We start from the raw sequence: 72089 nt of genomic DNA, 5'->3' as shown, positions 1-72089 counted from the left end.
CATAATATGCATGTATATAAAAATACATTTAATATTATATCTCATATAAAGTAAATATATTACATATGTGCATACACACACACACACACACACACACACACGCCATGTTGGAACCATTAGGTTCTAGGCACCTAATAGTTTAGCTAATTTAATTCTAACTATACTCTAAGAAATAATCATTGCTTTTTCCAAGTTTACTATGAACTATCTGCAACTCAGAAAAATAAGCAACTTACCAAAGCTACATCCAGGTTAAATGATGTCACTGGCAGTCTATAAATAACATTTTAAACACAGGCAAGTTCCATCAAAAAAAAACAGCTTTAAGTTCAAAATATCTTCTACATTGGAAAGGAGCATGTTCCTAAACTTTATTTGACACTTCCCAGAAGAATTCTGGCAGTATTGGTAGCTTTGACTGTGCTGCTGTGTAGTCCTAAGATATACTGGGTTTCTCAATGTCTCACGTTTCATAATCAATAAAACTAGTACAATATCCATACTGTTTTGCTTACTAGGAATATTCTAAGAATCAAACACAATATTGGAAGCAAATTTGTGTTCAAAATATGTAGATGTACAGATTTACAGAGTTTGTTGTATCAAAGATTTCAGTTTACCTGAATCATGTCCTTTTCTATACCCAGCAGGCAGGTGACCTAGAACACATGGAGACAAGTGACTAAATTATTTTTGGTGGGGCTTTCCCAATATCCAGAATTCCAGCTTTTTCTGTTCATGCTCTGCCTCATCATGTACCTGATAATCCTCCTGGGAAATAGCATCCTCATTATCATCAGGATCCTGGATTCTCGCCTCCATACCCCCATGTATTTCTTTCTTGGAAACCTCTCATTCTTGGACATCTGTTACACATCATTATCCATTCCTCCAATGCTTATTATATTTATGTCAGAGAGAAAATCCATCTCCTTCACTGTCTGTGCTCTGCTGATGGTTGTGTTCCTTGGCTTGGGCTCCACTGAGTGTGTCCTCCTGGCTGTGATGGCCTTTGACCGCTATGTGGCCATCTGCAACCCACTGAGGTACTCCATCATCAGGAACAGAGTGCTGTATGTGCAAATGGCTGCCTGGTCCTGGATCACAGGCTGTCTGACCTCCCTATTGCAAACAGTTCTGACAATGATACTGCATTTCTGTGGGAATAATGTCATTGATCATATTACCTGTGAAATCTTGGCCCTTCTAAAACTTGTTTGTTCAGATATCACCATCAATGTGCTTATCATGACAGTGACAAATATTGTTTTATTGGTGATTCCTCTACTGTTAATTTTCATCTCCTATATGTTTATTCTCTCTTCCGTCCTGATAATTAATTCTGCTGAGGGAAGAAAGACTTTTCTACCTGTTCAGCGCACTCCATTGTGGTCATCTTACTCTATGGTTCAGCCCTTTTTATGTACATGAAACCCAAGTAAAAGAACACTAACACATCTGATGAGATTATTGGGCTGTCTTATGGAGTTGTAACCCCAATGTTAAATCCCATGATCTATAGCCTCAGGAATAAAGAGGTCAAAGAGGCTGTAAAGAAAGTCCTGAGCAGATATCTGCATTATTGAAAATGTGAAAAGCCTTCAATGGAGCAACAGAGCTTGTCTTTATTTAGATACTGCAAAACCTACTGTCACAAGAGCTTGTGTGTTTGCAAAACCAAATATTAGATTCCCATTCTTTTCAACACAGAATTTTCATGCTCATGTAACCTTCTTAATAGTGCCTTATCTGCCAGGTTTATAGCAGTAAGCAGGTCTGCAAATTGGCCCTATAAAATATTGATGCTGTTCATTAAGATGAATCTCTCTCTCACTCGGTCTCCTCTTCTTTCTTCTGTTCTCTTCTGTTCTCTTCTCTTCTCTTCCCTTCTCTTCCCTGCCATGTGTGTGTCTCTCTCCTCTCCTCTGATTTTCTGTCCTCTCTCTATATTCTGCTCCTCTCTCTCCTCTCCTCCATATGTTTTCATTCTCTTCCTTTCTTTTCTCTTCTTTGTCTCCTTTCTCAGTCACTTTGAAGTGGATATAGTTTTTGTTGTGCAGCATCCCTGCACAATATTGCCATCCAATTGACAGATCTGCATAATATACATTAATAGAAATATGCATATTTTTCTTTTGATGAACCAACAGTTCCCCACTCTCAGTCTATGTTGTTCATGGTGGGGCTGACCCAATCCTCTGGAAATAAACATAAACATGGAAGAGGTCTTGCCCACAAAAACAGAGGATGTCTAATTCCTCTAGTCATAGTGATTGGTATAGTGTAGGATGTGACCCGAGCCATACTAATCAGACTCAATCCCAGGAATGCTGCCTTTGTCAGAAAGACACACTCTTTTTTGAAATGGTGTCTAAACTGGTAGAATGTTAACTCAGAATTCCTACTGGCAACCATTGCCAATATGTGAGGACAGCATGAGAATGAAAGCAGAGCCAATAGAGAGTGTGCTTGATGGTGTCACTTTAACTCTTGAACCCAACTGTAGCTACAGCCAGATTCCCCATTGCAGACTTTATTTATGAGTCAAATTAGCATTTTATGAAAAACTAATTTGACCTGGATTTTACCACATATGACAAAATAAATCCTAATACATTCCTTTGTCCTATCTTCCTCTCCATCCACTTACATTTTAAGGCAATAATAATAATAACAAGGTATGTAATCTGAGATGTTCCAAGTTCTCCAGCCTTTAGGAGTTCCCTTTCTCTTTAATTTAAACTAAATTACAATAATCTAACCTCTATTCTGCATTACTTCGGGCATTTCAGTCATCTCCCCAATTACTTCTGTGGAGTATTTACATGTTTCTAATTTTTTGCTCTTATATTTTTCATCAAATTGATTTATGGACTTTTACCATTTTTCTCTGTGCTTCAATCAATATATTAGTACTTGAAATAATTGCATTTTACTTTTCTACATAATATTTTTCAGTTTAATAAACATTATCATTTGGTGGATTATGGTAGATTACTGTGTTACATGTAAATACACATAAGTAGTAATAAGCCAAATTGAGGCAGAATTCTCTTAAATGTGTTGCATATCTGATTTTGTCCACTCTGGGGACCAGAATCATAACTCTAATAGATTAGACAGGGCTCACTTAATTCAGTTACACAGAGATATAATTCCTAGATTATATTGAACTGAGAATTTGATAAAAACAAAAATAAAATAAGTAATCTATTAATCAACAGGATAAAAAATTTTAAAGCCTGCTATGGTGGTGCATGCCTGTAATCCAAGCTACTTTGGAGGCTGAAGTGGGAAGACTGCTTGAGCCCAGGAATTCGAAACCTGCCTGGGGAACATAATGAGATCCCATCTCAAAAAAGTGAGAGAGAGAGATTTTTAAATGTTTTAAATTCCTTACCATGGTATACCTTATCCATGTAATCTTAACCCCACCTACTTTTACAACTTCATCTCCTACCACCTGACAATATTCATTAGACTCTCATTAGACTCTCATTTCACTACCTTCTTGTTGTTTCTCACATATGCCAAAGACTTTTTCCCTTTATCATTCCATCTACCTGGGACACTCCTCCCCTCGATCTTCCAAGGGTTCCCTTTGTCATTTCAAATAAGTTTTTGCATAAATGTCTAATATATTCTTCTTATAAATGTTGTAACATGTTTTTTTTTTTCCACAGCATTTCACTCCTTTAAACTGCTGTATATATTTATCTTTTTTATGAATTTATTGTCTATTTTCTCCATGAAAAGTTCCTTGTAAGCAGGTACTTTTCCTTGTCTATTGCTGTCTTTTCCCAGTGTGCAGATCAATGTGAGGTAAATAATAGCTAATACATAGGCACTGGATGTGAAAAAGCATTCTGTAAAGCAATATTGTGCACTTACTTTGCAGTACATTCACACATAAATGTAAGCCTCCTTCTGACTAAATAACAAGCAGGAACCCTAAGGCCAGTAGTTAAAGGACTATATTCTATACATTCCCAGTACTCTCTTCTTTCCATACACTTTTCAATCCAGGTTCTGTTGATTCTCTTATATATTGACATGAGCTTCTTGTTCCATACTGTGTGTGCTGAAATCAGTCACTACATCTTGCAGGAATTTGATTTGTCTCGAGAAAGTGATTTGTCATTGCATTTGAAAATATAAAGGCAATTTCAATATATGCTTTATTAATTTATGAATTGAACATGTGTTATTAATTGATTTTATTTATTGAGTGTTAATATATGCTTAATATATGCTTTATTAATTGATTAATTGAAAGCATACAATTAATATATGCTTTATTAATTGATTATTATAAAAGCAATTGATTAATTGATTTTAATATATGCTTTAATTTTTAATATATGCTTTATTAATTAACATATTCAATTTATTAATTGAAAAAAATTGAAGGTTTTTTTCAGAGTGTACTGCAAATTACTGCATACATATTGTCCATTACTATGGAAGTACTTTTATTTTTCCCTTCTCTTTTTAAAACATCATATTAAATTTGTCTCAAAATTTATCTAAGTGCCTGTTATCTTTTTTGCAGACTCTATCATAGTCAATGTTTTCTATTGTACTGTTGGTGGAAGAGAGGATAGTAATACAATTCTATGCTGTACAGAGTCCCTTCTTGATTCAAGTCCAGACAGTAAGTTTCCTATTTTACACTAACATACTACTTTCTGGGAAACTCGATTTGGCATACCCTCTGATAGAAATCATTCAGTGAAATATCAATTATTAATGTAGTAACTTCTTGAAAAAGTAGAAGATAGTATTGCCAGACTCTAAAAACATTTAAAAATATAACATCCTTGGAAGAAGATTTGATTTTTGATTCCAAATATCTCTTACATGTAATGTTAAAAAGGTTAAACTCGACATAACAAAAATTTCCGGACGGGCGCAGTGGCTCATATCTGTAATCCCAGCACTTTAGGAGGCCAAGGCGGGCAGATCAGGAGGTGAGGAAATTGAGACCATCCTGGCTAACATGGTGAAACCCCGTCTCTACTAAAAATACAAAAAATTAGCCGGGCATGTTGACACGAGCCTGCAGTCCCAGCTACTCGGGAGGCTGAGGCAGGAAAATTGCTTGAACCCAGGAGGCCAAGGTTGCAGTGAGCCAAGATCGTGCCAGTGCACTCCAGCCTGGGCGACAGAGCAGAGTCCGTCAAAAGAGTCCAGACAGAGCAGAGTCCGTCAAAGTCCAGACAGAGCAGAGTCCGTCAAAAAGAAAGGAAAGGGAAGGGAAGGGGAAGAGAAGGGGAAAGGAAGGGGCAGGGGAGGGGCAGGGGAGGGGCAGGGAGGGGCAGGGGAGGAGAGGGGAGGGGAAGGGAGGGGAAAGGAGGGGAAGGCAAGGGGAGGGGAGGAGAGGGGAAGGGGATAGGAAGGGGAGGGGAGGGGAAAGGGATGGGAAGGGGAGGGGAGGGGAAGGGAGGGGAAGGGGAGGGGAGGGAAGGGAAAGGGAAGGGAAGGGGAGGGGAGGGAAGGGAAGTGAAAGGCAAAAGCTCAAATGTCTCAAAACTATAAATAATTCTTAATTGGGAGAAATATACTCACACCTTAAAAAACAAATCAACAGGAAATTTATAGCACTAAATGCCCACAAGAGAAAGCTGGAAAGATCTAAAATTGACACTCTAACATCACAATTAAAAGAACTGGAGAAGCAAGAGCAAACACATTCAAAAGCTAGCAGAAGGCAAGAAATAACTAAGATCAGAGCAGAACTGAAGGAGATAGAGACACAAAAAACCCTCCAAAAACTCAATGAATCCGGGAGTTGGTTTTTTGAAAAAATCAACAAAATTGACAGACCACTAGCAAGACTAATAAAGAAGAAAAGAGAGAAGAATCAAATAGATGCAATAAAAAATGATAAAGGGGATATCACCACAGACCCCACAGAAATACAAACTACCATCAGATAACACTATAAACACCTCTACGCAAATCAACTAGAAAATCTAGAAGAAATGGATAATTTCCTGGACACTTACACTCTTCCAAGACTAAACCAGGAAGAAGTTGAATCCCTGAGTAGATCAATAGCAGGCTCTGAAATTGAGGCAATAATTAATAGCCTACCAACCAAAAAAAGTCCAGGACCAGACGGATTCACAGCTGAATTCTACCAGAGGTACAAGGAGGAGCTGGTACCATTCCTTCTGAAACTATTCCAATCAATTGAAAAAGAGGGAATCCTCCCTAACTCATTTTATGAGGCCAACATCATCCTGATACCAAAGCCTGGCAGAGACACAACAAAAAAAGAAAATTTTAGACCAATATCCCTGATTAACATCGATGCAAAAATCCTCAATAAAATACTGGCAAACCGGATTCAGCAACACATCAAAAAGCTTATCCACCATGATCAAGTGGGCTTCATCCCTGGGATGCAAGGCTGGTTCAACATATGCAAATCAATAAACGTAATCCAGCATATCAACAGAACCAAAGACAAAAACCACATGATTATCTCAATAGATGCAGAAAAGGCTTTTGACAAAATTCAACAGCCCTTCATGCTAAAAACGCTCAATAAATTTGGTATTGATGGAACATACCTCAAAATAATAAGAGCTATTTATGACAAACCCACAGCCAATATCATACTGAATGGGCAAAAACTGGAAAAATTCCCTTTGAAAACTGGCACAAGACAGGCATGCCCTCTCTCACCACTCCTATTCAACATAGTGTTGGAAGTTCTGGCTAGGGCAATCAGGCAAGAGAAAGAAATCAAGGGTATCTAGTTAGGAAAAGAAGAAGTCAAATTGTCCCTGTTTGCAGATGACATGATTGTATATTTAGAAAACCCCATTGTCTCAGCCCAAAATCTCCTCAAGCTGATAAGCAACTTCAGCAAAGTCTCAGGATACAAAATTAATGTGCAAAAATCACAAGCATTCTTATACACCAGTAACAGACAAACAGAGAGCCAAATCAGGAATGAACTTCCATTCACAATTGCTTCAAAGAGAATAAAATACCTAGGAATCCAACTTACAAGGGATGTAAAGGACCTCTTCAAGGAGAATTACAAACCACTGCTCAGTGAAATAAAAGAGGACACAAACAAATGGAAGAACATTCCATGCTCATGGATAGGAAGAATCAATATCGTGAAAATGGGCATACTGCCCAAGGTTATTTATAGATTCAATGCCATCCCCATCAAGCTACCAATGAGTTTCTTCACAGAATTGGAAAAATCTGCTTTAAAGTTCATATGGAACCAAAAAAGAGCCCGCATTGCCAAGACAATCCTAAGTCAAAAGAACAAAGCTGGAGGCATCAAGCTACCTGACTTCAAACTATACTACAAGGCTACAGTAACCAAAACAGCATGGTACTGGTACCAAAACAGAGATATAGACCAATGGAACAGAACAGAGTCCTCAGAAATAATACCACACATCTACAGCCATCTGATCTTTGACAACCCTGAGAGAAACAAGAAATGGGGAAAGGATTCCCTATTTAATAAATGGTGCTGGGAAAATTGGCTAGCCATAAGTAGAAAGCTGAAACTGGATCCTTTCCTTACTCCTTATATGAAAATTAATTCAAGATGGATTAGAGACTTAAATGTTAGACCTAATACCATAAAAACCCTAGAAGAAAACCTAGGTAGTACCATTCAGGACATAGGCATGGGCAAGGACTTCATGTCTAAAACACCAAAAGCAACGGCAGCAAAAGCCAAAATTGACAAATGGGATATGATTAAACTAAAGAGCTTCTGCACAGCAAAAGAAACTACCATCAGAGTGAACAGGCAACCTACAGAATGGGAGAACATTTTTGCAATCTACTCATCTGACAAAGGGCTAATATCCAGAATCTACAAAGAACTCAAACAAATATACAAGAAAAAAACAAACAACCCCATCAAAAAGTGGGCAAAGGATATGAACAGACATTTCTCAAAAGAAGACATTCATACAGCCAACAGACACATGAAAAAATGCTCGTCATCACTGGCCATCAGAGAAATGCAAATCAAAACCACAATGAGATACCATCTCACACCAGTTAGAATGGCAATCATTCAAAAGTCAGGAAACAACAGGTGCTGGAGAGAATGTGGAGAAATAGGAACACTTTTACACTGTTGCTGGGATTGTAAACTAGTTCAACCATTATGGAAAACAGTATGGTGATTCCTCAAGGATCTAGATCTAGATGTACCATATGACCCAGCCATCCCACTACTGGGTATATACCCAAAGGATTATAAATCATGCTGCTATAAAGACACATGCACATGTATGTTTATTGCGGCACTATTCACAATAGCAAAGACTTGGAATCAACCCAAATATCCATCTGTGACAGAATGGATTAAGAAAATGTGGCACATATACACCATGGAATATTATGCAGCCATAAAAAAGGATGAGTTTGCGTCCTTTGTAGGGACATGGATGCAGCTGGAAACCATCATTCTTAGCAAACTATCACAAGAACAGAAAACCAAACACCGCATGTTCTCACTCATAGGTGGGAACTCAACAATGACATCACTTGGACTTGGGAAGGGGAACATCACACATCGGGGCCTATCATGGGGAGGGGGGAGGGGGAGGGATTGCATTGGGAGTTATACCTGATATAAATGACGAATTGTTGGGTGCTGACGAGTTGATGGGTGCAGCACACCAACATGGCACAAGTATACATATGTAACAAACCTGCACGTTATGCACATGTACCCTAGAACTTAAAGTATAATAAAAAAAAATTTTAAAAAGTAATAATAAAAAATAAAAAATAAAAAAATAAAAAAACAAATCAACCGTACTAGAGATGAAGACATGTAAGTGAAAATTTTTAAATGTATCAATAAGGAGGGCTACTTTTATGAGGGAAAATGCATATACTATTGTCAAGAATAAAAGCTTTTTTCAGTCTGAGAATTTTAGAAAAAACTTGAGAAAGAATATACGTGTAAAAAAAGACAACTGAGGCCAGGCGCTGTGGCTCATGCCTGTAATCCCAGCACTTTGGGAGGGCGAGGAGGGAAGATCATGAGGTCAGGAGTTTGAGGCCAACTTGGCCAACATGGTGAAACCCCGTCTCTACTAAAAACACAAAAATTAGCTGGGCATGGTGGCGCATGCCTGTAATCCCAGAAACTCGGGAGGCTGAGACAGGAGAATCATTTTAACCCAGGAGGCGGAGGTTGCAGTGAGCCGAGATCGCACCATTGCACTCCAGCCTGGGTGACAGAGCAAGACTCCGTCCCCACAAAAAAAAAAAAAAAAACTGAAATAATTTTGGGTTATCATGTTCAGAGTGAATTGAATAGTATTATCTCTAGTTTTTTTTTTCTGCATAAACTAGATTCTTTCAACTAGAGGTTTTATGGAAGTATAGGTAATTCCCACAATACATAAAAATACTTTAAATAATCCATGATAAATACTGCATAAAATACTTTTAAAATAATGTATATCATATTATTTTAAAACTGAGGCTAAGAATAATGAGTACTCTCGTAAAATCCTAATTTGAAAGAGAAAGTAATGTTAGCTCTTATTAATGTCTCTCATCACTTATTTCTAGAGGCTGTTGTGTGGAACTCAGTCATGGGAAGAGGATCCTGCTTCTCATCACTTGTGTGCCTCACTATTTAAAAAGCATAAAAATCTAAATTTACAGTATTAAAAAAATGACAGAGGGAGGAGGGTAAGCTTCTTTTTTATTACCTATAGATCTTTATTAAACTAGACTTCATAAGTGTTTCTGATATATGAACTGTTTCTTGGCATGTCATAAATGGTTTTCCAAAGAAATTTAGGATGATCACTTCCAGTATGGCCATGTAAGCACCTAACTCTACTGCATATAACAGTATAATGGATATGGATATGGACAAAGTACATAAAACAAGCATTAGTCAATGTAACAAAGCAGACAGATTCAGGATAGGATTTGAAACTCAGAAAAAGGAAAATTATGAGTTGAGTTGGAGAAGAGCAAAGATCACCTGCAGGCCATCAAGCAGGCCATCCAGAGGCAAAACTCCTTATCTGAAGAATTTAGAAGTAATCAGACTTCCCTATTATCTAAAGTAGCATCTGGTACCAGGCTTCTTTCCCCCAAATTAATAAATAACTAGAATTTCTGTATATCTCAAGAACGCATGCATGTCGAAACTCGTTGTGCAAACTTTGTTGACATCAAAGCACAAAAATGCCTATAAATATAACCATTTACCATGACCTACAGGACTAACAAGGTTCAAATCATCCTTAAACTCCCGCTTTAAGGTACACACATACCTCTAAAGAAAAATCCACTGCGGTGCACTCAGTCCTCTCTTGCTGAAGCGCCCTGCCACACTCTTCTGCAGAGCTCTCTCCTTCTAATAACACTTTCCTTTTCAAACCTATACTGTTGTCAGTAAATTCTTCTTACCACCTGTGAACCAACCACTTTCCACTGCCAGGGCTCTGACATCTCGCCCTGCAGAGTTGTTCACATTTATGGCTTTTAGCCCAAGGGTAGTCAATGCTGCATAGGATAAAACTCTGATAGAAAATTGCAGAGGCAAGTATAACCACTTTAAAATGGCAGGGAAACCTGAAAAAGAGAAAGCTAGAGAGAAAAAACCACGAATTGGGCAATATACACTCTGGCCAAATTCTGGTTGCCCCAAGCCCTGCATGCATGGGGAAGACTTAATAAGCCCAGCCACCATAAAGAACTGAAATAAGATTCAAGACAGAATTTCTCATTTGAGTAAAATCAACTTAATTACCTGTTAAAACAAAAAACATCAACATGTTTAAATAACAGATTCTACAGTCTTCACAACATTACATCCACAGTGTTCAAATACAATCCCAAATAACTCCATGTTTAAAAACAAACAAACAACAACAACAACAACAACAAAAAAAAACAGAAAAATGTGTCCTAATCTAAAATAAAAGAGAATCAACTGAGACCAGTGTTGAATAGAACCAGATTAGCAAAAGATTTAAACAGGCACTTCACAAAAGGAGATATACAAATAACCAATAAGCACATGAACACATGAGTGTTCAACACTGGTAGTCGCTATGGAAGTGCAAAGTAAACCACAAGAGTTTCACAGCATCCAGAATGCTGAAAATTAAAAAGATTGACAGCACCAAATATTCATAAGAATGGGAAGTAACTCTCCATATTCCCAGTAAGAATGTAAATGGTACATCCACTTTTGGGAAAAGGGCTAACAATTTCTTATAAAACTAAGCATATATCATACACCTATAATTCATCAATTATGTTCCTATGTATGTACCAAATAGAAATGAAAATGTCTTCAGAAAGACTTACACAAGAATGTCCATTACAGTTTTTTCATAATAGCCAGTCACTGGAGACAACCCAAGTGCCAATCAGTAAGCAAATGGATTGACAAACTATGGTCTAATCATACAACAAAATACCACTCAGTATGGTGAAATAAAAGGAATAAATTACTAATACATGCAACAATGTGAATGAATTTCAAAACCAATGCTAGATGGAAGAAGCCTTCAAAATAGAGTACATACTCAAGTTCTGAAATAGGTAAAAATAATCAATGGTATTAAAACATCAGAAAGGTAGTTGCCTTGGTATAGCTGGGGCACAACAATTAATACGTTTTAACCAGCATGTCTAAGTATTTACATTTAATGTGAATATTTATGTTTGATTATTTCATACACATTTGGTGTTTGTTTTTAAGATTCTGTGCTTTTTAATTTTTTTGACAAGTTTCCTGCCTTCTATTGAATTGATGAGATTTTCTTTGTTTCCTTTTATTCCCTTGACTGCTTTAGGAGTATTATATCCTATTTTTATTGTTGTAATATTTCCCTTAAATTTTTATGATAGTTGTTTAACTTAGCAAATTCTCTAGTTAATATCTCTGTAATCCTCCTGAATATTATAGAACTTTAAGATATTTATATCTGATTTCTAACTGCCACAGTCTTCCATGTTATTGATGTTTAAACTTTTATTTTTACCTTGTATTGTCCCCCAGTTTATTGCTATCTTTTTAAGTAAAATTAGTGACCATTTGGATTTACCCATATATTTACCAATTTTTTTGCATACTATGATTTTTTTCATGCCATGACTTCCATCTGGGTGCAATTTCTTTGAGCGGGGGGCAGCATTCTACGTATAGTAAAAATCTCTTGGTCTAAAAGTATCTTTATTTGGCTTTCTCTCTTGAAAGATGGTCTAGTCTGGTATAGAATTGTAGGTTTTCAGTTATCTTTCTTGAGCAATTTAAAGTATGTTTCCTTTGGCTTTGGACCCCTATTCTAATTGATGACACTTCTACTTTATTCTTTGTTTTAAACTATTTGACAAAACAAATACTGTGGATATTACATGATATTAAAACTTAATGGGATTATTCATCATTAAGAGGAGTCTGATCTTCATTGTTTTTATTTCTATTTGGATGCTTTCATACATTATTTTATTTAATCCTCAAAATAATCAGTATCTTCATTTCATACAGAAATAATAGTATATGGCTGGGCACAGTGACTCAAGCCTGTAATCCCAGCACTTTAGGAAAGGCTGAGGTGGGAGGATCACCTGAGGCCAGGGGTTGGAGACCAGCCTGGCCAACATGGTGAAACCCTGTCTCTAATAAAAATATAAAAAGTTAGCCAGGTGTGGTGGTGTGTGCCTATAATCCCAGCTACTCAGGAGGCTGAGACAGGAGAATCGCTTGAACCTGGGAGGCAGAGGTTGCAGTGAGCTGAGATCACACCATCACACTCCAGCCTGGGTGACAAGAGTGAAACTGTCTCAAAAATAAATAAATGAATAAATAAATAGATGGTGGCCGGCAAGATGGCCAAATAGGAACAGCTCTGGTCTGCAGCTCCCAGCAAGATCAATGCAGAAGGCAGGTGATTGCTGCATTTCCAACTGAGGTACCCAGCTCATCTCACTGGGACTGGTTAGACAGTGGGTACAGCCTACAGAGGGTGAGCCGAAGCAGTGTGGGGCATCGCCTCACCCGGGAAGTGCAAGGGGTCAGGGAATTCCCTCCCCTAGCCAAGGGAAGCCATGAGGGACTGTGCCCTGAGGAACAGTACCCTCCAGCCCAGATACTATGCTTTTCCCATGGTCTTCACAAGCCACAGACCAGGAGATTGCCTCGGGTGCCTACACCACCAGGGCCCTGGGTTTCAAGCACAAAACTGGGCAGCCATTTGGGCAGACACTGAGCTAGCTGCAGGAGTTTTTTTTTCATACTCCACTGGTGCCTAAAACACCAGCGAGACAGAACCGTTCACTCCCCTGGAAAGGGTGCTAAAGCAAGGGAGCTAAGTGGTCTAGCTCACTGGACTTCACCCCATGGAGCCCAGCAAGCTAAGATCCACTGGCTTGAAATTCTTGCTGTCAGCACAGCAGTCTCAAGTCAACCCAGGATGCTCAAGCTTGGATGAGGGAGAGGCATCTGCCATTACTGAGGTGTGAGTAGGTGGTTTTCCCCTCACAGTGTAAACAAAGTCACCAGGAATTCAAACTGGGTGGAGCTCACTGCAGCTCGGCAAGGCCACTGTAGCCAGATTGCCTCTCTAGATTCTGCCTCTCTGGGCAGGGCATCTCTGAAAGAAAGGCAGCAGCCACAGTCAGGGGCTTATAGATAAAACTCCCATCTCCCTGGGACAGAGCACCTGGGGGAAGGGGTGGCTGTGGGCACAGCTTCAGCAGACTTAAACATTCCTGCTTGTCGTCTCTGAAGAGAAGAGTGGATCTCCCAGGACAGCACTCAAGCTCTACTAAGGTACAGACTGCCTCCTCAAGTGGGTCCCTGACCCCTGTGTCTCCTGACTGGGAGACACGTCCCAGCAGGGGTCAACAGACACCTCATGTAGGAGAGCTCTGGCTGGCATCTGGCAGGTGCCTCTCTGGGAAGAAGCTTCCAGAGGAAGGAACAGGCAACAGTCTTTGCTGTTCTGCAGCCTCCGCTGGTGATAACCAGGCAAACAGGATCTGGAGTGGACCTCCAGCCAACTCCAGCAGACCTCCAGCAGAAGGGCCTCACTCTTAGAAGGAAAACTAACAAACAGAAAAGAATAGCATCAACATCAACAAAAAGGACATCCACACAGAAACCCCATCTGAAGGTCACCAACATCAAAGACCAAAGGTAGATAAATCCATGAAGATGAATAAACCAACCCAAAAAGGCTGAAAATTCCAAAAACCAGAATGTCTCTTCTCCTCGAAAGGATCACAACTCCTCACCAGCAAGGGAACAAAACTGGACAGAGAATGAGTTTGATGAATTGACAGAAGTATGCTTCAGAAGGTGGGTAATAACAAACTCCTCCGAGCTAAAGGAGCATGTTCTAACCCAATGAAAGAAAGCTAAGAACCTTGAAAAAAGTTAGAGGAATTGCTAACTGGAATAATCAGTTTAGAGAAGAATATAAATTACGTGATGGAGCTGAAAAACACAGCACTAGAACTTCATGAAGCATACACAAGTTTCAGTGGCCAAATCGATCAAGCAGAAGAAAGGTTATCAGAGATTAAAGATCAACTTGATAAAATAAAGCATGAAGACAACATTAGAGAAAAAAGACTGAAAAGGAATGAACAAAGCCTCCAAGATATACAGGACTATGTGAAAAGACCAAACCTATGTTTGATTGGTGTACCTGAAAGTGACGGGGAGAATGGAACCAAATTGGAAAACACACTTCAGGATATCATCCAGAAAAACTTCCCCAACCCAGCAAGACAGGCCAACATTCAAATTCAGGAAATACAGAGAACACCACAAAGATATTTCTTTAGAAAAGCAACCCCAAGACACATAATTGTCAGATTCACCAAGGTTGAAATGAAGGAAAAAAATGTTAAGGGCTGCCAGAGAGAAAGGTCAGGTTACCCACAAAGGGAAGTCCATCAGACTAACAGCGGATATCTCTGCAGAAATCCTACAAGCCAAAAGAGAGTATTCAACATTCTTAAAGAAAATAATTTTCAACCCAGAATTTCATATCCAGCCAAACTAAGCTTCATAAGTGAAGGAGAAATAAAATCCTTTACAGACATCCAAATGCTAAGAGATTTTGTCACCACCAGATCTGCCTTACAAGAGCTCCTGAAGGAAGCACTAAACATGGAAAGGAACAACCAGTACCAGCCACTGCAAAAACATACCAAATTGTAAAGACCATTGACACTATGAAGAAGCTGCATCAACTAATGGGCAAAATAACCAGCTAGCATCATAATGACAGGATGAAATTCACACATAACAATATTAACCTTAAATGTAAATGGGCTAAATGCCCCAATTAAAAGACATAGACTGGCAAAATTGGATAAAGAGTCAAGACCCATCAGTATGCTGTATTCAGGAGACCCATCTCACATGCAAAGACACACACAGGCTCAAAATAAAGGGATGGAGGAAGATTTACCAAGCAAATGGAAAGCAAAAAAAAAAAGCAGGGGTTGCAGTCCTAGTCTCTCATAAAACAGTCTTTAAACTAACAAAGATCAAAAAAGACAAAGAAGGGCATTACGTAATGGTAAAGAGATCAATTCAACAAGAAGAGCTAACTATCCTAAATATATATGCACCCAATACAGGAGCACCCGGATTCATAAAGCAAGTTCTTAGAGACTTACAAAAAGACTTAGACTCCCACACAATAATAGTGGGAGACTTTAACATCCCACTGCCAGTATTAGACAGATCAACGAGACAAAAAATTAACAAGGATATTTAGGACTTGAACTCTACTCAGGACCAAGTGGACCTAATAGACATCTATAGAACTCTCCACCCCAAATCAATAGAATATACATTCTTCTCAGTGCCACATTGCATATATTCTAAAATTGACCACAAAATTGGAAGTAAAAAACTCCTCAGCAAATGCAAAAGAACTGAAATCATAACAAACAGTCTTTCAGACCATGATGCAATCAAATTAGAACTCAGGATTAAGAAACTCACTCAAAACTGCACAATTACATGGAAACTGAACAAACTTCTCCTGAATGACTACTGGGCAAATAATGAAATTAAGGCAGAAATATGTTAAGTTCTTTGAAACCAATGAGAACAAAGACACAACGTACCAGAATCTCTGGGACACAGCTAAAGCAGTGTTTAGAGGAAAATTTATAGCACTAAATGCCCACAGGAGAAAGCAGGAAAGATCTAAAATCAACACTCTAACATCACAATTAAAAGAACTAAAGAAGCAAAAGCAAACAAATTCAAAAGCCAGAAGACAAGAAATCAGAGCAGAACTGAAGGAGATAGAGACACAAAAAAACCCTTCAAAAAAATCAATGAATCCAGAGCTGGTTTTTTGAAAAGATTCACAAAAAAAGATAGACCGCTAGCCAGACTAATAAGGAAGAAAAGACAAGAGAATCAAATAGATATAATAAAAAATGATAAAGGGGATATCACCACCGATCCCACAGAAATACAGACTACCATCAGAGAATACTACAAACACCTCTACGCAAATAAACTAGAAAATCTAGAAAAAAATGGATAAATTCCTGGACATATATACCCTCCCAAGACTAAACCAGGAAGCAGCAGAACCCCTGAATAGATCGATAACAAGTTCTGAAATTGAGGCAGTAATTAATAGCCTACCAACCAAAAAAAATCCAGGACCAGACGGATTCACAGCTGAATTCTACCAGAGGTAAAAAAAAAAAAAAAAAGGAGCTGGTATCATTCCTTCTGAAACTATTTCAAACAACAGAAAAATATGGACTCCTCCCTAACTCACTTTATGAGGCCAGCATCATCCTGATACCAATACTTGGCAGAGACGCAACAAAAAAAGAAAATTTCAGGCCAATATCCCTATGAACATTGATGCGAAAATCCTCAATAAAATACTGGCAAACTGAATCCAGCAACACATCAAAAAGCTTATCCACCATGATCAAGTCAGCCTCATCCCTGGGATGCAAGGCTGGTTCAACATACACAAATCAATAAACATAATCCATCACATAAACAGAACCAATGACAAAAACCACATGATTATCTCAATAGATGCAGAAAAGGCCTTCGATAAAATTCAACATCTCCTCATGCTAAAAACTCTCAATAAACTAGGTATTGATGGAATGTACCTCAAAATAATAAGAGCCTTTTATTACAAACCCACAGCCAATATCATACTGAATGAGCAAAACCTGGAAGCATTCCCTTTGAAAACCAGCATAAGACAAGGATGCCCTCTCTCACCACTCCTGTTCAAAATAGTAGTGGAAGTTCTGGCCAGGGCAATCAACCAAGATAAAGAAATAAAGGGTACTCAAATAGGGAGAGAGGAAGTCAAATGGTCTCTGTTTGCAGATGACATGATTTTCTATTTAGAAAACCCCATTGTCTCAGTCCAAAATGTCCTTAAGTTGATAAGCAACTTCAGCAAAGTCTCAGGATACAAAAATCAATGTGCAAAAATTGCAAACATTCTTTTACACCAATAATAGACAAACAGAGAGCCAAATCATGAGTGAATTTCTGTTAACAATTACTACAAAGAGAATAAAATATCTAGGAATACAACTTACAAGGGATGTGAAGGACCTCTTCAAGGAGAACTACAAACCACTGCTCAAGGAAATAGGAGAGGACACAAACAAATGGAAAAACATTCCATGCTCATAGACAGAAAGAATCAACATTGTGAAAATGGCCATACTGCCCAAAGTAATTTATAGATTCAATGCTATCCCCATCAAGCTACCATTGATTTTTTTCTTCACAGAATTAGAAAAAACTACTTTAAATTTCATGTGGAACCAAAAAAGAGCCCATATAGCCAAGAGAATCCTAAGCAAAAAGAATAAAGCTGGAGTCATCACACTACCTGACTTCAAACTATATTATGAGGCTACAGTACCCAAAACAACATGGTACTGGTACCAAAACAGATATATAGACCAATGGAACAGAACGGAGGCCTCAGAAATAACGCTATACATCTACAACCATCTGATCTTTGACAAACATGACAAAAACAAGCAATGAGGAAAGGATTCCCTATTTAATAAATGATATTGGGAAAACTGGCTAGCCATATGCAGAAAACTGAAACTGGACCCCTTCCTTACACCTTATACAAAAATTAACTCAAGATGCATTAAAGATTTAAATGTAAGACCTAAAACCATAAAAACCCTAGAAGAAAACCTAGACAATACCATTCAGGACATAGGCATGGGCAAAGGCTTCATCACTAAAACACTAAAAGCAACGGCAACAAAAGCCAAAATTGACAAACGGGATCTAATTAAAGAACTCCTACACAGCAAAAGAAACTATCATCAGAGTGAACAGGCAACCTACAGAACGGGAGAAAATTTTTGCAATCTATCCATCTGACAAAGGGCTAATATCCAGAATCTACAAAGAACTTAAACAAATTTACAAGAAGAAAACAACCCCATCAAAAAGTGGGCAAAGGACATGAACAGACAATTCTCAAAAGAAGACATTTATGCAGCCAACAAACGTATGAAAAAAAGCTCATCATCACTGGTCATTAGAGAAATTATAGATACACTCAAGCAAAAAGCAATAAATTGACAAAGATTGACCGTGAGATAACAGAGATGATGCAATGAGCACACAAGAATTTTCAAGTAGATATTATAGCTATGCTCAAGAACGTTTTAAACATTCATATGAATAAACAAATATGAAATTTTAAGAAAAACCAAACTATTAAAAAAGGACCAACTGAAAATTCTAGAACTAAAATGTGCAATATCTACTATTTTTTAAAAATTGGAGAATTTAATAAAGATGGCATAAGAAAAAAGTCAGTAAAAGTAGATCAACAGTAGTTATGCAATTAAAAAACAGAAGAATAAAAAGACTTGCCAGAATTGCCTGTACAACAGTAATCTCCTTTCTGCCTTGAAAACCTAGATTTTTAAAAAAAACTATCAGGCAGCATCATGTTCAGGAATGGTGCAGCCAGAGAAGAATGACTATTTTGGGCTAATATGTTAACATCATCTCCTTTGTAATTGATGTTTTAGAGATAGGCTTATGACCTAGTTCTGGAAAATGAGAATGAGAATGAATGAGCTGGGGCTTCTGGGAATGTTTCTCGCTCTGAAAAAGAGCAATAAACAGGTACATGACCTATGTTCCTGCCTCTTGAAGCGCAAGGATTTGATTTCTGGAGCTGCAAGCATACCAACAATAGCCAGGAAAAAGCAAAACAAAACAAAACAAAACAGCAAAAGCCTTGTGTCCTTGATGACTTTTCTGAACCTTGAAACCACCAAACTATGGACTTATTATGTGAGATAATAAATACTTCACCATACAATACACATTATGTTTGCATTTTCTCTAAATTGTATCCAAGGAATCCTTGCTGACAACAAAACTTACTCAAGGCCTACTTCCCTAAGAGTTCACTGAGTCCCATGATCACATAAGGTGACAACTTCTTCCTTTGAGCCAGGACTTTTTCTTTTGAACACATGTCCTACTTTGTCTTGAATAGTCAGGTTTGTCTTTTTCCAGCATAATTATTAATTACATTCCCTTTTACTCTCAAAAAAAAAAAAAAAAAAAAAAAACTGCATTTGGAGGAAACTTTTAAAATCTCCATATCTATTTTATTTTGACCCTTCTAATAGTTTCATTTTAGATTATCTTCCGCTTATTTATGTACTCCCCACTAAATGACAGGGCAAGAACTTGTATTTTTTTGTTGTTGTATATCCCCACAACAATGAGTGAACATATTTGGCATCAAAATTTAGCAAAAGGTGTGTCACATAGTTGAATATTAAAAGAAAAGGTAAATAGAACTGAAACAGAAATGATACATATTCCATATAATTCAACCACAATTGTTACTCTTTTCAAATTATAGGTTCCATCCTCTTATTTCATGATGTATTTACTATAGATGTGCTGATTTTTTCACGAAAGTGAATGTTCTCCTAACTAAGGCCTACACAATTGCAGACGTGCTGGAAAAACATAAGTGGGATGGAATTAAAACACTAAAACCTGGGGTTGGCACAGCAGGGTCAGGGGCCAGAAGAGGACAGAAGATAAGGAGAGTTAGAGGAGCTGGTTGAGAAGCCATGGCAGGAGTGTGTCCATTCCCTTGAGGCTGTGCTTTGGTTATTACACCCTTATGTCTGCTTCATCCCACTAAGAAAAAAATGTACATCACACTCATTTTCCATTCTATAAGAAGGACATTATGAGAATTTCTGACAACGAGAATTGGTTTTTATTCAGAGAGAATTAGAATAAATGGAATCTCTGATTCCAGTCTTCCAACAGTGTCTTACCTTCAGAAAGTCAAAGAAAAGTATAAAAGTATAAAAGAATTCTCATATTCTAAGAATGCAATAGAAAACGGTTTCACTTCCACTTGTTATATGTGTTTTTACCCTCTCCATTTTCCTTTTTAAAATATTATAACATTTATTAAAATTGCTTAATAAAATAACGTGAGAAAACACATACAACATATTGTTAATGTTAACAACAGGTTATAAAAAAGAATATGCAGTCTGCTTTTAAGGTTGTTTTGTTTTGTTTTGTTTTAGAGGGAGTCTCGCTCTGTCACCAGGCTGGAGTGCAGTGGTACAATCTTGGCTCACTGCAACCTCCACCTCCCACGTTCAAGCGATCTTCCCGCCTCAGCCTCCCAAGTAGCTGGGATTACAGGCACGCAACACCATGCCTGGCTAATTTTTGTATTTTTAGTAGAGACAGTTTCACCATGTTGGCCAGGATGGTCTCGATCTCCGGACCTCGTGATCCACCTACCTCGGCCTCCCAAAGTGCTGGGATTACAGGCATGAGCCACCACGCCCAGCCTAAGTTTTTATTATAGGTAGTATATGCATAAAAATATGTCAAAATATCAACAGTTATATCTGAAATTATGGGTGACTTTCATTTCCTCCTTTGGGCTTTTCTGAATGTCCCAAATTTACTACAATGAATATGTGTTATTTCTACAATCAGGAAAAAAACGAATTCAAAGTTAAAGAAAAATTGCTGTTTAATAAGTAAGGTACCCTTAGGTCTTTGAGACATTATTCTTAATATATCTAAAAGTTGCCACCTTTATTGTGACTTAGTGATTCAACTTTAAATCACTTGTGGGATTACACAGTGTCTTAGAAGAAAACAAGGGAGGATTTAAATTGGCTACTAGGCTACTGGTGGGTCCTCTGGAAAAACTTAGGACCCAGAGGTTAGAGGGTACTTAGGTCGATGAGATTGATTTACTATTGATTCAAACTTATGACATGAATTTCTAATGGGGATGAAAGCTTTATTTTCAGTCTGCCCCCTCACCGCCACTAACAGACATCTGGAACTGAGGTATACTTGCCTACGGTTTCTACAGCAAGACTGTAGTACAGTGAGAAAGTCGCTATGATTCAAACACATCTGAAGACGAACAGCCACAGTGACTTCTGTAAATAGACAGAAAAAGATAGTGACACACTAGAGAAAAAGAACGCTGAAGAGAAATATCTGTGCTTATGTCTACAATGGCTTTGTTGTTTTGAAGACTGAAGTTGCAATAAGTCATACTATTTATTTATATGGCAAATTTGAGGATTTCTACACTGATGGCTAAATGAGGACAATTAGAGCAGAGTTTATTTTCAGAAAGGAGAGTGAATATGCGAACTAGGAATTAGGAATGCTTATTTTATTTGAAAAATTTGGAACACAACTGTGGAAAAAATCAAGGGAAATAAGGTATTACTGGATGAAGAAAATACTTGGATATTTATGCAGCTCACTTTAAATTAGCAGTTTTTCCTCACCATGGAAAATGAAAGAATAGCAGCCTTAGGAGATCGGATTAAACTGACTTTGTGTACGTGCAGTCCCTTTGCGCCAAGATCTTTCAGGTATGTTATGTTAATCCTCACAACAACCCTACAAAGTAGATACCGTTACCTCATTGTACATCATTCTCACTGCCAAGAAGACTGCTCTTTCCATTAAAACATAGTACTTCTCCATAAAGATGCCTTACTAGCAGGAAGAACAAAGGGGTAAGAGAAATGGATCACACTGGGCTTCCATGGTACAGCCCTAGAAATGATTAGACATAATATCCTGCATGTGCTAACAAATCCCAGAGGCATCCCCACGACTCAGATAAAGACTCCTACAACATAAGGGCTTAAAGCTTCGGCTGTATTCCTAGCAATGTCAGTGAAAAAACACAGAATAATCTTAAGGCTGTGTAAAGAAGGGAAAAGATAACTTAATTCTGACTCACCCAGTATTGCTTATTATCAACTCCCTTCAGGGCTCCTAGAGAGTCATTTATTTGGACAAGCATTGGGGATCTCCTTGTTTTTCTCATATTGTGAACAGCAAAGTTGTTTTATAAACGGTAGGAAAAATCTGGATGAAGCAGGATATAGGATGTAATATTTAGTGCTGAAATTCCCTCCTGAAGAAACCTTTCCTGGTGGGTGTAACATACCCTGCTTCAAAAGGTTCCTTGGGTTAAAAATCAGGCAATCTGGGTGAGTGCTCATGTGTTACAACTACTCTCTCCTGCTAGTAAACATGGGAGAAGAAGGGTGAATGCTTCATAATCCACAGTTCTCAAGTGAAGTTTGCTTTCTTCCCATAGGTGATGCCCAATACTGAGAACCGATTTTTGATGGAGACTTTGGGGAGAGATGAATAAAACCTGGAGAATCAAGAAACTGAAATTCTACATTTGTATAGCAAAGAAAAAACCAGAGGTAACAGAAGCCCCTGATGTTTCCCTAGGCTCCCTCCCACACACCAGGCATTACTTCTTTCTTTCTTTTTCTTGTGTGATGCTGCCGGATGCTCTACAGTGCTTCCTATCAGCACTGCTAAGCTTGACCACATTCTAAATGGTGGGTTCTAGAATCTTTTTGCAATAACTGAGGCTGTATCAGTATGTCTCCTGATGATGAATATAAGTGTTAGATTCATTGATGGGCATAAGAACACTAAATGGCATTGTATTAATCTATGTAATATGATATAACAAAAAGCCCCTCTCCAATTTCCTGTCCATTGTGTTTTATTTCATACTTGGTTTTTAGAGAAAACTGCCCATTCTACACATTTTTGCCACTATTACCTTCCAAGAAAAATGTGAAAACACTATTTCTGATATATATAATAGTAACATATAGGTTAATTAAAAATTGTTTGGAAAATATGGAGAAGATAAATTATTAGTGCCCTAAGTTTCACATTCCAGAGAAAACCACAGTTAACATTTTGGTGTTGTTTCTTCAGACACGTAAGTACAAAATTGCAATCATTTATATTATTAGAAACTTCTTTCTTTTTTAATATTACATATGTGCATTGCCCCTTGTCCTTACTATACTCCAAGACTACAATCTGCAGTGGTGGTACTATCTGACAGATTAAATAGTCTCACGTGTATACCATGCCCATCACATGCCAGAAAGTCAGCATTCTAGAAGAAAAACTTAGAGCAACTGTGAAAGCAAGATTGAACTTGAAATATGATAGTACATGCAATTATATTTTTTCTATTGTTGGATCATTCAGGGGAAGATGTTAAATAATAATGCATTTTTGAATGACTCTTAGGAAAATGCCTCCAATGTCTCACCATTTGTAATTATACTGACCAATTGTTAAAGAGAAATAATCCTCATTATCTTAGTGAATTATTCTCCTAAGCTTAGATTACTGAGACATTTTACTAAGAGTGAATGTTGTATTCTATCAAACGCTTTTTGGCATCTAGTTAGATGACAATGTATTTTACTTTTGTTACCTATTTGCTTCATATATTGATAGATTTCTAATTTGGAATTCCATGTATTAATAAAAACAAATGACATTATTTTAGTATACAGTTTGGATGTACTCTGTATTTCTGTACATGTATTTCATAAATTGGATTGATCGTAGTTTTATTGAGAGTTTTCAGTAAAAGGCTATCTTAGGTTGGTAAAATAATTTGCAAAGTGTACTATTAACTTTTTTTTACATGAGAATAAGTTACATAGCACATAAATTATTTGTTTCTTATAAGTATAAAATAATTATCAAAACCATTCTTTACCCAGTGTCCATTTTGGAAGTGTAGTACTCACAGCGGGACCCCTATTAGGTATCACACAGTATATATAGCATAGTATGTGTGCAATAAACCAGTAAGTGAAGGTTGCTGTGGGGGCAAAAAGCACATCGTAGGGGCACCTACTCAAAGAGGTGAAAAAGTTTTCCTAGAAAATATCTAAATTGAGAGAAGTCCTTCCAGCTTAAGAAAAAAGCATGTACAAATGAATGGAGAAGAAGGCAGTATTTGGGGAAGGGAAAAAAAAATCAGCATGCTCATTGCAGAGCATCGGGGGTGCCAATAGGAACTTTGGAATTTCTACATTAGAGGGGCCTAGGGATGACAATGTGGTCGGAGGATGAGCTGGGGGCTTTTCTTGAAGTTGTGTTGCATAGCAGGCATACTGTTTTTCCTCAGACCGCATTTCTCTGCTTACGTGTCTTTTGTGGGGAAGCTGGTGAATATTATTGGGAAGCAAACCTACTCAACAATGCTTTCCTTGACATTATCATGGGAGAAGAAATGGCTGAAGTGGAGAGAAAAAAAGGGGACCAAAGGAGTTTTGTGATAGGTTAATGGTTTTTTTGTGAAGTTATTTTTGTCTTCTCTTCTTCACCCTTAATTCTGGAAAAATATGCTCCCTTACCTGGGACCTTTTTTGAACAGAGAAAATGACAGTCATTTCTTCTTCACCCATTTCTCCTCAACCACCTCACTCCAGGATAGAAGTATTAAGGTTAGTACACTTTCTTTAACAGTAAAAATTGGCTCCTTTTCCTTCTCCTTCTTCTTTTCTCTTTCTCTCCCTTCACAACAACTATCTTCCAACAAATTAAAACTGCTGCCTTAACTGATTTCTTTGTGGAAATAAGTCCATGTGCCAATGTGACTAGAAACAGGAAAGGACGTGTGGAAGAAGGAAATATTTTCTAATATACTAAGACAGTGGTACCATCATCTCTTTCTTCAACTTTACTAAAATCACTGTTCAGATGATATTCTCTAAGAGGAAGAGAAATGATACGGAAAAGGAATGAAAAGGAAATAACTTTCCTGTATTGTCCCTTATAGGAAGATAGGAATGCTGCTGTCTATGACCAGACAAGAAATAAGCCCCTCATCCAGGTCTTCAAGCTCTTTGGATACAGAAAGGCCAGAGAAAATGTGTGGTTTGGGGCAAGGAGATGATCAGCAAGAAATATTTTCATTTATCACCAAAACCCAGGGAACTCTAGCTATGACAGAGATAGGCTAACAAAGTTACACACATAGTATACAAAGTATCCTTTATATAGGAAGTCCATACTTTTGTTGGGCACTTAACAGAATAAACATGAAACAAATGCAGGATGGCTGCGTTTTTTGTTTTTTGGTTTTTTTTTTTTTTTTTTTTTTTGAGAAGGAGTCTGTCTCTGTTGCCCAGGCTGGAGTGCAGTGGCGCGATCTCGACTCACTTCAAGCTCTGCCTCCCAAGTTCACGCCACTCTCCTGGATGGCTGAGTTTTTAATGACATGGGGCTAAAGTTATAAGTAGGCAGAACTAGCAAAAGATGAGTCGGGATGGAAAAGGTAGAAAAGGCAGGTATTAGGACAATTAAAGATCCTGAAATGCATACTGACTTGCAGAGTAAAAACAAAGGCTAGAGGATTCCAGGTGTGTGGCTGGTAGAAGCAAATGTGATAGTAAGAATTCTCATGTCATTGTTCTTGATTATGCTAATTCTCATAATTGTGAAATTGCCTGCTACATGTAGACAACCAAAAAGACCACATTACAGCGGGGTGCGGTGGCTCATGCCCTTAATCCCAGTACTTTGGGAAGCCAAGGTGGGTGGATCACGAGGTCAGGAGATCGAGACCATCCTGGCTAACATGGTGAAAACCCCGTCTCTACTAAAAAGACAAAAAATTAGCTGGGCGTGGTGGCGGGCACTGTAATCCCAGCTACTTGTGAGGCTGAGGCAGGACAATGGCATGAACCCGGGAGGCGGAGCTTGCAGTAAGCCGAGATCACGCCACTGTACTCCAGCCTGGGTGACAGAGTGAGACTCCGTATCAAAAAAATTCCAAAGGCTACAAGAAATAAAAGGCTGTGATCCAGCTTTCAGAGTTTACTAGCATATCATGTGTAATCAGAAATAAAACAAGCAAGTGATGCTTGTTATGTAAGTTTAACACAGCAAGAAACATTTATGTAATTGTCTCTTGCTTGGAATCAGTGTAGGAATCTGTGAGAAGTAGTATGGTCTAGTGGGTAAAAGAGTTGACTCTGGAGCCAGGCAACTGAATATTGGATTTTGGCCTTGGGATATATTATCTCTGTGGCCTTGTAAAAGTTACTTAAACTTTCCTTTGTCTCTGTTTCCTCTCTGTAAAATGGGAGTTAAATATGGTATCTGTGTCAGTAACTTACACTGAAGATTAAGTGATTAATACATTCAATGTGCTTACAGCAGTGAAATGTGCTTACAAAAAAGTGCTCAATAAAAATTAGCCAGTATCAGTTCTGTCACACATGGAAGCTTCCTGGCCAAAATTTAAATTAATATGGAAGACCTAGGAATGTGTCCAAAGCACTAAATACAAAAATCGAAAGAAAAGTATATATTAATAAGTACTTGTAAATGATAAAAACTTGCCTGCAAAAGCATAAAATATGCATCAAAAAGGTAGAGAAAAAAGAATAGAGAATTTAGGCCAATTGGAAAATTATAAAAGTTAAGAAGAAAGGTAACACTTGGTGACTAATACTAAAGGGTGAATTCTAGGCCCTAAAGAAAGCTATACGTAGTAGCAGTCCAAGATCCGTAGTTCCTGGGAACTAAACACCAATGATTCCCAGACTCTTAACTAGTTAGATGTCCCCTTTGGATCAGAAAATTGTTCATGTTCCATCAATTATGCTCCCAAATTTCAATTCCCTTGCCCCAAAATTAAAAAGAAAAAAAAATTTCCTTCTGACTCAGTCGAGTAGACTTGAAAGTTACGATTTATAATATATATGAACATATATATATACTTACTGCTATTTTGATTCAATCATAATCTCTTAATATATAATTTTAGATGACATGTTGGAACCAGCTACTATACCTGCGACCTAATAGATGTTATCTAAGTTACATCTCACAATAAACTACCAAAGAGTTATAGCTTTCCCCCCATTTTCCTAGCTGAAACTAGTAGCTTAGCTAGCTTAGACTCAAAAATGTTAAGTAACTTGAAGGTCATAGTGAGGATAACTGGCATGATTCAAAATCTCCATGATACTTTAAATTAGATACATCTTTATAAAAATAAATCTTTCAAAATATTCATCAATAGAGATTCTTATGTACCCACCTTTGAAAGTAGTTTGTCCCTAAATATTATGTAATTAGAGGACTGGCACTTCCCAGTATAGCCTCTGCTACTGTGTGATACTAAAAAGTATTAGGCCGGGAGCAGTGGCTCCCACCTGTAATCCCAGCACTTTGAGAAGCCAAGGTGGGTGGATCATGAGGTCAAGAGATGGAGACCATTTGGGTCAACATGGTGAAACCCTGTCTCTACTAAAAATACAAGAAATTAGTTGGTCGTGGTGGTGCACGCCTGTAGTCCCAGCTACTCAGGAGGCTGAGGCAGGACAATCACTTGAACCTAGGAGTCAGAGGCTGCAGTGAGGCAAGATTGTGCCCCTGCACTCCAGCCTAGGTGACAGAGTGAGACTCCATCTCAAAAAAAAAAAAAAAAAACAAAAAGTAGTGATCTCAGTGCCTTTTTTATCATTAGCAAAGTTAATAGCCCTGCTCTTGTTGATGCCAGGGCATGTTCTAAGAATAAAACAAAATGATGAACGTGAAAGTTATTTGATAACTCTACATCAAAAATTCAAATTTTCCTGACTCATGTTCTTTTGTAAACTCTGTAGATGACATGAACACATGGAGACAAGAAATTACTCTGCAGTGACTGAATTCTTTCTGGTGGGGCTTTCCCAATATCCAGCGCTCCAGCTTTTTCTGTTCATGCTCTGCCTCATCATGTATGTGATAATCCTCCTGCGAAATAGCATCCTTATTATCAGGATCCTGGATTCTCACCTCCATACCCCCATGTATTTCTTTCTTGGAAACCTCTCATTCTTGGACATCTGTTACATATCATCATCCACTCCTCCAATGCTTATTATATTTAATAAGCATTATTACCCACCACCAGTCCCTCTCCACACTACTCAGCTGATGCTTTCTGGAAGATGACACCTCCTGGCAGGAGGCCAACCAGCACAAAAATAGAGCATTAAACCACCAAAGCTAAGGACCCTCATTGAGTCCATTGCACCCTCTGCCCCTGGCACTGGTATCCATGGCTGACAGACCCATAGATTTCTGAGAGAAAATCCATCTCCTTCATTGACTGTGCTCTGCAGATGGTTGTGTCCCTTGGCTTGGGCTCCACTGAGGTGTCCTCCTGGCTTTAATGGCCTATGACTACTATGTGGCCATCTGCAACCCACTGACGTACTCCATCATCATGAAAAGAGTGCTGTATGTGCAAATGGCTGCATGGTCCTGGATCATAGGCTGTCTGAATTCCTTAGTGCAGACAGTCCTGACAATGGTGTTGCCTTTCTGTGAGAATAACATAATCGATCATCTTACCTGTGAGATCCTGGCTCTTCTTAAAGTCATATGCTCAGATATCTCCATGAATGTGTGTATAATGACAGTGGCAAGTATTGTTTTATTGGTGATTCCTCTTCTGTTAATTTTTCTCCTATGTGTTTATTCTCTCTTCCAACTTGAGAATTAATTCTGCTGAAGGAAGAAAGAAAGCCTTTTCTACCTGTTCAGTGCACTTGACTATGGTCACCTTATTCTGTGGTTCAGCCCTTTTCATGTACATGAAACCCAAATCAAAGTTCACAAAAGCATCTGATGAAATCATTGGATTGTCTTACGGAGTGATCACCCCAATGTTGAACCCCATCATCTACAGCCTGAGGAATAAGGAGGTAAAAGAAGCTGTGAAGAAAATCCTCAGCACTTGCATCTGTGGAAAATATGAAAGGCCTTGAGGCACGTGATGTCCTCAACAAGGGATCAGATCAGGTGTTTTGTATTCACAGATAAAGTCACAGAATCTGATATAAAGAGAGTGTGTATGTTTGTAAAGACAACTTTGGGATTTCCATTCCTTTCATCACAGAAAGCTCATGTACGCCTTCTGAATTAAGCGTTGTGTGCAGAGTTTCAAGCTGTAGGTGTCTACGCTCATTGATCCCATATAGGAATAAGGTTTTTCATCAAGATAAATCTCAGTTTACTCTATCTTTCTCTTCCTTACGCATTTTTCTCTCCCTCTTCTCTATCTCTTCCTCTTTCTTGACCTTCCTCCTCTTCCCTTCTTCATCTACTTCCTTTCTCTTTCTTCCTTCTACCTTCTCAGTCTGCTTTATCTGTCATTTTGAATAGAACATCTATTGCTTTGTTGTACCGCATCCCCTCTTCTGGTAAAATAATATATCTTTTTTTTTTTTTTTTTTGATATATCAACAGTCCTTTCCTCTGAGTCCATGTAGTCTGCATGGGACTAACTCAACCTTCTGGATATAGTGGTAGATGCTGAACAAAAGCCTAGCCAATAAAAAAGCAAATCCCTCTCGCTACAGTGACTCATTCAGGGTAGCAAGTGAGCCAAGTCAGGCTAATCAAACTCAACCCAAGAATGCTGTCCCACTAGGGAAAGAAAAAAAAAGGCACTCTTTCCACTAGGGTTGCTTAACTGGAGAAATGTGAGCCTGGAGCCAATCTTTGGCCATATGAGGAGAGAGCCTAACTGAGATGCAAAGGTGAGTTCAGAAGGAGAGAGAGGATGTCTGATGCTGTTAGCGCCTCGATTCAGCTGTGTCTAAAGTCATTTTCACATTCTTTTTAGTTCATGAGTCAATAAACTATCTTCATATGAAAAGCTAATTTTAACATGAGGGGGATCATGGCAGATGGGAGGCAAGACTAGATTGCAGCTCCGGACACAGCAGCATGCAGAGGCTTACACTATGAATGTTAGCTCCAGATCGACTGCATGAACAAACCAGCAATCCCAAGATGACCCACAGACCCTCTGAAGGAAGAGGACTGCTCCTGCAGGACCGAGGAGATGCCCCAATAATGTGGGTGCCCCAACTACAGAAATGGGAAAGGGAGACCCTCCTCTCCCAAACACACATCCCCACTGGAGAAGCTGAAGGTTTGTTTGCAGAAGTTTCTGATTTTACCTGGAGCTGACCTCAGAGAGCCGAGCGAAATACAGGCGTAGAGGAAGCGCAGAAAGGCCCCAGGAGCTCACTGGGTCCCGCAGCAGCCCATTCCTGCCTGGCACCACAGGGATCCATCAGAAGGGTGGCCAGAGAAGCACAGAGTAAAACACCACAGGGACAAGGAATTCTCTAACTGAACTTTGTAACAATTTGAATGGGACGAAAAGCCTTCTGGCCAGAACTCAGGGGAGAGTAGGAATCAGGTGTGCAGACTTCACAGGCAGGGGAAGATCTAAAACCCTTTTCTCTCGCAGCTGGGAGGCAGATAGCCTCAGGCAAGTTTTCAAGCCTGTCTCACCCTCTGCCTGGACACAGACTCAGGGCTGTTGGGGGTGGCGGGGGCAAGGTGGGAGTGAGACCAGCCCTTCAGTTTGCATGGGAGCTGGGTGACTGCCAGCCTTACCCACTTTCCTGACAACCTGCATGACTCAGCAGAGGCAGCCATAATCCTCCTAGGTACACAACTCCAGTGACATGGAAATCTCACCTCCATCCCCTAGGGCAGCTGCAGCAAGACCCACCCAAGGAAAGTGTGAGCTCAAATGTGCCTTGCCCTGCCCCCACCTGATGGTCCTTCCCTGTTGACCCTGGTAGTGGAAGACAAAGGGCATATAATCTTGAGAGTTCTAGGGCCCCGCCCACCACCGGTCCCTCTCCACACTACTCAGCTGATGCTTTCTGGAAAAATGCCACCTCCTGGCAGGAGGCCAACCAACACAAAAATAGAGCATTAAACCACCAAAGCTAAGGACCCTCATGGAGTCCATTGCACCCTCTGCCCCCTCTTCAGAACAAGCACTGGTATCCATGGCTGATAGACCTATCGACAGTTCACATCACAGGACTCTGTGAAGACAACCCCCAGTACCAGCCCTGAGCTGCGAAGACTCTCTGGGTAGCTAGACCCAGAAGACAGACAATAAGCACTGCAGTTCGGCTCACAGGAAGCCACATCCATAGGAAAAAGGGGGGAGTACTACATCAAGGGAACACTCTGTGGGACAAAAGAATGTGAACAACAGCCTTCAGCCTGAGACCTCTCTGACAGAGCCTACCCAAATGGGAAGGAACCAGAAAACCAGCCCTAGTAATATGACAAAACAAGGCTCTTCAACACCCCCCGAAAAAATCACACTAGTTCACCAGCAATAGATCCAAACCAATAACAAATTCCTGATTTACCTGAAAAATAATTCAGGAGGTTATTTATTAAGCTACTCAGAAGGCACCAGAGAAAGGCAAAGCCCAATGCAAAGGGAAAAATGAAAAAAACAGATACAAGAAGGGAGAAATATTCATGGAAATAGATAGCTTAAAAAAATCAAAAATTTAGGAAACTTTGGACACACTTTTAGAAATGCAAAATGCTCTGGAAAGTATCAGAAATATAACTGAACAAGTAGAAGAAAATTCAGAGCTCAAAGACAAGGTCTTCAAATTAACCCAATTCAACAAAGACAAAAAAGAATAAGAAAATATGAACAAAGCCTCCAAGAAATCTGGGTTTATGTTAAACCACCAAACCTAAGAATAATCGGTGCACCTGAGGAATAAGAGAATTCTAAAAGCCTTGAAAACATATTTGGGGGAATAATCAAGGACAACTTCCCCAGCCTTCTGAGAGAACCAGACATCCAAATATAAGAAGCACAAAGAACACCTGGGAAATTCGTTGCAAAGAGATCTTCACCTAGGCACATTGTCATCAGGTTATCCAAAGTTAAGAAGAAGGAAAGAATCTTAAGAGCTATGAGACAGAAGCAACAGGTAACCTATAAGGGAAAATCTATCAGATTAACAGCAGATTTCTCAGCAGAAACCTTACAAACTAGAGGAGATTGGGGACCTATCTTCAGTCCCTTCAAATAAAACAATTATCAGCCAAGAATTTTGTATCCACCAAAACTAAGCATCATACATGAAGGAAAGATACAGTCGTTTTCAGATAAACAAATGCTGAGAGAATTCACCATTACCAAACCACCACTACAAGAACTGCTAAAAGGAGCTCTAAATATTGAAACAAATCCTAGAAACATATCAAAACAGAGCCTCTTTAAAGCATAAATCACACAGGACATATACAATGAAAATACAAGTTAAAAAGCAAAAACAAAGGCTGGGCGTGGTGGCCCATGCCTGTAATCCCAGCACTTTGGGAGGCCAAGGCAGGCGGATTACGAGGTCAGGAGATCAAGACCATCCTGGCTAACACAGTGAAACCTCGTCTCTACTAAAAATACAAAAAATGAGCGGGGCGTAGTGGCAGGCACCTGTAGTCCCAGCCATTCAGGAGGCTGAGGCAGGAGAATGGCATGAACCCAGGGGGCGGAGCTTGCAGTGAGCCAAGATCACACCACTGCACTCCAGCCTGAGTGACAGAGCAAGACTCTGTCTCAGAAAAAAAAAAAAAAAAAAGGCAAAAACAAAAAACAAAACCAAAGTACACAGGCAACAAATAGCACAATGAAAGCAATGGTACCTCACATTTCAATACTAATAGTGAATGTAAGTGATCTAAATGCTTCATTTAAAAGATACAGAACGACAGAATGGATAAGAACTCACCAACCAACCAGCTGCTGCCATCAGGAGACTCACCTAACACATAAGGACTCAGATAAACTTAAAGTAAAAGGGTGGAAAAAGGCATTTCATGCAAATGGACAGCAAAAGCAAGCAGGGCTAGCTATTTCAGACAAAACAAACTTTAAAACAACAGTGCTTAAAAGAGACAAAGAGAAACAGTACATAATGGTGAAAGGCCTTGTCCAAAAGGAAAATATCACAATCCTAAACATATATGCACCTAACATTGGAGATCCTAAATTTATAAAACAATTACTATTAGATCTAAGAAATGAGACAGACAGCAGCACAATAATAGTGGGGACTTCAATACTCCACTGACAGCACTAGACAAGTCCTCAGGACAGAAAATCAACAAAGAAACAATGGATTTAAACTATACCTTGGAACAAGTGGACTTAACAGATATATACAGAACATTTCATCCAACAAACTCTGAATATACATTCTATTCAACAGCGTATGGAACTTTCTCCAAGATGGACCATATAATATAGACCATAAAATGAGCCTCAGTAAATTTAAGAAAGTTGAAATTATATCAAGCACTCTCTTGGACCACAGTGGAATAAAACTGCAAATCAACTCCAAAAGGAACCTTCAAAACCATGTAAATACATGGAAATTAAATAGCCTGCTCCTGAATGAGCACTGGGTCAAAAATGAAATAAAGATGGAAATTTAAAAATTCTTCCAACTGATGACAATAATGACACAACCTATAAAATAAAAACCTCTGGGATACAGCAAAGGCAGTGCTAACAGGAAAGTTCATAGCCCTAAATGCCTACATCGGAAAGTCTGAAAGAGCACAAACAATCTAAGGTCACACCTCAAGCAACTAGAGAAACTAGAACAAACCAAACCCAAACCCAGCAGAAGAAAGGAAATAACCAAGATCAGAACAGAACTAAATGAAATTGAAACAAAACAAAACAAAACAAAATACAAAAGATACATGAAACAAAAACCTGGTTCTTTGAAAAGATAAATAAAATTGATGAACCATTAGCAAGATTACCCAAGAAAAGAAGAGAGAAAATCCAAATAACCTTACTGAGAGACGGAACAGGAGATATTACAACTGACACTGCTGAAATATGAAAGATCATTTAAGGCCATGAACATTTTTATGCACATAAACTAGAAAACCTATAAGAAATGTATACATTCCTGAGAAAATACAACCTTCCTAGCTTAAATCAGGAAGAATTAGATACCCTGAACAGATCAATAACAAGCAGCAAGATTGAAATGGTAATTTAAAAATTACCAACAAAAAAAAGTCCAGGACCAGATGGATTCACAGAATTCTACCAGACATTCAAACAAGAATTAGTACCAATACTTTTGACACTATTCCACAAGATAAAGAAAGAAGGAGCCCTCCCTAATTCATTATATGAAGCCACCATCACCCTAATACCAAAACCAGGAAAGGACATAACCAAAAAAGAAAACTACAGACCAATATCCTTGAGGAACATAGATGCTAAAATCCTTAACAAAATACTAACTAACAAAATCCAACAACATATCAAAAAGATGATCCACTATAATCAAGTGGGTTTCAGACCAGGGATGCAGGGATGGTTTAACATACTCAAGTCAATAAGTGTGATAACATAAACAAAATTACAAACAAAAATCACATGATCATCTCAATAGATGCAGAAAAAGCATTCGACAAAATCCAGCATCGTTTTATGATTAAAACTCTCAGCAAAATCGGCATACAAGGGATATACCTCAATGTAATAAAAGCCATCTATGACAAACCCACAGCCAACGTGATACCGAATGGGGAAGAGTTGAAAGCTCTCTCTCCCTCTGAGAACTGAACAAGACAAGGATGACCACTCTCACCACTCCTCTTCAACATAGTACTGGAAGTCCTAACCAGAGCAATCAGACAAGAGAAAGAAATAAAGGGCATCCAATCGGTAAAGAGGAAGTCAGACTGTCACTTGTTTGCTAATGATATGATTGTTTACCTTGAAATCCCTAAGGACTCCTCTAGAAAGCTCCTAGAACTGATAAAAAGAATTCAGCAAAATTTCTGGATACAAGATTAATGTACACAAATCAGTAGCTCTTCTGTACACCAACAGCAACCAAGCAGAGAATCAAATCAAGAACTCAACCCCTTTTACAATAGCTGCCAAAAAAAATAAAATACTCAGGAACATACCTAACAAAGGAGTCGAAAGATCTCTACAAGGAAAACTACAAAACACTGCTGAAAGAAATCATAGATAACAGCAACAAATGGAAACACATCCTATGTTCATGGATGGATAAAATCAGTATTGTGAAAATGACCATAAGCATGACAATGCTTATGCCAAAAGCAATGTACAAATTCAATGCAATCTCCATCAAAATACCACCATCATTCTTCACAGAGTTATAAAAAACAATTCTAAAATTCATGTAGAACCAAAAAAGAGCCCACATAGCCAAAGCAAGACTAAGCAAAAATAACATTTTATAATGTGACCTTATTAAACGTTTTGTTATAATGTATTTATTCAGTGTGGCATAGTTTTTCAAAAGGAAGAAATGGGGACAAACTCTAACACTGTAGTTTACTAGGATTATAAACTTTAACCTATCAGAGTCTCCATTTCCCTTGACGTAAAATGTGGCATTTAGTCCCTAGCTTAAGGGGTCTTACAGGAATTGAATAAGGAAAAAAAATGCAAAATGCCTTCTTCGGTGTTTAACTAAATGTCATGCAACAAAAAATATACATTCCCCTTACCTTTCTCCATATATATCTATCTTGCCTAACAGACTGAGGGGGTTCCCTGAGGGAAAGATATGAAAGTAGTATGTACTTAAGAGTCCTTGGGACCCAGAACAAAATAAGCATTTATTGTAAATGTGTGTTGAATGAGTGAATGGGTGATTCTCTTTCTTATGCGAAGTTAAACCATTTTATTTGCCATTGCCTGAATAATCCTTACGACTGCTGCATCTGCATTTTTGCTAATACCATTCTCTCTACCTAAAATTGCCATCCCTGTAATCTACTATAAAAATTCAAGTTCTCCTCAAAAAAAGTCTCCTCTGACTTTAAAGCCTTTTTAAATCATCCTAGCAAGACTCTACCTTATCTTCCTCTAAGTTAAATTCTTATACTACTTAGGCTTTGGGGTGTTTATTATGTTTTTATTATGATTTTGTGTTTTTTATTCCTTCAATTATACATACAATATGTCTGTTATTTTATTCAAAGGTCATCAGACACAGAGGCTGTGAGTTATGTGTCCTTATAATACCACAAATGTTAACAGTGGGCTTCAATGAATAGATTCTTTGGATCATTGCATTTTGCTTTGTTGTATAAAGACTATTTGTTTATTAAGAGAATTTTCTTTTCATAGAATATGAGCAATGTGACTGTGTTGTATGTAATACATATAGCTAGCAATAATCCTGCTTAAAATAATATTTCCTTTGTTGCATATATGGTTTTGTTTATCCTGGGCATCAGAGGTTTGACTGTAACAGATCAGCAAAGTCCACCTAACCTAGTTACACATAGATATAATCTGCGAACTACTTTTATTATGCTTACAATTTGACAATGACCAAAATAAAATATTAACTTATAGAACAATGACTCCTATATATGTATCTCTAGCCCTGAGATAAACACTCTAGTAAGCATTTGAAATATAACATGTCCAAAAGAGAAACCTTGATTTTCCTATCCCCAAACTACTTCTCTTCCAAGTGTTCCCCATCTCAGGTAGTGGCATCAACATACACTCACATCCAATCCCCTAGTGAATTCCATCAGCTCTATATTCAAAATTTACTCTAAGTCTGACCACTTCCACTGTTACTGCCCTGGTCCAAGCCATCACCATCTCATGTAGGCTACTGCAATGGCTTCCCAAATCACACCGCTGACTCCCCTTTCGTTCTCCTACAATTCCTTCTCTGCACAGCAGCCAAAGTGTTTTTAGAAGAGCGTAAACTGAAGTTATAAAACAGGTAAAAACGAATTAATGGTGCTTTAAAAATTAGAACAGTGGCTGCCCATGTGGAGGAAGAGTTACAGCAGGTATCAACGGGAATGGGGAATGAGGGCACTTTTCTGAGGTCGTGTTAACGTTCTATATCTCAGTAGCAATTTGAGTGACAAAGGGATGTATTTGTCAAAATTGAATAGTTAGGATTTATGAATTTCATGTATATAAATTTTAAATTAAAAAACCACAAATATTAAACTCTAGTTAATGATACACACACTAAAGTATTTAAAATGTACAAAATATCTGCAATGTACTTCAAAAGCATCCAAAATTAACATGAATTTAATGGGAGGACAGAGAGATGAATAGAAACATAGATATGAGGCTGGGTGCAGTGGTTCACGCCTGTAATCCCAGCACTTTGGGAGACTGAGGTGGGCGGATCACCTGAGGTCAGGAGCTGGAGACCAGCCTGGCCAACATGGTGAAACCCCATCTCTACTAAAAACACAAAATTAGCTGGGTATGGTGGTGCACGCCTGTACTCCTAGCTATTCAGGAGGCTGAGGCAGGAGAATCGCTTGAACTTAGGAGGCGGAGGTTGCAGCGAGCTGAGGTTGCACCATTGCACTCCAGCCTGGGCAATAAGAGCAAAACTCTGGAAAAAAAGAAAGAAATGATATAAGCGAATCAAGTAAAATGTTAGTGGTAAAATCTAGTTGGTTGGTATATGATGTTCAATGTAAAATTCTTTCAGTTTTGCTTTATGTTTGAAATTTTTCATAATAGAATGTTGAAAAAACTATATAAAACCTGTCAAGATTTGTCAAAGATCAGATGGCTGTCAATGTGTGGTATTATTTCTGAGGACTCTGTTCTGTTCCATTGGTCTATATCTCTGTTTTGGTACCAGCACCATGCTGTTTTGGTTACTGTAGCCTTGTAGTATAGTTTGAAGTCAGGTAGCATGATGCCTCCAGCTTTGTTCTTTTGACTTAGGATTGTATTGGCAATGCAGGCTCTTTTTTGATTCTATATGAACTTTAAAGCAGTTTTTTTCCAATTCTGTGAAGAAACTCATTGGTAGCTTGATGGGGATGGCATTGAATCTATAAATTACCTTGGGCAGTATGGTCATTTTCATGATATTGATTCTTCCTATCCACGAGTATGGAATGTTCTTCCATTTGTTTGTGTCCTCTTTTATTTCACCGAGCAGTGGTTTCTAGTTCTCCTTGAAGAAGTCCTTTACATTCCTTGTAACTTGCATTCCTAGGTATTTTGTTCTCTTTGAAGCAATTGTGAATTGGAGTTCATTCATGATTTGGCTTTCTGTTTGTCTGTTATTGGTGTATAAGAATGTTTGTGATTTTTGCACATTAATTTTGTATCCTGAGACTTTGCTGAAGTTGCTTATCAGCTTAAGGAGATTTTGGGCTGAGATGATGGGGTTTTCTAAATATACAATCATGTCATCTGCAAACAGGGACAATTTGACAAGAAATGGGGAAAGGATTCCCTATTTAATAAATGGTGCTGGGAAAATTGGCTAGCCATATGTAGAAAGCTGAAACTGGATCCTTTCCTTACTCCTTATATGAAAATTAATTCAAGATGGATTAGAGACTTAAATGTTAGACCTAATACCATAAAAACCCTAGAAGAAAACCTAGGTAATACCATTCAGGACATAGGCATGGGCAAGGACTTCACGTCTAGAACACCAAAAGCTACAGCAACAAAGGCCAAAATTGACAAATGGGATATGATTAAACTAAAGAGCTTCTGCACAGCAAAAGAAACTACCATCAGAGTGAACAGGCAACCTACAGAATGGGAGAACATTTTTGCAATCTACTCATCTGACAAGGGGCTAATATCCAGAACCTACAAAGAACTCAAACAAATTTACAAGAAAAAAACAACCCCATCAAAAAGTGGGCAAAGGATATGAACAGACATTTCTCAAAAGAGGACATGTATACAGCCAACAGACACATGAAAAAATGCTCGTCATCACTGGCCATCAGAGAAATGCAAATCAAAACCACAATGAGATACCATCTCACACCAGTTAGAATGGCAATCATTCAAAAGTCAGGAAACAACAGGTGCTGGAGAGGATGTGGAGAAATAGGAACACTTTTACACTGTTGCTGGGATTGTAAACTAGTTCAACCATTATGAAAAACAGTATGGCGATTCCTCAACGATCTAGAACTAGAAGTACCATATGACCCAGCCATCCCATTACTGGGTATATACCCAAAGGATTATAAATCATGCTGCTATAAAGACACATGCACACGTATGTTCATTGCGGCACTATTCACAAAAGCAAAGACTTGGAATCAACCCAAATGTCCATCAGTGATAGACTGGATTAAGAAAATGTGGCACATCTACACCATAGAATACTATGCAACCATAAAAAAGGATGAGTTTGTGTCCTTTGTAGGGACATGGATGCAGCTGGAAATCATCATTCTTAGCAAACTATCACAAGAAGAGAAAACCAAACACCGCATGTTCTCACTCATAGGTGGGAACTGAACAATGAGATCACTTGGACTCGGGAAGGGGAACATTACACACCGGGGCCTATTATGGGGAGGGGGGAGGTGGGAGGGATTGCATTGGGAGTTATACCTGATGTAAGTGACGAGTTGATGGGTGCAGGACACCAACATGGCACAAGTATACATATGTAACAAACCTGCATGTTGTGCACATGTACCCTAGAATTTAAAGTATAAAAAAAAAAAAAAAACCTGTCGAGAATACAGCTCTTGAATGAATGTTGTATGAGTAAATGAGGCAAGGGTAGAAATTGGATTAAAAATGGTATTATAAATTATCTTAAACATACTTTAGGAAAAAGTTCTAGTTTAAAAGGGTAAAACTTTTTAATAGGTTATTTACAACTCTTACAAGAGAGAAATCAAAGATAAATTTAATGGTCCCTGTGAAACTTAATTTCCTATACTGAATGCTTTTCAGGGTTTCCATTGCTATTCCTGGGGGATGCCTACAGGGGAGGAGAGGGAAAGGAGAAATGAAATACATCAGAAGATTTACCAGAATCAGGTTGTAATGTAGTAAGAAAAAAGAAAACAGCAATTTTTGGCATAATGTGCTTTTTGTGATATTCCTTCATATATTTTTGGCTATTTATGAGGGGATTACTGATTCCTCAGGTGTATCAGATAACCTTAGCAAAAAGAAATGTATTTTCTCCTACAACACTTATTTCACCTTTTCAATACAATGAAAACAATGAATTTTTCTGATAATGCCATTTCTATATATCCACATGATAATTTCTCATAAATCTTTTTTTTTCTTTTCTTGAGATGGAGTCTCGCTCTGTCTCCCAGGCTGGAGTGCAGTGGTGCGATCTCCACTCACTGCAAGCTCTGCCTCTCGGGTTCACGCCATCCTCCTGCCTCAGCCTCCCAAGTAGCTGGGACTGCAGACGCCCGCCACCACACTGGGCTAATTTTTTGTACTTTAGTAGAGACGAGGTTTCACCGTGTTAGTCGGGATGGTCTCGATCTCCTGACTTCATGATCTGCCCGCCTCGGTCTCCCAGAGTGCTGGGATTACAGGTGTAAGCCACTGCACCCGGCCTCTTACAAATCTTGTAACATTGCTACAAAATTGATATACAATAACAAAGGCTAAATGAGGGGATGGATACCCCATCTTCCATGATGTGATTATTACACATTGCATGCCTGTATCAAAACATTTTATGACCCCATTAATATATATACCTACTGTGTACTAACAAAAATTAAAAATTAAAAATGAATTTATACACAATTACACCATCATTCATATTTCCCGTGGCCTTTTCCAATCTGGAACCTTAATAAAAATTAAAAAGCTGAAGTTCAATTCAAGTAATCTCTAAATTGGCTGAACTGTTTCCTATGCTACTACTCATATTTTCTCACCAGATGTGGGACACAAAATGATTTAAAATGTGAGGCAATATTGGTTAAGGGTAATGTAAGTAAATAGTATTTGTATTATAATAATGATTCAGGTAGTTAAAGAATACAAATGTTAATATGCATGTCATAATCTATAAGATTATTTTAAAATCGGAAGTGAAACTTTACTCAATATAGCGAGCACCTCTAGTATTAGTGATGAAAGGACTACTGAGAATAAGTTTTACACTTTTGATCAAAAGCTTTAAATTTCAAAGCATTTTTTAAATAGCAAAAACGCATAATTCAGTCGCTGAATAACAAACAAGAGAAATTATTGAAGTAGATCAATCAAGACAATTAAATGGCAAAGACCATAAATCATATTTATCTTGATTCAGAAGGAAAATATGTCTTGAGAAAAACATGCAGATTTATATATCTCTGTGTTTAAAGTCTTTAACTTTCTTACAGGTAAACTGAAATTCTGGAAAAGAAGCTAACTTTAAAAAACAGTGGACACAGAGACAAGTAAAATAATTCTATATAAAAGGCACAAGGCAAACTCTATATTTCTCAGCTTTGGGTTAGGCTGGAAAATTTTACCACATTTTGAAACTAGTTATCTTACCATAACAGTGAAATTATTAAAAGTCCTAAGAATGATTGAGCAGACATATATAGTGTATGCAAAACTGCATTATGTTTCAATATGTGTGTATATTATGACATTAGTATTTGCTTTAAATCTCTTCTCTAAGAGACTGAATTATGAAAGACAGAATTTACTTTATTCTTAATGTATTTATTTATTTATTTAGGAGATGGAGTTTCACTCTTGTTGCCCAGGATGGAGTGCAATGGCGCAATCTCAGCTCACAGCAACCTCAGCCTCCCAGGTTCAAGCGATTCTCCTGCCTCAGCCTCATGAGTAGCTGGGATTACAGGCACCGGACACAACCCCCAGTTAATTTTGTATTTTTAGTAGGGCTGGGATTTCTCCATTGTTGGCAGGCTGGTCTGGAACTCCCAACGTCAGGTGATCCACCCACCTCGGCCTCCCAAAGTGCAGGGATTACAGGCATGAACCACCGTGCCCAGCCTCCTTTTTATTTTTATAATATAAAAAGAAAAATGATAATCATCAGAATAAACTTCTCTATAAAGATACTTCAGGCCGGGCGCGGTGGCTCAAGCCTGTAATCCCAGCACTTTGGGAGGCCGAGACGGGCGGATCACGAGGTCAGGAGATCGAGACCATTCTGGCTAATACGGTGAAACCTCGTCTCTACTAAAAAATACAAAAAAACCTAGCCGGGCGAGGTGGCGGGCGCCTGTAGTCCCAGCTACTCGGGAGGCTGAGGCAGGAGAATGGCGTAAACCCGGGCGGCGGAGCTTGCAGTGAGCTGAGATCTAGCCACTGCACTCCAGCCTGGGTGACAGAGCGAGACTCCATCTCAAAAAAAAAAAAAAAAAAAAAAAAGATACTTCAGAAGATACCTTCCTTTTTGTTCTTTTACACCTGTCAGTCAGTCTAGATTTTGCAGTCTTATTTGGCAGGCACACTTAAATTTCAAAATCTAAAACCTACAAAAAGTGGTTTTCAATAAATATTTTTAAATATTTTTAAATGTTTACAATAAAGTATATCACTTTTTTAAATTAATATATAAATATATAACCATATTTATGAGTAAGCAAAATGATAAAATGAGTATCTAAAAGGAAATATGGAAGTTGGTCTAAGAATGTCATAATGCTTCCCACATAGACTATTTATTACAGTTTCTAATAAATGAAGCATAGTCTGCTCTTCATAATGAATAATCTTATTATATTTTAATATCATATAGCTACAGTGTTTATTTTCTAAAATGCTTTTCATAAAGTAAAAATGCCATCAATTAAAACAGAAGGCAAAAATCAATGGAATACTATCTTAGATTGTTTAAGCAAAAGCAATGAAAACTAGAATTCTGTATAAAACTATCTTTCAAGAGAGAAGGCAAAATAAAGACAATTTTGGAAAAAAATGATTTTTTTTGACACTCAGAAAACCCCTGAAAGAAACTGTCCCTTAATAAAATGAATGGAATGGAAATCACTTTTCATAGAAAATAAGGAAATAGATAAATACATGGGTAAATCCAAACTGTCACTGACTGTTAAAAAGAGAGAGAGAGAGCAATTAGGGGACTTAAAAACAAGATAAAAATGAAATCTGAGATACAAATAACTTGGAATATGATGACAGGGGTTAGAAATCAGAGATAAACATTTTGAAATCCTTCTACTATTCAGGAGGATTACAAATACATTAAGTAGAGATCGCAGTAAGTTAAACACCCATCTTAAAAATTGCAACAATCTGTATGTGTGTGTGTAACTGCTCAAATAGTAGAAACTGTTTTAAAATCCAATGAAATGTTTATAAAACTAAGGATGCATTGGGAAAGAAAGCAAGTCTCATTGAATACCAAAGAATCAATATCATTCAAATCATAACCTATGTCCAAAATACAACATATTAGAAATTCATATTGAAAAAAGAAACTTGAAAAATGTCTCTTTTTTTTTTTTTTTGAGATGGAGTCTCGCTCTGTTGCCAGGCTGGAGGGCAATGGTGCAATCTCGGCTCACTGCAACCTCCACCTCCGGAGTTCAAGCAATTCTGCTTTAGCCTCCTGAGTAGCTGGGACTACAGGCGTGCACCACCACACCCAACTCATTTTTGTATTTTTAGTACAGACGGGGTTTCATCATGTTGGCCAGGATCTCCATCTCTTGACCTTGTGATCCACCCGCCTTGGCCTACCAGACTCACGCCTGGGATTACAGGCGTGAGTCACCTCGCCCAGCCCAAGAATGTCTTTTAAATGTGGAAATCAAAGACATACTTTTAAATAATTCACAAGTAAAAAAGAGCATGATAGACATTTCAAAATATGTATAACTTGAAAATAATTACCATAAAAATTTGTGAGATAAAGAAATACTGTAGTCAAACACATACACTAGAAAATATGAGAGATTAAAAATTAATACACTAAGAATCTGACTCAGAAAAAAAGGAAATGGCCTACATTCACCATATCCATTCAACATAGTACTGGAAGTCCTAGCCAGAGCGATCAGACAAGAGAAATCAGAAAGGAATCCAAATCAGTAAAGAGGAAGTCAAATCGCTGCTGTTCACTGGTGTGATCGTATACCTAGAAAACTCTAAAGACTCATCCAAAAAGTTCACAGATCTGATAAATGAATTCGGTAAAGTTTCAGGATACAAAATAAATGTACAAATCAGTAGCATGCTGCTACACACCAACAGCAACCAAGCTGAGAAACAAATCAAGAACTCCATACCTTTTACAACAGTTACAAAAAAAAAAAAAAAAGAAATAAAATACTTAGAAATATTCCTAACCAAGGAGGTGAAAGATCTCTACAAGGAAAACTACAAAACATGCTGAAAGAAATCATCAACAACACGAACAAATTGAAACACATTCCATGCTCATGGATGGGAAGAATCAATACTGTGAAAATGACCATACTGCCAAAAGCAATCTACAGATTCAATACAATTCCCATCAAAGTACCATTATTCTTCTTCACAGATCTAGAAAAAACCATCTTAAAATTCATACGGAACCAAAAAAGACCCCGCGTAGCCAAAGCAAGAGTAAATAAAAAGAACAAATCTGGAGGCATCACATTACCCAATTTCAAACTGTACTATTAGACAAGGCTATAGTTACCAAAACAGCATGGTACTGGTATAAAAATGGGCATGTAGGCAATCCAATTCACTGCCTGGGAGCAAATGGCTACTGTGAACCAAAAAGTGTAACGTTGACTCATTAATTCCACTTACAGGGATGTACCCAACCACATATCTACAAAATTACTCATTGAAGCATTATTTATACACATGTGGGAATATTTAAGTATCAAAAGAGGAAAGAGGAACAAAGTTTCAATATGCTCAAATATTGGATTGTAAGAAAGCAATTAAAATGAGCCAACCAGCTCTAAACGGCTTATTTTTTTAACTTTGGCAAACCATCTAACTTCTTTAAGCTTCCTGTTTGCTGTGTGTTTTAGTCTAAAATGTAAATATCATCTTTACAAAGTGAAATGAAAGAGAGTAAGAAAGGACTTAAGTAAAAGGTATACTACATAACAGCATGTAAGAAATATCAGATATAATAAAATACGATCCCTTGTCAGTAAATAGGCATCACTGACATTCTCTGAGAAAAAAAGGGATGAGAAGCAAACATATGATTTGAGAATATTAAGTAAATATTTATTAAAACCTTTAAAACCCTTTAAACCTTTAAAACCTTGCCTTTCAGGCAGCCAAGTAGGTATGAGAATTAACCAAAGGGGGTTCAGTTTTCAACAAACAGGTAATTATAAAAGAGACTTTAGTAATATGGATTAAGAAATATGCTTCATTCCAAAAACAAAAAAAGAGAAAACAAAAAAACAACAAAGAGGCAAAGGACCAATTGTTTTTGTTTGTTTCTGAAACTCTCACCCAGGCTGGAGTGCAGTGGTGCATACTAGGCTCACTGCAACCTCCACCTCCTGGGTTCAAGCGATTCTCCCGCCTCAGCCTCCCAAGTAGCTGGGATTACAGGTGCCCGCCACCACACCTGGCTAATTTTTGTATTTTTAGTGGAGACAGGGTTTCACCATGTTGGCCAGGCTGGTCTTGAACTCCTGACCTCAAATGATCTGCCGGTCTCTGCCTCCCAAAGTGCTGGGATTACAGGCGTGAGCCACAGCACCTGGGCAGACCAACTGATTTTTAATAAAAAATAAACAGGACTTATACTGAGGTGCCCTCTAAAATTATGACTTTTATTAACTTTCTTCCCAGTTTTCATTTTGCGCTAAGTGAAAGCTTCAGATGACTCCAAGGGAGTATGAAAATTGAGAAATGTATTTTTTTTCTTTTTTTTTTTTTGAGACGGAGTCTCACTGTGTCACCCAGGCTGGAGTGCAGTGGGGCGATCTCGGCTCACTGCAAGCTCCGCCTCCCGGGTTCACACCATTCTCCTGCCTCAGCCTCTTGAGTAGCTGGGACTACAGGCACCCGCCTCCACGCCTGGCCAATTTTTCGTATTTTTAGTAGAGACGGGGTTTCACCGTGTTAGCCAGGATGGTCTCAATCTCCTGACCTCATGATCCGCCCGTCTCGTTCTCCAAAGTGCTGGGATTACAGGCGTGAGCCACTGCGCCTGGCAGGAAATGTATTTTTTTAATACTCAGTCTCTTTATATGAGAAGAAAATAATTTTGGATATGAAGGTGACTTCTAATAGCACTATTAAGTTATCATGAAAAGACAACTTGGAATGTTTTTCAGAAGGAATATTAATCTGAGAAGTTCTAGTTTCCCACAGACTATTTCTATTAACCTTCAAAAGAGATAGTGAGGCATTTGAACTTACATCAGAAAGAATGTGTGGGAAAACCTTAGGCAGTATCCTGAAACACCTAACAAGGAGCAAAAGAGGCAATAGGCCCCTTTTGGTTGGACACAGCCTACTTGCCCCTTACATTAAAGTTCTAGCTCTCAATACAACATTGAGAATAAATAAAATACAACCAACTTAAAAATGCTATAAAAACAATCAATGAGGGTCAAGTAAATCTAACTCAGATCAGAAAGTTAATCAATTACCTAGCTAGCAGGTACCTGGGACAACTTGTGGAGGTAACGAAAACACTGGAGAGCATTGAATAATGAGTGTTCATTTGGAAGAGGAACTTAATGAAAAAAATATGTACAAATAAAGTGTATAAGTGCTTAAAGCTAGAAGATGTCTCGACTTAAACACCTAGAAAAAAAAAAAGCCATATTTAATAAGAAAAATCTGAAACAAATGTTAAAAAGTCCAGGAATATTTGTCTAATACAGTTTCTCCCCAACTCCAGTTGTGAGGCACAGGGATTATTCAAAGAAAAGATCTGCAAAGCCTATTTTAGGAAATAATTGTATTCACTGATGTCAGGTTTTAAAATGTCATTGGCACTAAAATTCATTTTCCAATGGAAAACGTAAAGAAAGTCAATTAATTTTTATATATAGAAAGAGGTAATAGATATATAAACATGTTTATGTGTTTTAGAAATAAAAATACTTTATAAATAGAAAAAATTTGAATAAATTTCTAGTATATTTAAATATTTAGCTATTCACAAGTCTTTACTGCTATTTACTCTAAGAACTCTAGTTGAAAAGAGACTAATAAATATCAAGACAAGCTGACCACCTCAGAAAGAAGGAAGCAGTGGTGGTTTTTTCTTTTTTCTTCATTAAGGCATTTAATTCAATGTTCAACATACAACAGGTGCTTAACAAATATTTGGTGATATTTTAGGTCTCTTTTTAAAGAAAACTGAAAAACACTGATTTGTATTTTTATTACTTTTTATTGACCCCCTTTATTATTAGTAGTAACCTGCCTTTACAGAAATTTTTCTTCTATACACAATCCAGTATCACACACAAAAAAAACTACGTTAAGTCCACTCTATAAATACCTGTAACTTACATTACAGGAACTCAAAAGTAACAGAAATAGACATATGCACACAGTTGACGTCTAATGAAGGAAAAGTGAGTCTACGCCACCATCTAGTGGCTGCAGAATAATAAAGCACCAAAAGAAAGTATACCCAGGGATGTAGTACCAGAATATAAGCATCTAGAGTTTACATGTAGAGCTACTGCCCTACTATTCAGTTGGGCCACCATTGGCACTACCTGGCCTATTCGGTTGGGACAGAATTGGGTCTACCTGCTTGCTTCTGCGTAAGTCTGACCTTTGAAAAAAACCAAGCAGGAACACCACCAAGTAGATTGTTTCCTTTGCTCACCTCATACGATTTCCACCACCTTTCAATGGATACCTATTTGTTATGAAAGGTAAAAAAAAAAATGCATCTTCACACTCATCAGACCAGATGGGCAATAATAAAAAATTGATCAGGAAAACCTAATACACTGCTATCAAACAGTCTAGCACTATTTAGTAAAGATGAATATGTACATCACTGATTACCCAGCAATTCCACTCCTGGGTATGTAATCCAGAGTAGTGATTTGTAATCTCCAGTATACAGATCCTGAGTGAATCTATGAATAGAATTCAGAGGGTCTGATAAGTTGGCTAACAGTTCTGTCTTTATTGGCACTAACTTCCTTCTTTTTTTTTTTTTTTTTTTTTTTTTTTTTTTGAGACGGAGTCTCGCTCAGTCGCCCAGGCTGGAGTGCAGTGGCGCGATCTCGGCTCACTACAAGCTCCGCCTCCCGGGTTCACGCCATTCTCCTGCCTCAGCCTCCCGAATAGCTGGAAGTACAGGCGCCCGCCATCTCGCCCGGCTAGCTTTTTGGATTTTTAGTAGAGACGGGGTTTCACCGTGTAGACCAGGATGGTCTCGATCTCCTGACCTCGTGATCCACCCGTCTCGGCCTCCCAATATTGGCACTAACTTCTAACTAAAATTAACCATTTCCTTTGTTTATAAAGGTAGGCAGCAAACTACAATATTAGCAGGACCTGTGACTTTGTAACCAATAAATATCATAGATAACGTCAAATTCCATTTATAGTTGTTGCAAATACACAAAAATTTCTTCCACACTTATCACTACTTCAAAATTACGTCTTTTACCCCTACCATTAGATACTGTTATTTAGTGCCCAAATAAAGAAGCATGTCTATTTCTTTTTTAAAATTTTTCTTTTATATTTCATTATTCTAGTTCAATTTTTCATATTTGTTTTTTGTATTTTGATTATTCTAGTTCAAGTTTTTTTCACTGTATTTGTTTTCTTTGCAACCCTATGTATTTGTTACACATTTAAAAACATTTGGGGTCCATAGGCTCACAAGATTTTGAAAGGGCTTTAAGACACAGAAAAAGGTCAGTAATACCTGCCCTAGAGAAATTCTTCTGGCAGAACCAGGAGACATCTGTGAATAAATTCAAACAGCTTTGTTTATAATAATCAGATGGACAAAACAACAAGGTATTTTCATGTAATAGAATAGTATATAAAAGGGATGTGAATTATTACAACTGCATTAATGTGGGTGATTTGCAAAATCCTAAAGTTACAACAATTATGTAACAAAATAATAAAATTAGTTAATAAACAATCTAAAACAGGCAAACCAAAGCAATATACTCTTTAGAGTTATATACAAATGTAGTTGAATTATTTCAGAAAAAAATCAACGTAGTAACACAAAATTTGGGATCATGGTTACTTGAGGGAATTGGAGGAGACGGTGGTAAGAAGAATGTGGTCAGGAATTAACATATATTGAGCTTCTGAGTTGCTGGCAATACCCTTTTTCTTAAGCCTTGTGGAAAGAGCACAGATATTCACGTTATTATTCTTCTTTAAAGTGTACAGATATCTCATGTACACTTTTGTACCTATGATAAATGCTTGATGTCACCTTCTTAGGTCATCTCTGTCTATCCAATCCAAAATAACTACCCAGTTACTCTATATCATATGAGCCTATTTTAATAATCTAGCTTTTTGGTATGATTTTTCTAGCTTTGAATTATGTATCCTTTGGACTATTTGTCAGAATATCAGGATATGCAACAATAATTTTCAAAATATTTATCCTATACATTTTCCAGGCAGTTTAGGGCTGTTTTTTAAAGTAGCCACAGAACATTACATTTTATTCTGTCTAAAAGCTATTTTCCACTACAAATCTAAAATTACCTTAATAATCACATATCTTTTAATAATAAATGGTAAACTGAACTGGTTTTACAATTGGGCTTCAAAGTCTGTGCCACTTTGTAGCAATGAACCTGAGAAAATTCTCTCTTCGGACTTCACGTTTCTCATTGACAAAACAGAGATAAAGCTTAACTCACAGTATTTTGACGATATTTAAAACCTGTGAGAAAGCGAATAGGAGAATATTTTAGCTACTTAGTAGCACTTGACAATGTTTAGCCATCTCCAAATTGTAGCCATGAATTTTGCCCAAATCTGTATTTTTCCTCTTGGAAGTTCCCTGTATCTTTCTGCTGGATGGATGCAGTTTATGATGAGACTAGGGAATGGCAAAGTCACAGGGTAGAAGCCTGGCTCCCTAATTTACTGTGTATAGAAGAGCTACCTGCCAACTAGAAAAACCCACTTTGTATTCTTATAAAAAAATAAAACCCTATAGTGTTTGAGTAATAATACACTTTTTTGTGTGTTGATTTGCAAGAGTTAGTCTACCCTAATTAACATATAGTTAAAAGATACTATCAAATGCTGAGTGTTCTGACTTTCTTCCCTCCTCAGCCTCAGGAAACTGGCAGCAAGGCTTTTCCCACACAGATAGGATACTGGAAGTTTCCCGTCCCCAACACCGACTACACAGATAAATAACTTGCAGATAACAGTATGGGGGAGGGGATACAGCCTTCAATGAAATACCCAGGTCAGATCACCTCACAGTGAAGCCCACTATTTGAAGAGATTCACCTGTGCTTACAGTGCTTTTAATATTTTTTTCTCACCCCAAAACATACTTTTAATGTAAACATCAATAGATGCAGGAAGGAAAGTGTATATTGAGGGAGTAGTATGAAGAAGCCTAAATCCTAAATATTCAGGTCAATAGCTAGAATCCTAAGCACTTTTAGAATTCCACTAGCACTTTTATTATTCGTATCTTACTGTATTTTTCTTTATATTATTTGACAAGCCCTGATATATTTACTCTTCATTTATTTATCTGTTTCCTCCAACCTGGATGTTCCAAGAGGACAGGACTTTGAATTTTGCTCAATTCTGTACCCGTTTCTGGAAAAGTGCCTGGAACATGGAAGGAATTTAGTAAATATCTGTTGAATAAATAAATGGATTGGCAATTACAGGGTTAAAAAAAGGTCTAATAAAATAATTTACTCCTACAGATCTGATCCAAATGATTTCTTTAGTCTTGCATGGTTACAAATGGCTGTCTCTCTTCTAGAAAAACTGAGGCAACCCTTCCGTAATAACTAATTTTAAAAAGCCTCCCTTCCTGTGAACAGACAATTCCAAAGCTCTTCCACAAGGCACAACCAATACAATACCTACCTAGTCCTCATGATGTAAGCAATATTACATTAATGTGTACAATAATGTAATTATTAGCAAGAATAAACATTAATATAGATTACTGTAAATAATGTAATTAATTATTGTAAATTAACGTAAGCACTATTAGATGCAGGATGACAAGTGAATTTGGGGGCAGTGGCATCTATGAGACAGACATAAATCCTCATCTGTCACAGAAGGAAGTCAACACATACTATCCATAACTGAAAATGCAAGAAACAGCAGAAAATACGGAAACAAGCATTAAATGAAACAGCTTAAAATGTTGAAAGGTGGTTACTCTGGGAACTAATACTCCCGGACTGGGAGGACTAGACTAGGGTATGTTTAACTTTGACTTTTCTATATCAGGCTCGGGGCTGCCATTTCTCTGAGTTCGTGGAAAATTTAATCTAAATCTTTATTAACAGCCTTGTAAGATGGAGAACACATTTATTGCAGAGAGATCAGGCTCAAATAACACGTCTATCACAACATCTAAAACTTAAGAAAAAACCTCCACGAGTTTAAATACAAAGCACTGCACACGCACGCACTCAACACCTCTCCTTCCTTCTCCACGGACAACACACCCCACAACCCCCGCACATTTACCAATCTACACAACTGAGCATTGGAGCGAATGAGGTGACGGCCCAGAAAGTTGGAGCAGGAACGATCCGAACCTTCAGTTAATTCTAACATCACCTCTAACGTTTGGGGCAAGAACGTTTCAGGAAACCAAGGGGGACCAACGCTCAGCGCAGGGGACAAAGGCAACAAGCTACTGGAACGCCGCGCCTCCCGCGCCCGGGTGGAGCTGACCCCGCAGAGCCCCGCCCCAGCCTGCGTCTGCCAATGGTCCAGGAGCCGCTCCTTTCCACTCGGGAAACCTTCAGAGGAGTCTCAGAAAGGACACCACTGGCTGCTTTTCTCAGCGCCGAAGCCGCGCCATGCTCGTCCTCAGAAGCGCCCTGACTCGAGTGCTGGCCTCACGAACGCTGGCGCCTCAGGTACCCGCCGCGGGGGCGCCCAATCCTTCACCCGAGGGGAGGGCAGGGGTTGTTCCGGGATGGTACGAGTCATGCGCATGCGCTCTCCGCCACACTCGCCCAGACTTCGGGTACCGCGCCGCCGCCGAGGCTCTAGCGCGAGCCCGGGAACCCTGAGACGGTGGTCCCCGGGACGCACGTGAGCAGGAGGCCGCTGCTAGGGGTATACCCCTAGCCGGGGTCGTCTCGCGGGCAGTCGCAGTAAGAGGGCTTTTCTAGCCTGGCTGCCACATCCACCGGGACACTCCCATGGCGCCGCTGCTGCGTTTTTGCCGCCCAGCTACGTCGCGACTGCGGCCCAGGGAGCGCTCCCACGTTGTCACCTGGCGCTGTCGATCCGTCGGTGGAGTTGTGGCTTTCCAAGCCTCCGCCCTCTCTAGACATCAGCTTGAAGGAGGGGAGGGAATTGCCAACCAGCCGCTCGCAACGGAACCGGCCGCCCCCTTTTAAATGAAACACAACTTCCGAGCATTTCGCAGAGACCCTTGAAAAGAGGCCCAGGGTCCCGGTGGGGCTGGACCCTGCCCGCCACCCGCGCTCCGTGTGGCCGCTCCCTCAACCAGGTGGGACCGGAGCCTCCTATCAGATAGGACGATGACAGACTCTTTTAACCTTAGATGAGAAACGGACAAAATGGAGCTTGTGATTCTGCCCTAACTTTCGGGAGTGGCCTATTCTGTGGCTCCAACCTAGAAATTTATTTTCCTTTTCACGTGTAGGACTTTACTCCTTTATGAAGGGGCAGGATAGGAAGGGGATTAACCTATCCTAGAGACAGACTGAGGAACACTAAAGAAGAGCAGCTCATGTCCACTCAACCCGGATTAACAATGCAGTCTTTACCCTAATGATTCTCCAGTGGCGCAGGGCCAGGAATTACATCCTTACGGCATGATTCTAAACTTTGAGTTTTTAAAAATGTCCATCAGTTGTTCTCTTGTAAGGGAAGTGGAGGTCGTTGCTGGTGGGAATGATCCCTAACTTGGAGATAAGGGAGAATGGACGACTCATGACTTCTGCCCTAGTAGTTAAAAGTCATCCCTGCAGCAAAATTCTCAACTCCCATCCGGGTCCCCCACCATATCCTGCTCCCCTGCGGTCTTCCTTCTCTGGCACTACCTGTCCACACCTCTCTCTCTCTCACTGTAGGTTCCCTACTATATATTAATACTGCCAAAAATTGTAAAAATGTGTACCTTTGATCAACTATGTTATCCTCCAAATACAAATTCCTCGAATCAACCTGAAATTCAGTTGTCACAAATGCCCCATTGGCCTATCTCCTGATATATTTTATTATAATAATTTTGAAATTATGGATACTAAGCACTTGTTTCTCTACCAACATGGTTACTAGAGTTTGGTTTAAAAGCACAAAAAGAGTGTCCATGAAAGTCAGGGGCAGCTGCAGTTGTTTTTGTTGGTAGGCTTAGTCATTTGAGCAATCAGAATATAACTCAGATATGAGTTATATTCTTATTGCTCAAATGAACAGAATTAACTCTAGATAATTATCATTAAGCCTTATCATACACAGTTACATAATTTTGAATTTTGTAAACAAATATATCGGAGCAAAAGCCTACTGCTTTCAAACAGACATACTGGCTAGATAAGCCCTAATTTGTCCATAGCTTTGTAGGTATCAAAACTGTCTTAATAGATTATTCCGGTGTAATCAACTTCAGGAAGTGGCATATGCTAATCAAACTTACATAAGATGGATTTATAAGAATATCACGAGTGCCTGTGTGTATACCATGCATGTGTATATATATATATATGTGGGGGTGTGTGTGTATACATATTACACATAGATACCTACATAGAGGATAACCTTTGGTGAGGTATTTCTTACAGAAAGTTCAACCAGAACACAAATTAGAAATTTACAATGAGTGTATGACTATTACAAAAGGAATTAATGGTTCTTAAGTGATATTTTCATCAATGTGGTATAATTGGATTCATTAAATGTTGTTCACATTGCATCGTAATTAGAAACTAATAATCAGAAAATTTTGACTCTGAATTTTTTTTCTCAGCATTCATGTTCTACCACTATATTAGAATACAATTGGATTGGTCAGAGCTTTTTGTTGCATTAGTTACATTCCAGTCCTATTTTTGATCAGTGGTTTACTTCATTGCATTTAGGAAATACTTTGACCTGAATTGTAATTTCCATTTTTTTCAAGAACCTAAAGGAGTTTTCTGCTAGTAAACATTTTTTTTCATTATGCCTGCAAAAAGTTACTTGCATAGTTAATAAAGTTCTTTGATGTGCATAACTGTAACACATATGCACTTGACTAAAGATGCAATATTGGCTAATAGGAAAACTTTTGTAAATTTGTTAGAATCCTAATTGTAGTTCTTGGATAAAGAAGTACCATTAAGATCTCAGCGCCTTCTTATGAGCAATTTCTGAAAAAGTGGCTAAAGTTGACAGTGAACCCCCACTAGGAAACAGTAACATACACTCAGCATATTTAAGAGTAGTTGTCTTTATTGACGCCTCTATGTAAACAAATGTATATGGGAGGCAGGAGAATAGGGCCTCGAGGCAGGGAACCTAAGGACTTCCTAGAACTAAAACACTTCAGCTATGACAAGAAATATCATTTTCATTTACCTAGGCTGTACACAGAGTAAATGACTTTGTAACTTTACATCATCCTCTTCATTTATATATGACTTACACCAAGTAACCAATGGGACACCTCTAGAGGGTACTGAAACCCCAGAAAATTCTGTAACCAGGGCTCCTGAGCCACTTGCTCAGGCCCACTCCTACCCTGTGGAGTGTGCTTTCATTTTCAGTAAATCTCTGCTTTTGTTACTGAATTCTTTCCTTGCTTTGTTTGTGCGTTTTGTCCAGTTCTTTGTTCAAACACCAAGAACCTGGACACCCTCCATGAGTAACATACTGAGAATTGACAACAGAAGTACAAACTTGAGTAACGAGTCTATGAATGTCCCTTGTACCAGACTCAGATTTAGTTTTAACACCGTATAATGAATCCTTTCTTCTCAAGGTATTTACATTTGTCTTATCTTCTTCAGGTGTGCTCATCTTTTGCTACAGGACCCAGACAATACGATGGAACATTCTATGAATTTCGTACTTATTACCTTAAACCCTCAAAGATGAATGAGTTCCTGGAAAATTTTAAGAAAAACGCTCATCTTCGGACAGCTCACTCTGAATTGGTTGGATTCTGGAGCGTAGAATTTGGGGGCAGAATGAATAAAGTGTTTCATATTTGGAAGTATGGTAAAGAGTCATCCAGTTTTAGTGTTCAGTATAGATTTTCATTCTGTTAAATGTAACATAAAACTTAGTTCTTGGATCTATATTATTATAGATACATACAGGTTAACTAAGACTTTTGAAAAGCAATACCAAAAAAGTAAATTCAGTTCTTATTCTTCCCAGTGGTATACCTCTAACCCCTTGCTTAAACATTACATTATATTATATTATAAATTGGAAGACGTGGCGTCTCATGTATCAAGCCATAAAATTGAGATCTAAACTTTACACTTCAGAAAAATGTTAAAATGGTTTGCTGTAAAGATAGTTCATGAAAAATTTAAAGCAGCAATTTTTAAAGTCCAAGTGGGTTAAGATCACAAAAGAAAAGGAGAAGTACCTTTTCTTTTTTTGAAGCTAGGGGACTGTATATCAGTATTTTAGCAGAAATAATTCAACCATTTAAGGGACTTTACGAATATGGAGGTTTATAGGGGATGATGGTTAACTTTCAGTCCTTACTGAACTCTGAGATTTAATAATTCTGTTATGTTTACAGACCACATTTGTTTCATATCTGTACCCCAGAGTTTTGAAAAATTCACTGTTACACTACTCTAGGGAGGTAAAAGAAAAGGAATGAGGGAGAGTTCTTCCTGTGTTGAAACTAACCTACGCCTGGTTTAGTAGAGGAAGGAGAATAAGTTATAAGAATGCTCAGAATGCTTGTTACTCCAGTGTCTACATCAGAACTTGATGATACCTCAAGAATTTTTAATAATTTCATTTAGTGTTTGGTTTAGGATTTTTCCCTGTTATAAGAGAAAAAGCCTCATTAAAATACAATTTATGCTTTAGATGTGGTACAAATTGTATCACAGCCCATTTAAAAAAACTAAGTTCTGATATACCTCACTTAAGTTGTAAGATAGGTATTCTTCCTTATCCCAATGTAAACCATATGAAACTCTCTTACCATTAGTATTATGAGGTCCTAACAGTAAATATAGTACTAGGCCCATATGTTGGCAAATGTATATAACTGTTTGGGTAACTTAAATAGAAGAAAAATAAGTGCTGGGGAGAAAGAATGGATGACAATAAGAGAATCAGCATTATTTCTTTGAAATCTATTTGTTCAAAGGAGAAGAGGCTTAAAAAGTACAGTTTAACTTCACTCATGTTAAATTTGATTCAAGGTGTTTTAACTTCACTCATTAAATTTGATTCAGGGTGTATCTGGACTTGACTACCCACCACCACCAAAGGAAAACAGTCTTTCTCTAAACCAGCACTGTAGTTAAGTGCCTCAATCAAGTAAGAATAGTTCATATATACTGAGTATTAATTAGGTGCCAACCACTGTTCTAAACTCTTTTCATGTGTTAATTTAATCCTCATACAGCCCTGGAGGTAGATATCTTATCTCAATTTCACAGAAACTGAGGCACAGAAAGATTCAATAACTTAACCTAATTCACAAAACTGCCTACTACGTGGACAAGTCTATAAAGCCTATTATGTGACATTACAATTAGTTTGCATTTCTGCTGCCCTTTTTGTCCTTGAGCAACTTCAGGGCAGATGGTCACATCTGTTTAGTTGGTGTTGCCAAAGGCCTAACACAAGGTTCTTATATGGCATCAATGACCATTGCTGATTTGAATGAAACCCAGCAAAGTACAGGTGATTTAAAACTGAATTTTTTTATTTTTCCTTATTCTTTTCTTCCCACAGATAATTTTGCTCATCGAACTGAAGTTCGGAAAGCCTTGGCCAAAGATAAGGAATGGCAAGAACAATTTCTCATTCCAAATTTGGCTCTCATTGATAAACAAGAGAGTGAGATTACTTATCTGGTACCATGGTGCAAAATAGAAAAACCTCCAAAAGAGGGTAAGTCCTTCCTTCTTAGTCACTGAGTTTTGATGAACAAAATACTAAAGAACTTAAGTGATATAAACTGAAGTTCCTTTGGAAAAAAATAAAATTAATCCTTTGTTTTATATAGGAACATACAGTGATTGTTGAGGTAAAAATAAATGGGAGCTCTTACCCCATCCTTTAAAAAAATGAGCATAAAATAATGAGATATTTTTCAGATTGAGACCTTGCAGATTTGTAAGCTTAACTGTGTTATAGAAAAAGCTGACATGGTCAGTAGAAGTTGAGAATTTGTGCACTGGGAGAAGGGAACGTGTTGATAGGTAAGGGATAGCATATGAAGTTTTGCCATAATTTTAAAATAATATGATCTTTAAATAATGTAAAAGTATTTCCATAAATTATAACTAATCTTAAATCATTAAATACAGCTTTGCTTATAACATTGACTATTTGGGGGAAACAGATTAAGTGAAACTGCCAAGCTATATTACTTTAGTCTAACTTTTTTGTCTTCTTTCTTGTTTCTCAGTTTGAAAGTAATTGCTTAAGATTTGTCTTCTTGCTGATTTCACTTCTTGCTGACTTAAAGAAACTGTTACCTCAATCCAGTTTTAAACAAAGGTCAGATTAGAAAAGCATAAACTCATTTAAATGTTATTTTACTTCCCCCATTATTCCCAACTTTGTAGTATATTTAGGTTACAAAAAATTTACAAACTCTTTGGATCTTTACCTACTTAGATGTCCCCTCAGTTCTCAGTACTATCTAAATAAAATAGTTCACTCCTCTGACAGTGTCAAATCTTGGTTCTCCTCCTCTGTGTACAGCATTGCTTGGAAATTTTTGCATGTTTTTCTAATTTTTGCATGTTTTTCCTACTTGTCCCAGTTTCTTTCTCTCCACCAGCCCTATACTTTTGTCCAAAGTGTACAATACTTTTCAAGTATTTACCTGGATATTTAGGACAAATAAAACCATCTCTTTAGGTTTGTTTTTTTTTCCTCCAAAATTCAGAGACATCACTTCGGGTCCACTCTTTCCTTTGCTGTTCCTGTTAAAAATGGAAACTTATAGGGAGAAATTATATGAAGAAAAACATAGTGGAAATTGGAAAGAATGAAAATATAGATTGGAAAATTCTTCTTTTATTCTTTTATTTTCTAAAAGCATAGACTCATGCAGCTCAAAATTCTATTTCATTATACATTCTCAACAGTTTTTTAACAAATTTTATCGATTAAAAATATTTTAGATAATAGTTTATAATAGCTTCCAGTTCTTTTTCTTTGTCATCTGTATGATTAAGCATAACAACTCACTCTTAAACGTGGGCAAGGACTTTCTAAGCATAAAAGCAAAGAAAGACAGTGCAAATATAATAAACATGTCTACATAATACATATGCATGTCTCATCCTCCAAATCTGTGTGTGTAGATAGTGAAAGACTTTTCACTTAGAAACGTGATTAGATATTGCTTGAATGTTTTCTGAAAAATTATTTTTCTCCCTATTGCAGGAGTCTATGAACTGGCCACTTTTCAGATGAAACCTGGTGGGCCAGCTCTGTGGGGTGATGCATTTAAAAGGGCAGTTCATGCTCACGTCAATCTAGGCTACACAAAACTAGTTGGAGTGTTCCACACAGAGTACGGAGCACTTAACAGAGGTACAGTTGTCCATTTCTTATATGAAATTGTAATATATATTGTGACCTAAGTTCCTTGGGTCAGTTTCTCTCTCTTTCTCATTATAGAGTATATTTTATTATTTATTGCCAAATGTTTAGTTTTTTGTAATTTTTAAAATTGAGAAAATCTGTTTTACTCCTTATTGATGTGGAATGTTAACTTATGAAACCTTTTTCAAATGGTGAATAACTATTTTCCCTGATACATCAAAGTGATTAAAATTTTTAAACTGAAGGAACCTCAGCTGGGCACGGTGGCTCAGGCCTGTAATCCCAGCACTTTGGGAGGCCGAGGGGGGCGGATCACCTGGCTCAGGCCTGTAATCCCAGCACTTTGGGAGGCCAAGGGGGGCAGATCACCTGAGGTCAGGAGTTGGAGACCAGCGTGGCAAACATGGTGAAAACCCATCTCTACCAAAAATAGAAAAAATTAGCCAGGCATGGTGGTGGGGGCCTGTAATCCCAGTTACTCTGGAGGCTGAGGCAGGAGAATCACTTGAATCCAGGAAGCGGAGGTTGCAATGAGCCAAAGTCATGTCATTGCACTCCAGCCTGGGTGACAAGAGCAAAACTCCATCTCAAAAAAAAAAAAAAAAAAAAATGAAGGAACCTCAAGAAATAATCTGTTACTTTCATCATTTCTTTTTCTCTGAATGTACTTTTACTGATTTTTTAAAAATAATATTACTTGGGGTAGGGAGATTATCTCTAAGTAAAAAAGTAATATATGTTTTGTATAAAAATTAAAGCCCCCTCATAAAAATTTACCCATTTTCCACCGCAGTTTTATATGTATCTATATAGAGAGATATAGTAAATATGTATATATAGAGAGGTAAGTTTATATATGGATATATTTATTTAATAAAACACATATTTGGAGTATTTAACTTGTAATGTTGAAAAACATTTCAATCAGAATTTCAAGATTTTTTGTGGCAAATTCAGAAAAACTTTTGTAAAGTTTATCTGAAAGGATAAAAGAGCCGAAGAGGCAGCTCACACCTGTAATTCCAGCGCTTTTGGGAGGCTGAGGCTGAAGGATTGCTTAAGCCCAGGAGTTTGCAACTAGCCTGGGCAACACAGCTTGTCTCTACAAAAAAAAAATTAAGAATTAGTTGGGCATGGTGGTAAACACATGTAGTCCTAGCTACTTGGGAGGTGGAGGTGGGAGGATCTGTTGAGCCAGGATTTCAAGGCTGCAGTGAGCTATGATTGCACCACTGTACTCCAGCCTCTGAATGACATAGTAAGACCCTGTCTCTTAAAAAAAAAAAAAAAAAAGTAACAAAGAAAGGATAAATGTCTAAGAACAGCTAACAAATATTTGAAAGACTCATCTTAATATCCTATTGCCTTTCTATTATCTCTTTATGTCCAATGGACATCTCAAACCTAATATACCCATCTTTATGCAGAAATTCAACTTCTTGTAATAATCTATCATAAGAAAATAGAATATATAAGAATAGATGTATATTCAGGTTGGAAAATACATGGAGGAGAAACTGTTATGAAAATTATTAGATGCCTGTCTCATACCATATGTGAAAATAAAGTCAAGCTGCATTGTATATTTTAATGAAAAAAAATTTTAATCCATAAAATTGGTGAAACAAAATGTAGATGAATTTATTTAATAATGTGGATTGGGACTATATTTGTAAGCCAAAAGCAAATGAAGAAACTATGAAGAAAAAAAAAATCAACTTATTATTTTATTATACAAAGGCTCAAACTTTCTGGATGCCTGAAAATCCCCATAAATGAAATTCAAAGGCAAAAATAAAAATAAAAATTTATGCAAAAGTAGACATGCACATGGCTACTAAATATATATTAAAGAAAATGCATATTAAAACAATAATGAGATGCCATTTCTTTACCTAATAAAAGGCATACTTACATGGATATAGTATTAGGTCAGGAAAAAATAAGTACTCAAATACTGTGCAGGGTTCATATTAGCTTAATCTTTCCCCAAAATTTGACAATACAAATAAAAGCCTTATTTTTATTGTTTTTGCCAGTATTACTTCTAGAAAATATGCCTGGGTGTGTATGTGTATAGGTGTGCCAAATTATATAGAAAAGAAATTTGAAAGTATATAACATACATAGTAGTCATATTTCAGTGAAATAAATGGTTAAGTCTCTATGTGAATATTCTTTTTTTTTTTTTTTTTTTTTTTGAGATGGAGCCATGCTCTGTGGAGTGCAGTGATACGATCTCAGCACCCTGCAACCTCCGCCTCCCTGGTTCAGGAGATTCTCCTGCCTCAGCCTCCCAAGTAGCTGGGATTACAGGTGTGTGCCACCACGCCCAGATAATTTTTGTATTTTTATTAGAGACAGGATTTCACCACACTGGTCTCAAACTCCTGACCCCAGGTGATCCGCCTGCTTCCAGGTGATCCGCCTGCCTCGGCCTCCCAAAGGGCCGGGGTAAGAGGCGTGAGCCACCATGCCCAGCCTCTACCTTAATTTTCTATACTGCACACATATAACTTTTATTTTTAAAAAAAACTACTGAAAATGTGTGTTCATACACTTTTTCATCTTAAATTCATTCTCAGTGTTAGGAGAATTGGTAATCAGTATATCATTTCTGGAGGACAGTGTGTACTATATACACTGTGTGTAAGTATATATATATAAGACATGCTTTTCAGTTCTCTCAACTTAAATTCTACTTTATATTAAGGAAATAATCAGATTCAGACTGCCTGGGTTTAAATCCCAGGTATACTACTTACTTTTTGACTTTGGGTAAGTAAATGTCACCATACCTTAGTTTTTTCATCCATAAAATGATAGATTATTATGAGGACCTAGATTATTATGAGAATTAAATGAGTTAATACATTAAAATGCTTAAAACTAGGCCTGACACATAGTTGTCATTCAATAAACATCAGTAGTTGTCATCGAAAGTATTATTATAAACATATAGTTGTGCTCAAATGAAGTTTATGTTAATATTGTTTACATTAAAGAAATATTGGAAATGTAGTATGAGCTTTATGTAATACATATGTAATGCAGAAATCGATATACATGTACAGCATATCATATACTTATATAAGCATAAGCAAATATGCTTATATATGTTTATTTGTATAAATATACAACTATATATAAAAATACAGGCCAGGCATGATGGTTCACGCCTGTAATCCCAACACTTTGGGATGCCGAGGCAATAGGATTGCTTGAGGCCAGGAGTTCGAGACCAGCCTGGGCAACAAAGTGGGAACCTGTCTCCACAAAAATAAAAATAAAATTAAAAAATAAAAATACATATATACACAAATAAAGAGATACACCAAATACAGAAGAGATACACCAAATATAAAAGAGATACACCAAAAATAAAATGATTACAGTTTTTTATCTGCATTTTCCTATACATCTAACATTTATATATTACAATTATAAAAACTTCATAAGCAATTTTGCACAAGAAGAACATTTATTCCAGTATTTTATAGAATACTGAAATATTGGAAATAGTCTAAATAGTCAACAGTAAGGGGCTGGCATAATAAGTTGCTGATTCTGTAAGGAGGAATTTATATAACCATTAAAAATTAATATTGCCATAGAAAATACTGTTGATTTTTAAAAACCTGTTACTAAATCTGTTGTTATAGTACACAATAAGACCCTGATTTGGTTTTACTCATATTTTCCAAAGGAAATACAATAAATTTCCATAGAAGTTTTCTCTATACTGTTAACATTATGCACTTTTAATTTTCTTCTTTGTATATTGTAAATTTTTAATAGTAAACACAATTTCCTCATAATTTTGCTTTTTTAAAAATTAAAGGAAACTATAGTAGGAAATTATAAAATTTGAGTCTTGTCTTGATTGTGCCTCTAGCTGTTTGACTTTAGTACTTCCCTTTTCCAGCCTTCTATTTCTTCATCTACAAAACCAATTTGATTAATTTATCAATTTCTCTAGCAAGTCTCTGACCCCTCTGAAATCTTATCAGTAACATATTTAGTTTTACCTTTTTGATATCACTATTTTGATTTAAAGAATAGGATGGTTTTGGCCAAGCACAGTGGCTCATGCCTGAATCCCAGCACTTTGGGAGGCTGAGGTGGGCGGATCACCTGAGTTCAGGAGTTCAAGACCAGCCTGCCCAACATGGCAAAACCCCATCTCTACTAAAAATACAAAAAAAAAAAAAAAAAAAAATAGCTAGACGTGGTGGTGGGCACCTGTAATCCCAGCTACTCCAGAGGCTGAGGCAGGAGAATCTCTAGAACCCAGGAGGCGGATGTTGCAGCGAGCTGAGATTGCACCACCGCATTCCAGCCTGGGTGACAAGAGTGAAGCTCCGTCTCAAAAAACAAAAAGAATAGGATGGGTTTGATTCATTTTTCTGTTATTTCTTATTTGTTAAGGCCCTGTTTTTTAGAAACTACTTGTGGTTTGTTTCTGCAGTTCATGTTCTTTGGTGGAACGAGAGTGCAGATAGTCGTGCAGCTGGGAGACATAAGTCCCATGAGGATCCCAGAGTTGTGGCAGCTGGTAAGCTGTTTGACTAGGCATGAATTATTTTTAGAACAAATGTGATTCAGTCAGTAACTCTATATGCCTTTCTGAAATGTTTTTCCAGTTCGGGAAAGTGTCAACTACCTAGTATCTCAGCAGAATATGCTTCTGATTCCTACATCGTTTTCACCATTGAAATAGTTTTCTACTGAAATACAAAACATTTCGTTAACTGCTCTAAGATGTGTCTGCTAATGGTGCTTAAATTCTCCCAAGAGGTTCTCACTTTTATTTGAAGGAGGTGGTAAGGTAATTTGCTATGTTTCTTGCATTTTGAAGGCTATATCTGTGCTTTGTAACTACCACTTCAAAAAATAGTTCTGTTTACTTTCTCCATGGTATTTCAGTATTTGTCATACATTAAAAATACTTGTTGCTCTTTTAAGATCTTGACTCTTCATTTGTTTCAGAATATCTCTTCTACTGTATTCTGACAACTCTTTGCTTTATAGCATTTTCTTGTATTCAAATGATAATGGTAATATTTCCATGCTTGTGACAGCATTTTATATTTATAAAAATATTTTAAATTATTAATATATTTTATCAACCTTTCCATCATGTCTGTTTTCCTGTTTTTTTTTGTTTTTTGGTTTTTGTCCAGTAAAATTTATTTTGTAATACCAAATAGCATTCATGAAAATTAACATATCTCTTTACTGTGGAAAACCACATTGTCATTTGTGACATCTATATTAAATACGGTTTTCACATTAGTTATTTGTCACTTACTTGGAAAATGATGCTGTTAGGTCCTAGTATTAAAAATCTAGAAAAGATTGTTGGTTTATATGCTGAAATGTCTTTATTTATAATTAATTTTAACTAATATTTACTTCATTTTGGATCCTGTTTAACAAAGATACTCGAGACATCCATTCGTTTTAATGAAATCTTTACGGATATGGAAATGTTTGCCCTAATAAAAGCCTACATATACATTCTGGTTCTTTTTATTAAGAGTTTTGGCCGGGCGCGGTGGCTCAAGCCTGTAATCCCAGCACTTTGGGAGGCCGAGGCAGGTGGATCACGAGGTCAGGAGATCAAGACCATCCTGGCTAACATGGTGAAACCCCGTTTCTACTAAAAATACAAAAAACTAGCTGGGCGTGGTGGTGGGCGCCTGTAGTCCCAGCTACTCGGAGACTGAGGTGGGAGAATGGCGTGGGAACCCAGGAGGCGGAGCTTGCAGTGAGCCCAGATCGCGCCACTGCACTCCAGCCTGGGCGACGCAGCGAGACTCCGTCTCAAAAAAAAAAAAAAAAAAAAGTTTTATATATTTATCTTCTGTGAAGCTATTGCTGTGTTACTATAAGGTAATGAGACAGTACCAATTTACCATCTTTACTGTAAATACTGTTACCTCAAGAAAATTGCATGGCACTAACCCCACAATCAGTTTCTTTAGTACTGTCACAGATGTGGTTGAGTTTCCCTATAAACAACTTAAATTTTTGTTTTAATTGAGTGTTTCCTATTAAAAGTAGATTTGGTACTTCCAAGACTATGAAATCTATATTTACAGCTATGTTATTTTTACATTTCTATGTTATTTTATATTTCTATTTTACAGTGCTGTTACATATAGCAAAGATAGTAAATTATGAATTAGCTATCTGAGGGAAATTGGAAAAGCAGAAAGTATAATCACCCCTCATTTATCTTGCTCCCTGGGATTCAAAGGACAGATGAGTTTCCTACTAAGGCAAAGAAGACCCAACACTGGAGGTAAAAATCTATCACGGAAGTTAGAGGCATTGGCTCTGAGTTTTGTCTAAGAGTCTTCCATCTCAGTGTTTATTTGGAAAGTTTTCACTCAGGAAAGTTAAGCATCTAGAGTTTACATGTATAGCTGCTATCCTCCTACCCAGTTGGGCCAGCATTGGATAAACCTCTCCTGCTTTTGCATGAGACTGACCTTTAAAAAAAAAAAACAATGCAAGAACACCATCACGTAGATTGTTCCCTTTGCCCACTTCTTATAATTCCCACCATCCTTCAACTAATACCTATTTGTTATAAGAGTTGTAAAAATGCGTCTTCACACTCATCAGATGGGCAATAATAAGAAATTGGTCAGGAAAACCTCATACACTGCTATTGAGAAAATACATTTATAGAACAGTTTGACACGATTTAGTAAAGATGAATATGTACTTAACTTATGACCTAACAATTCCATTCCTAGTTATATACTCTAGAGTAGTGGTTTATACACAAATCCTGAAGGAGTCTATGGATAAAATTCAGAGTCTGATAACTTGGATGGGTAAAAGTTCCATCTTTATTGGCACCAACTTCTAAGCATTTCCTGTGTTTGAGAAGGTAGGCAACAAACCACAATAATATTAGCAGGCCCTGCAACTTTTTAGTCAATAAAAATCATAGATATTGTCAAACTCTATTTGTAGTTGTTGCAAATACAGAAAATTTATTTTACCTTCAGCACTACTTCAAAATTATGATACCTCTTACACCTACCATTAGATATTGTTATTTAATATCTTATAAAGAATAGGTCTATTTCTTTATCAAGAATTTGCTTTTAGCAGTCCTAAGCAAAAAGAACAAAGCTAGAGGCATCACATTACCAGACTTCAAAATATATTACAAGCTATAGTAACCAAATAAACATGGTACTGGAATAGAAACAAAAACAGACCAGTGGAACAGAATATAGAACCCAGAAATTAATCCATACATCTATAGCCAACTGGTTTTTGACAAAGTTGCCAAGAACATACATTGGGGAAAAGACAGTCTCTTCAAAAAATAGTGCTAGGAAAACTGGATATCAACATGCAGAAGAGTGAAACCAGACCCCCACCTCTCACTCGATACAAAAATTCAGCTCAATGGGTCAAAGAGCTAAGTGTAAGACCTGAAACTATAAAAGTACTGGAAGAAAATATAAGGGAAATGCTTCGAGACATTGAACTAGGAAAAGATTTTACGAATAAGATTTCAAAAGCACAGACAACAAAAGCAAAAATAAATGAGATTATGTCCAACTAAAAAGCTTCTGCACAGCAAATGAAACAACAGAGTGAAAAAACAACCTATAGAATGGGGGAAAAAAATATTTGCAAGCTACTCATCTGACAGGGATTCATATCCAGAATATACAGGGAACTCAAACATCTCACCAGCAATAAAAACCAAACAAGCCAATTTAAGAATGGGCACATGATCTGAACAGATATTTCTCCAAAGGAGACATACAAATAGCTAATAAATATATGAAAAATGTTCAATATCACTCATCATCAGGAAAGTGAGAGTGAGGTATTATCTCACCCCAGTTAGGCTGGCTATTACAAAAGTCAAAACACAAAGCTGGTGAGATGCAGAGAAAGGGAAAATCTTATATACTGTTGGGAATGTAAACTCTTAGAACTACTATGGAGAACACTATGGAGTTATCCTATTTGCAGATAGGATAACCCACTACTGAGCATTTATCCAAAGGAAAAGAAATCAGTATATCAAAAAGACATCTTCCCTCCCCCATGTTTATTGCAGCACTATTCACAATAGCCAAGACACAGAATTAGCCTAGGTGTCCAGCAAGATTAATAGATAAAGAAAATACTATTCAGTAAAAAGGAATGAAATCCTGTCATTCACAGCAACATGGCTGGAACTGGTGGATATTATGTTAAGTGAAATATGCCAACAAGAGAAAGTTGCACACCACATGTTCTCACTAATGTATAAGCTTTAAAAAAAATTGATTTCAGAAATAAAAAGTAGAACAGAGGATACTAGAGGATGGGAAGGATTAGGAGGAAGGATGGGAGAGATTTAGAATTATAGCTAGATAGGAGGAATAAGTTCTAGTGCTCTATACCACTTTAGGATAACTATAGTTAACAATAATATGTAGTTTCAAATTGCTAGGAGGTTATTGAATGTTCTCAACACAAAGAAATGATAAATGTTTGAGATGATAGATATTTTAATTACCCTGATCTGATTACTGTACATTATATGTATCACATCACCATATACCCCATAAATATGTACAATTATTCTGTCAATTAAATAATCCGATCCCAGTTCTAAAACAGACAAACCAAAACAATATACAGTCGGCCCTCTGTTTTGTGGATTCTGCATTCCTGGGTTAAACCAACCACTAATGGAAGAAATTAAGGAAAAAAATGGATGGTTGTATGTGTTTATTGAGATTTTGTAAAAGTGCAATAAAGCAAAGCGCAATAAAACAAGATGTGCCTGTATACACTTTTGTACCTATGATAAATGCTTCATGTTACCTGTCTTAGTCTGTCTAATCTAAAATAACTACCCAGTTACTCTATATCATGTTAGCCTATTTTAATAATCCAATGTTTTGGTATGATTTATTTAGTTTTGGATTACCTATCCTTTGGAATTCTTGTCAGAAGTTCAGTATATGCAAAAATAATTTTCAAAATACTTAATCCTGTATATCTTTGAGACTTTTTAGGGATTTATACCAAAAAAGAAGTCACAGAAAAACATTCTTTTTCAATGCCTTTAAAAGCTCTCTTCCACCACAAATCTAAAACTGCCTTAAACATCATGTATCTTGGCTGGGCACGGTGGCTCACACCTGTAATCCCAGCACTTTGGGAGGCTGAGGCAGGCGGATCACAAGGTTAGGAGTTCGAGACTGTGGGGAAAAGAAAGAGAGATCAGCCTGTTACTGTGTCTATATAGAAGGAAGTAGACATAAGAGACTCCATTTAGTTCTGTTTTGAGATGCTGTTAATCTGTGACCCTACCCCCAACTTCGTCCTTGCAAGAGACATGTGGTGTGGTGACTCAAGGTTAAAAGGATTTTGGGCTGTGCAGAATGTGATTTGTTAAACAAATGCCTAAAGGCTGCTTGTGGTTAAAGGTCATCACCATTCTCTTAAATCTCAAGAAAGAGAAAAACATTTGTCTCCTGCCCCTCCCTGGGCAATGGTACATCTCCGGGTAAAACCCATTGTCTGCTTTGTTTACTGAGTAAGGAGAAAACCACCTTTAGGAATAAGGTGGGGCTTGCTGGAGCAATATTGCTAAAAGGTTTATGGAGATGTTCGCATATGCATCTCAAGGCACAGCATTTTCCTTTAAACTTATTCATGTTACAGGGATTTTTGTTCATATGTCTTACTGCTGATTTCCTCCCTACAATGATCCTATTTTCTAGCCACTCCCTTATCTTTTTGATGGTAAAGATAATTATCAATAAATACTAAGGGAACTCAGAGGCCGGTGCCAGTGTGGGTCCTCTGTAAGCACAGCACTGGCCCCCTGGGCCCCGCTTTTCTTTCTCTTTATTTTGTCTCTGTGTCTTTATTTCTTTTCTCAAGTCTCTCGTTTCACCTAACGAGAAGCACCCACAGGTGTGGAGGGGCAGGCCACCCCTTCACAAGACAACCTGGCCAACATGGTGAAACCTCGTCTCTATTAAAAATACAAAAATTAGCCAGGCGTGGTGGCAGGCACCTGTAATCCCAGCTACTCAGGAGGCTGAGGCAGGAGAATCACTTGAAATCGGAAGGCGGAGGTAGCAACGAGCCGAGATCGCGCCACTGCACTCCAGCCTGGGCAACAAGAGCAAAATACTGTCTCAAAAAAAAAACAATAATAATAACATATCTTTTAAAAATAAGTGATTTTACCATCTTGCTTCAAACCCTGACTGTGCCACTTAGCAGACGTGAACGTGAGAAAATTGTTTCTCTCTTAGAACTTCAGTTTTCTCTTTTATAAATGGAGACAAAACAATTCAGAGAGCTTTGAGGATAATTAAAACCCATGAGAAAATGAATAGAAGATTGGCTTAGGCACCTAGCAGTACTTAGCAATGTTTTTCCTCTCTAAGTTTTAGCTATGAATTTTATTCCTCACTACTTATAAGCATTTTCCTCTTAGATGTTCCCTCTACCTTTTTGCTGGCTGGACGCAGTTAATGAAGAGGCTCCAGAGACAGCAAAGTCAGGAGGCAGAAAAAGCTTGCATCTTTAATTCACCATATAAAGAGTTGACTGCTGACCAGGAAAAGCCACTTTAGATTCCTAAGGAATAAGAAATAAAAACCTATTGTGTTTGAGACAAATATAGTTTCTACAGTCATCCCTTGGTATCCATGGGTGATTGGTTCTAGGACCCTCACAGATACCAAAATCTACATATGCTCAAGTGCCTTACATAAAATGATGTGGTATTTTCGTATAACCTAAGCACATCTTCCCATCAACTAAATTATAATAATAGATCACTTATAATACCTCATACGATGAAAGTGCCATGCAAATAATTGTTATACTGTATTTTTTTATTTCTATTAGTTTTTTTCCAATTATTTTCTATTCCAGTTGGTTTAATCCATGGATGCAGAACCCATGGATACAGAGTGTCACCTGTATATGTTACTGCAGTTTAGCCTGTCCTAATTAATAGGATACAGAGTGTCAACTGTACTTATTACAGCAGTTTAGCCGATCCTAATTAATACGGTCTTGAAAAGTTGAACCACATGCAAGAATACCATACACAGGGGAAAGTATCTACCAAATATCAAATACTGAGCCAGCTTCCTTCCCTCCTCAGTCACAGGAAACTAACAAGGTTTATATCGGACACATTGGACACTGGAAGTTTCCACAAAGGGTAACAGACTAGACTAGGAGAAATGACAGATAATAATGGAGTGGGAGGGTCACCTCAAAAAGAGATTACTTAGGAAACCCTACACTGGAGTCCACTAACAGGTGCCACTCATGTGCAAAGAGCTTTCAAATTTTATTATTGTCTCCAAAAAAAAGCTGATTCCCAATGATCATGAACACAAAAATATTTTAAGAAAAACTTTAGTACCAAAGGCAGAACATAAATAAGTAGAAAACGTAACACAACTTGAACAAAACAGAAACAAAGCTGGGAGAAAACCTAAAACAGTAACTATTTTAAAAATAAAACACCAGTAATTCACATCCTCAAAGAGATAGAAATATTGAATTCACAAAGCAAAAAGAGGATACTCTTTCTGAAAACAGAGAGGAAAATACATTAACCTTCTGGGAATGGAGTACAGAAGAAGCTCTTGGAAATAAATACAGTGAAAGTGGAAATTTAAAATTTCAATAGTTATAAAAATATGGTATTTTCCTCCAAAAAACTAGACAGAAAACATAGAGGAAAAAAAAAGTAGAAAAAAAATCAGAGAATCAAGTGGAGGCACATGTTTGAATAAGTTGAGATCAACACAGGGAGAAAAAAGTCCAATAAATACAATATATTTTTCAATACTGAGGAGTGTCCATATGTCTACTGAATGAGGCACAATAGATGAAACACCTTCTCCAAGGCACATCATTGTGAAATTTCAGAATACCAGGGACACAGACAAAAACACAAAAGCTTCCAATGAGAGTAAAAAACAAGTCCCATACAAACAATCAGCACTCAGAATGGTATGAATTTTTCACCAGAAACTATAACATAGTGGACCATTGCCTTAAAAAATATGAGAAAAAATATTTCCAACACAGAATTTTATACCCATCCAAACTGAGAATCAAGAGGGTTAGCAGGATAGAGGCATTAGAGATACAAGTTTCAATACCCTCTGCTAAAATCTGGGAGAAAAAAAAAAAGCTTTAACATCCTGAAACAGGATCCAACAAGAGGTGAATGAGATTCCCCAGCATATCAGTAAAAGGAGATCCCAGAATTATGGCCATGACATCTTAGAGAACTAGTCCACACTGAAGCAAGAGAATTAGGACTTTGGAAAGATTAACTCCAAAAGAAGAAACTGAAACTGATTAACAATTTTAATCACAGAGAAAATTTATACTTCTGGCAAATAATTTGGTAGTTAGTAAGTGATAGCTAAAAGAAAAACAATATAAACAAGTGAGAGTGAGAGAGAAGAAATATTCACCCTTGTGTTGACTAAAATTGTAAGTGTAAGCCATATAACAGTGGCTTAAACTAGAAGGCGATTTCACATGTAAAAGAAGTCCAGGGAAGTGCAGCCCAGGGTCCTAGTGTGGTGTTCAATGGTGTCAGAAACCAAGGCTGCTTCTCTTTGTTCCACCATCATCAACATAGGCCTTCTACCTCACAGTCCAAGAACTCAAGGTATTACATCCATATTCCAGCAAGCAGAAATTAGAAACAAGGTAACAACCCCTCCAGCACTCCTTTAAGGTCACTTACAGGTCATTAATGTGCCGACATTTTTCCACTGTCCAGGATTTAGTGCGGGAGCCACAACAAACTGCAAAGATTCTATTATTAATTTTTAAAAAGGGCAGGGGTTGGGCTAGGGGAGAGTAGATATTGAGAAACAGCCAGGAGTCTGTGCTACTTCCTTCCACCACTTTCTGTTCTCCGTATCTTACTGTACTTTACTTCATACTATTTATTAATCACTGATCTATTTTCTCTTCATTTATTCATCTCCTTCCCCCAACCTGTACATTCCAAGAGAACAGGAACTTTGTCTTGTTCAGTTCTGTACCCCAGTTTCAGGAAAAGAGCATAGAAGGAATTTGGTAAATACTGTT

The 72089-nt window shown here is 37.6% G+C and overlaps 3 protein-coding genes across 4 annotated transcripts; all 3 read left to right on the top strand.

The window, feature by feature from the left end:
- Positions 1 to 575: 575 nt before the first annotated feature.
- Positions 576 to 1586, top strand: LOC111532977 (olfactory receptor 13D1-like). The gene is given in 3 exon segments (XM_023199916.1): positions 576 to 676; positions 678 to 1357; positions 1360 to 1586. Coding segments are annotated over 3 exon segments (1008 nt in total).
- A 26465-nt stretch (positions 1587 to 28051) lies between these two features.
- Positions 28052 to 29196, top strand: LOC111536823 (olfactory receptor 13D1; the record flags this gene model as incomplete). Its single annotated transcript, XM_023203350.2, is given in 4 exon segments — positions 28052 to 28336; positions 28504 to 28579; positions 28582 to 28891; positions 28893 to 29196. Coding segments are annotated over 4 exon segments (975 nt in total), but the record flags the coding sequence as incomplete, so codon positions are not given.
- Positions 29197 to 51818: 22622 nt separating this feature from the next.
- LOC111536822 (protein NipSnap homolog 3A) lies at positions 51819 to 64478 on the top strand. 2 transcript variants are annotated; one of them, XM_026456272.1, is made up of 6 exons: positions 51819 to 52096; positions 55202 to 55412; positions 57129 to 57287; positions 58797 to 58946; positions 63427 to 63513; positions 63602 to 64478. In XM_026456272.1, exons 1-6 carry the CDS (start codon positions 52037 to 52039, stop codon positions 63676 to 63678), a joined length of 744 nt encoding a protein of 247 aa, XP_026312057.1. In that variant the 5' UTR covers positions 51819 to 52036; the 3' UTR covers positions 63679 to 64478. The 2 variants fall into 2 exon arrangements, with proteins under 2 accessions (XP_026312057.1, XP_026312058.1); XM_026456273.1 differs by lacking the exon at positions 51819 to 52096 and adding an exon at positions 52210 to 52698 and having other exon boundaries at positions 63602 to 64476.
- The last annotated feature ends 7611 nt before the right edge of the window (positions 64479 to 72089 follow it).

Source organism: Piliocolobus tephrosceles, chromosome 14 (assembly GCF_002776525.5).
Source record: "Piliocolobus tephrosceles isolate RC106 chromosome 14, ASM277652v3, whole genome shotgun sequence".
Lineage (NCBI taxonomy): Eukaryota > Metazoa > Chordata > Mammalia > Primates > Cercopithecidae > Piliocolobus > Piliocolobus tephrosceles.
Note: the sequence above shows the minus strand (reverse complement) of the source record. Positions and strands in the feature narration are given on the sequence as shown.

What these genes read in the sequence shown, in the direction of transcription:
- LOC111536822 (XM_026456272.1), top strand. Translation starts at nt 52,037, where the DNA reads ATGCTCGTCCTCAGAAGCGCCCTGACTCGAGTGCTGGCCTCACGAACG. An exon ending in GTTTCATATTTGGAAGTATG is followed by an intron (nt 55,413 to 57,128) that starts GTAAAGAGTCAT and finishes TTCTTCCCACAG; the next exon opens with ATAATTTTGCTCATCGAACT. An exon ending in TCCCAGAGTTGTGGCAGCTG is followed by an intron (nt 63,514 to 63,601) that starts GTAAGCTGTTTG and finishes ATGTTTTTCCAG; the next exon opens with TTCGGGAAAGTGTCAACTAC.